The sequence below is a fragment of the Elgaria multicarinata genome, chromosome 7, assembly GCF_023053635.1.
Source record: "Elgaria multicarinata webbii isolate HBS135686 ecotype San Diego chromosome 7, rElgMul1.1.pri, whole genome shotgun sequence".
Lineage (NCBI taxonomy): Eukaryota > Metazoa > Chordata > Lepidosauria > Squamata > Anguidae > Elgaria > Elgaria multicarinata.
The window spans coordinates 75,016,779-75,088,867 of record NC_086177.1 but is presented as its reverse complement, the minus strand read 5'-3'; the positions used below and the strand labels follow the sequence as shown (position 1 = coordinate 75,088,867).

The following is a 72,089-nucleotide window of genomic DNA, read 5'->3' as shown; positions in this document are numbered from 1 at the left end:
AGAGAACGTTACAAAAATATTTTAAGCTAAACTTTTTGGCTTCTGCCCTCATCACTAGGTAGATTCAATCATCAAAAAATCTACTGGTTTAAAAGACCAGAAGATAAGGCCTTCTCATCTTGGTCCAAACTTCACAAAGCCAGGAAATTGGAAGCTAAGGCTGATGCCTTATCTGACGTGCCCCGTGATCAGGCATAATGTGATGCAATGTCACAAATTGTGCTTGCTAACAACTTATCCTCCACACAGCCACACTTTTCCCAAATCCAGATTGGGAGGATGGAGTGTCTGGGACCAGCAAAGATGCTTTGCGTTGGCCTGGTCCTGTATTGCCTTATGACAGACAATATTATATTCTTCCCAAACTATATTTTAAAGTGCCTGGAGATGAACATTCGTTAGGAGGAAAAAAACAGAGGAATGACTGGTGTAATTCTTACAAATTGTCCTCCAGATTAAGGCCATTTGGACTAAGAGTTCTAAGGCCTCATCTATACTTCAGAGGCCTTCCAGGATAAGGGGGAGGATCCCAGACGTATCTGCTTCCAGGATCATCCCCCTGCATCTAAACGCCAGCGTGTCATCCCAGAACTGAAGAGGGATGTTCCTGGTGTGGTGGGGTTCTTTTCCAGGAGACATTTGCACAATTGCATAATTGCGGGGGCCGGGTCCAGTGCCTGGGTAATATATATATATATATATATATATATATATATATATATATCCCGGGGATGGCAAAAATGCTGCCCCCCACCCCTGATGGGCATAAAGCCCCCCCCCCCACAGCTCCATGCCTTGCGGGGAGGAGGGAGGGCCCAGGACCCTGTGCCACATTGCCCGCAGTCCTCGGGGTTGTCCCGGGACCACGGGAAAAATTGGGATAACCGCAGTCCCAGTTACCCCGGGATTACTGAGATGTCATCTCCGGTTGACCCCAGGATCCCCTGTTTAGATTAGGCCTAAGTCTGTAGATAAAGCAAGTCAGTGCTTTTTGTTTGTTCTATTGGGAGCAATTGTAAGTCTGTCAGACTATGTGCAGGTGAGTTAAAATGTCTTGCAACAGCCTGCTCCAGTTTGTTGGTCCTCCCCACTTACATTCAATTAAATAAACCACATTAGTAGAAATGCATGTTAGTGCTTGTCTAATACAATAGGTTTGTTAGTAAGTGTGCTCCTGAAAGAAGTGGTTCCTGGGAGGTAACTTTGGCCTTAGTTAGACCTAAGGTTTATGCTGGGATCATCCCGGGGTCATCCTCGTTCATGTAAATGACACACAGGGGATCCTGGGAGCAGGCAGGGACGATCCCAGGATAAACCTTACGTCTAGCTAAGGTCTTTGATTCATTTCAGAGTTGCTGAAGAAGGTGGAAGTCAAACCCCACAGCTTCTCTCTGTCCTATGAGTTTGATCCTGTTTACTGACTGTGAGCAACAGTCATTCATTTGGATTCACAAGTAGCTAAAGTTAAGAACAGAGTAGTACTTTTCCTGGGAAGGCAAGGCAGATTTGAGCCTCCTCAACATCTTGACATGGTTTTAGTATGATGCAGGGGGGATCTACAAGTTGGCGCGAAGGCGCTTCATTTAGGTACGTCTTTTAAAAAGGCGCACGGAAGTGCCTCTTTCTTCACTGTGTGTACTGGAAAACGAGCGTTGGAGCCGTTGGTGGGGGCTGTTCCTCACCCCACCCCACCCCGTCCCCTCCAACACGCTCCGTCGCCAAAATCTGATTCTCCCTCCACCCACCCCGCACTCATCTCTCCACCTAAAAAGTGGAGCTGGGGGTGTCTGTTCCCCACCCCACCCCCGTCCCCTCCAACACGCTCCGTTGCCAAAATCGGATTCTCCCTCCACCCACCCCGCACTCATCTCTCTCCACCTAAAAAGTGGAGCTGGGGGTGGCGGTGTGTGTGTGCTTAGCATGGCATTTGTTTAAGTTACTCTGACACAGGAAGGAATAGATGTGGGCAGGGAGATGTGTTTACTCAGAAGTAAGTTCCCCCTGCGCACGGAGGGTACATCTCCACTCACTCCCACCCCCACTTCTACAAGGCAGACGCTTTTTGTTCTGCAAAGATACATTACCGTGCTCCTTAAGAGCCGAGCGGCGGCTCCTTCACAAACTACGACGAGCATTGGAGCCGTTGGTAGGGGATGGGGAGTTGAGGTGGAGCGTTTTCTAGTACACACAGTGAAGAAAGAGGCGCTTCCGTACGCCTTTTTAAAAGACGTACCTAAATGAAGCGCCTTCGCGCCAATGTGTAGATCCCCTCGCAGTTACCCTCAGCTTAGACTCTCTATTAGACTGGTGTTACCAAGGACAACTGTTCATAGCACATTTCTCATGTAGGTTAATGCCCCATCAGAGAGAAAAGGAAACCATTATTCACTTTTTAAACATTCCCTTTAGAAGCACTTAAAACATAAAAATGGCCGATTCCCACGAAGGAGGACAAGCTGCCTCAAAGAGAGCATGGGTGTGTTGCCGTCTCTGATGCTTCATTTATGCTTCCATTTGCCAATATGGAATTTCAGGGTGCACTAATTAAATGGGAGTGAGTGCAAAGGTGACATGAGTGTGGTGTGGCTGGAGATGGAGTTCTCAGATAGAGTTGCTGGGTGGAGGCGGCCCTGAAAGAAACACCTGGCTTGGACTCTCAGCAGTGCATTAGTTAGAAACAGGAGAGAGAAACAATCCCGCCACTAATGAGCCCCAGGTGAAAAGACTATTTAACTAGATGGGGCCTTTCTTTATTTTTATTTTTTTTAAAAAAAATCTGAATATTTTGATTGATGAGAAAATTCTTTGGCATCCCTAATTGTTCCTTACATTAAAACACAGTCTTTGTTTTATTTTCCCCAGTTAAAGCATTTGAACTGCCAACTGCTTAAAAAACACACATAATGAGTTATGAGAGAAAGGAAGGAGAAGAAATTCCAAACATGTAAGTCAGGGAGATAAAACTGTGCATCACATTTTGTGTTGGCAGAGTGTTTATGAGTTACAACAGTGTAATGGGATCACTTTTAGCTTGAAGGGGCTTATTAATTTAAGTATGGACGGAGTGGGCTTTCACAGCATTACCTTTTGAGGGAAGGAAGTTGAACTTAGTTTATTCCTTTTGGCCAAATTGTTTTTATTTGTTATTAATATGTATACATGCGCACGCACGCACGCACGTTTCATGTTGGCAACGTTTCATGTTGGCAAGATATTCTTCATTCTGCACAATGAAGAATTCTGCAGAATGATAATTCTGCAGAATGATAATTATAGCAAGAATATCTTCATTCTGCCAGGACCAGGCCAGGTCGTAGGCTGTGTACCCAAATCTAGACTTGGAGGGGTGTGTATTCTAGCTTATGTGTCCTGAGGTCAAAGGCTGGTGGATGATGCTAGAAACTACTGATGTACAATAGGTAGAACAGTCTTGCTCCATTGATCAGATAAGGTTAGATAAGGTTATTTATCCCTAGAGCCACATATCCTCATGGGTAATCTGCTGGGGTCAGTAGAAGGCAGGGCTGAAGCCAGCAGTGGGAAGGGCTACAAGTCAAAGTGGGAGCATCAGCCCTTTTCTCTTTCTGTAACCTCCTTTTCTCTCTCTTTCTACCATCCCCTTTTCTATCTTTCCTTGTTCTTTCCTACCCAGATGCCAAGGAAGGGACTGGTCACTGTCCCAGAGGTTTGCACCGATTACATGCAAAGGGCTTTTGAAATTAGGCATGAACTAAGGCCGAGGGCCGCCAGGTGCCCATCACTGGTTTATACGAATTCTAGGAAACCAAAGGCTTCATATTGCATGCCAAATGCAGCAGCTAGTGTCCCACACCCCTGTCTCTTTTTATAATTTCAGCCCTAAGCAGGTTGTGGGGAAGGTGTGTGAAGGAGCTCGTGGAAGAATAGTTCAGGAGCCACCCCATTTCATATTGTTTCAGTGCTTTACAGGGGCAGGCAAGATTTCTACGTTAACATCTGGCAACTGTTGCCAGAGTACAGTAATTGCTGCCATTTTGTGTACCCTCTCATGAGCACTCCTAGTGGACTCTATCTAGTAAAGTTTTGCCAAAGCTGAGGAAAGCCTCTTCCATTTGCCTGGATTTATCCTGACACTGGCCTCATCTACACCAAGCAGGATATTGCACTATGAAAGTGGTATATAAAAGGCAGGAGCCACACTACTGCTTTATAGCAGTATTGAAGTGCACTGAAAACTGTTGGGGCCCATTGGCACATACCATGTACCACTTTCATACCACTATATCCTGCTTGGTGTGGCTCCTGCCTTTTATATACTGCTTTTATACCACTTCCATAGTGCAATATCCTGCTTGGTGTAGGTGAGGCCACTGTGTCAAGACAGAGCATGAGGAAGGAAAAGCATAAACCTCTCTCTTTCTCCCATCTTCTCTCACTCTAGTTTTTCAATGCCCACTGAAATTCGCTCCTCCACTTCCCTGGAAGGCAAAGCAATTCATTGTGAAGACTCACTGCAGTGTCATTTCTCAGGATCCCTTCCCTTCATTTTCTTGTCACTGGGACAGCCTTCACAGTTAGCCATTCAATTACCATATTGTTAAACTCTCTCAATAAAAATTCTCGTTTTCTGGAAAAGCTGTGATCTCATCTCTCTTTCTCCCCAAGTATTTATTCTTATTAATTTATTTATTCAGTTTAAATCCTGTGTTGTTCCCCCCATGGTGCTCAAGGTCAATAATAATCATAAAATTATTATTGATCACCCATTAGAAAAGTAGTCTATGAAGGCACTCCACTACCTTGACTAAATTATGCACAGCATGAATAACTTTGGAAAACATGTCAGCTCCTAGACTACTTTTACTGGACCAGACAACAGCCTGTTCTCCAGCAGAACAAACAGAAGATGGGGGAGGAAAAAGTAACACCAGTAACAGTACAAGATGCAATGGATTCAAATGAGTTTGGATTTCTATAGTGGGCCTAATCTACACCAAGCAGGATACTGCACTGTGAAAGCAGCATATAAAAGGCAGGAGCCCCACCAAGCAGGATATAGCAGTATGGAAGTGGTATATGGTAGGTGTCAGTACACTTCAATACTGCTATAAAGCAGTAGTGTGGCTCCTGCCTTTTATATACCACTTTCATAACGTAATATCCTGCTTGGTGAAGATTAGGCCCAACTGGCCTTTTCCAAGTCTCATAGATTTTGCAGACTTGTGGACCATTTTTTAACTTGGGGTGGATTTGTGCAAGTGTGCTAGTGAGCCCTTGTGCTAATGCACATTAGTGCTAATGCACACTTGCATAAGTGGAACAAAATTCTTGTACATCCTAAAACAAATCCGATCTCATCACTGGGCAGTTGACAAAACAAAAGACTCCTGAGTGTGGATAGGGTGACATTTCTCTCCCTCTCCCATAATACTAGAACCTGGGCTCATCCCATGAAGTGGATTGGTGGAAGATTCAGGACAGATAAAAGGTAATACTTCTTCACCAAGCACTTAGTTAAACTATGGATTTCACTACCACAAGATGTGGTGATGGCCACCAATTGGTATGGCTTTAAAAGGGGGGTATGCCAATATCCAGGGGAAAGGTGTGGGTTTTTTGTATTGGAAAAGAGCGCATGAGCACTCGATCACAAAAGTAAGTGTTGTTTTTTTAAAAAAATCCCTCTCCCTGCACCCCACCCCCAATGGGCACGGAGCTCCTGAAGAGCTCCATGCCCGGGTCACGCGTCCTTGTGGTTACTCGCGAGGAGCTGGGACAAACTGAGCCAGCTGGCCACATGTCCCGAGACTGCGGGAAAAGTCGGGATAAAAGGGTATGCCAATATCCCAGGGAAAGCGAGGGATCATCCCTCCCTGCTCCTGGGATCCCCTGTGCATCATGTGGACACACAGGGATAATCCTTCGGTGATCCCCAGGATATTGACAGGTCTAGACATGCCCTACACCTCCAAGATCCTTTTCACACATACTATTGCCAAGCCAAGTATCCCCCATCTTATACCTGTGCATGTGATTTTTTTCCTAAATGAAGAATTTTGCACTTTTACAATTTTAAGTCATAGTTTTCTGTTTAGTGTTTTAGCAGGTTATCAGATTGTTGCAATAAATGCAAATACAAAACTACTCATTAACTTGTACTGATGCCAAACTGGAAAAAGACAGCTGCCAAATCCAGCTCCCGCCCCACTTCTGCCCTCAAAACAAAAGTGCTGCAGGAAACGTTTCCATTGGACCATACCAGAAGAACTGGTAGACACTGACCGAACCTTCAGCCTTGAAAAATATACAAGGCAGGGCCTCTTACTGCTGGAACAACAGGGGTCTGTCGAAACCAAAATCTTATGAGACAGTATAAACCAAACACTTATGATGGGATTTAAATTTAATAGTCTCTTTTGCGAGTATTTTTCTCTACTTCACATTCAGGGACTGTTTAAAAAAAATACAAAAAAATAACAATACTCAAACCTTTCAAAAATTATCAGCACCTCCTAATATCTCAGATCAAAAATTTCACTAGGCAAAGTTCTGGGAATTTAGCCAACCCCCACCCCCCAAATGTGGCTTAATATATCTTCTTCCTCCCAGGCCCTGTTACTTTCTTATGTCCATGTTAACATGAGTGCCATTTAGAAGTTAATGCTCAAAGAGTTAGGGTGGGAGGATGACAAGTAAGGCAGGTAATGTTGCTTTCCTCATTATTTACTGCATTAATAATTGCTGTATTAAAGAACAGTATGAGGCATTTTCCCAAGGCCCTATTCATCCATTCAGTGTTCCTGATAAATACAAGCCACACATGTTTTGAAATCTCACATAACTCCATGGTGAAAAGACTTGACTCTTTGCATGAGCCATGCATCTCCAGGTAGGGCTGGAAAAAATCCTGCCTGTAATTTTGGAGAGCTGCTACCAGTCAGTGTCAACAATATTGGGCTAGATGGACCAAGGGTCTGACTCAGTATAAGAAAGCATCCTATGCTCCATGGCTGCTGTCCATCTTACCACACCTTCCGCATCAAGCATGGCTATCTGAGGGGGGAAAGCCTACACTCTTCCGATGAAGAGTTTCCCTCTTCAGACATCCATGCTCAATGTGCAGACGTTGAAGGGCTCTGCTTGCCCTTAACCATGTTTAATACATGAAATGAGATCTACTGTGCTCACCATTCAGTTCCTCAATAATTATTGACAAGGTGGGTCCCCCCACCCCAAGAATAAAACTTTTAGGGTTTTGGGATACAATTATTATCTGAATCTCCTTTGTGTCTGACATTTGACACTGGGGGGGGGGGGGGAATTAAGTCCCTTTCAGAAAGGAACTGCTAAGGGCGCCTACAAAAGCTTATGTTTATATGATGGCTTGGGCATGTGGGAGCATTTTCCGTCCCCTATATTTGGCACTAGGATACTGGCTTTACCATGTGCTTTTTCTGAACTTATAGGGTTGGTTCAGATGCAATAATCCTGGCTTAATAATGAGCATGGGTCCAGTGCACTCTCTTCCCTCGCCCCTCACCTCTTCACCTCCTGGTTTCATCACTATGACTGCAGTTTATTTAAACCAGGGGCTCTTCCACACGTCGTACTGAAAGCGCTGCCATCCGCCCCCAGTGCACCCCGAAAACGATCGTGTAGCATGCCTGTAAAAGAGACGAGGAAGAGGCGTCCTTGCGGCCGCCGCTGCCGCCCACCTCCCTCCTTGCCGAGCTCTCCGTCTCTTCCTCGTCTCTTTTACAGGCACGCTACACGATCGTTTTCGGGGTGCACTGGGGGCGGATGGAAGCGCTTTCAGTACGACGTGTGGAAGAGCCCCAGTTTTCCATTATGTCTGGAACAGGAACTGTGGCTGGGGCCACAGCTACACCTAAGGTTTATCCTGGGATCATCCAGGGTTCGCCCCTGCCTGAGCATTGGATCCCCTGTGTGTCACCTAGATGAACAGGTTTGACCCCTGGACGATCCAGGGATAAACCTTAGGTCTAGCTATGGCCTGGATGTCAGTTTACAAACCAGGATCTTTTTTTTTACAATTGAAACTAGAACCAACCAGACTTTTACTGAACTACTTTCATCCTGGGAGGGTATCCAGAGAAGGGGTGGGCAACCTTTGGCCCATGGTCCAAAGCCGGCCCTCCTGGATCCCCCAAAATGCCATGCCCCCTTCCCTTGACACCACCCCCTTTCCCCTGACCACTGATCATTTGGTGGTTTCCCGGCTTTTGTGCATTCCACCACCACCCCATTCTAAATGGTTGAAATGCCTCCACTGAGGCTTAGTTACTGGCAGTAAGAGCTTTAAGCTACAATATGCTCTATTTTTGGCTCCACCCCTTTTTGCATTTGGCCCCACCTACCACTGGAATGCAGCCCCCAAGAGCTTCCCTGAAACTGAATTTGGGCCTCCGCAGGCCAGCTGATGCCCTAAGCACAGCCCAATAATGGTCCCCCCTTGGCCCTTCCATTGCTTAGCCGGCAGGGCATTAAGACTCAATAAGTGCTGAAGGTGAAATAAGACATTAAAAACTCATTTTTCTTCAAGGCCATCCCCCATGCCAGAACACACAACTATATTAAATATAAACTGTTTTATTATATTTATTTAACTCTTAATAGCAGCAAGCAATATAAGCGAATTACTTACTTATATAACTAGGGCAACAGAAAACAATACAAATTTTCATCACTGTTTTATGCATTTTTTTAATAAACTGTTATAAGGGGGAAATGCAAATGCAAAAAATTATTGAAAATGATTTTTAATCACCCTCCAGAAGATTATAAGGTTTGATATTATCTCTACTGAAGTCATGTGATCTCGAGAGCATGCTTTTCAATTCTGGTGGTGCCCCCCTTCCCTTGGTGCCCTAAGCACGTGCTTATATTGCTTAAAGTTTAATCCAGGGCTGGGCCTCTGGTTGGAAGAGGTTCCCCATCTCTGATCTAGGGGATACACATGGATAAGGTGGCCAGATGGAAAAGCGGACAGAGCTCCTGCTCCTTTAGTAGCTGTGTGGAAGAGAGAATTTCAGTGGGTGTAGTTACACCCACTGAAATTCCCTTTTTACACAGCTATTATTACAGGTACAGGAGCCCTGTCCTCTTTTGCATCTGGCCACTCTAGTTCTCTGTTGATGTATCATCTAAGAAAATGCAATAAAAAAGTAACAAGCCTGATATTAACCAAATTCACAATCTAAAACATATTCAATATAAAATCAAGACAATGTGTAAAGTAAAATTGGCATGGAGAATCTATCAGGTGAGGAGCACAACCTTTTAGATTTTAGAAAACTTTTAGATTTTAGAAAATTCACATAATGCACGGCTGAGTTATAGCAGTTTAAACATTTTGCCCTGTAGTGTAGGCATCACAACTCCTTCTGTGTCCAGCCAAAGTGTGACTTAAATTTCTCCTTTGGACAGTTTATATTATGCCTAATAATAATAATAATAATAATAATAATAATAATAATAATAATAATAATACAGATATGTCACAAGGGTGTCCTTTTAACTGTTTTTTTTAAAAAAATCTGTGATGTATTTCTAAAGTTATAAGAGTCCAGCTTTTCCCCTTTTTAAATCAGTCAATTAACTATGGACAAGTAATGCAACTTATGCCTGCTTGGCAGTGTAAAGCATACGTCGTCTTAAAGTTTGACACCACAGACCCCAGCTTCAGCATTCCCCCAACCTGCAGAAGGAGAAGATGAAGACCAAGGAAAAGTGTAGGTGGAGGGAGACTATGGGTGATGCAGGAAAGATATAGGGGTATTGCCATCTCTATTGCATCTGATTTTCTATTGTATCTATGACTGAGCTGTAGCACCAAAGTAGAATTTCTTGTAGCCAAAGACTCATATAGCAACTCACCCACATCTTTCAGTTTCAAATGTTTCCAAAAACAAATTTGACCTACAGAAACACCCCCACACCCACCCACCCACACACCCACCCAAATATGACACTTCTGCCATTATACATTTGTTACTCTTTAAGGTGCCACAAGACTCATTGTTGTTTGTGGTGCTGCGGACTAACATGGCTACCTCTCTGGAAAGCATATATCATGAATGTGATAAGGGAGACAAAATGACTCCTCTCAAAATCCCAAAGAATTTCTTGATATTTTAGCATGACTTCATCTCTCTGTCATTCCAGGCCAACTGAGATAATCTCAGATGACTCACAGAATAGGAAAGGGAGCAGGAATCATTGTACCTACAATGGAAGAACCATTCCTGATCCAACTAGTACTTGTTCAATAAGAGTTTAGCTTTCAGAAATCAAAGGGGATCTAAGCATATATCTTCTTCCATGAACACAAAATTAAAATGCCTATCAAGTGGCCCTTTGTAAGATACAGTTCCTATGATATACAGACTGAAATAATCACATTCCCCTTAAACTTTCCAGATAACTATTCTGTGGAATCATCTTTCCTTGTAAAACAGCATAATGCGTTTGGGAATTGATGGAGTATTCTCATAGTTGGCTTACTCCAGTTTAATGTGTGTTGTTTGTATAATGACTTTCCAAAGTGATCCCATGAGTGCATCCATTTAGAAAAATTATATTACAACTGATTATCTGCATAATGTTTCCAGGGATGAGCACTTAAAAAGGAATCTAGATTCCTATCCGGGTATGTGTTCATAGGTGGATAACCCATTCAGATACCGTGTTGCCAACATTGCTGAGTGTGAACATCTCTATTTTACAGTGCAATCCATAAACTACATTGAGATGTTCAAACCCTACCATGCTGGGAACATGATGGCTATATGTTACTTCCAGTATCAGAAGCAATATGCCTATGTACACTAGTTGCTGGGGTACATGGGTGGGAGGATGTTGTACTCATGTCCTGCTTGAGAGTTTCCTGTGGGCAGCTGGTTGGCCACTAGTTCCTGAGTGATTCATCCCTTGAAGAAGCGCTCCTCAAGAAGGAGGTTCAGTCTGCTTCACTTACCCCTAACTGTTCGGAAAAGAAGTGGCAAGTGAAGCAAGATCTCTCTCTCTCTCTCTCTCTCTCTCTCTCTCTCTCTCTCTCTCTCTCTCTGTGTGTGTGTGTGTGTGTGTGTGTGTGTGTGTGTGTGTGTGTGTGTAAATAGGGTGTGTATGGACTAGGAGATGCTGGAGAAATTCACTTCAGACCTGAATAAGGCTGGACTCTTGAAATCCAATCTGCAGAGTTGACAGCAGATCAACATTCTCCAGATTTTGTGTGGTTTCCCCCACCCCACCCACTGCCTGTAAACAGGGCAAGATACAACAATTGTAGCTGCAATTGGTGCATCTTGGGCAATTTACAGCTGTAATTGGCATGTTTTATGCCATTTGCAACTGCAAAGCTCTTCATTATACATAAATTGTGGCTACAAAAGATGCACCAAATGTTTGGGGGAAATCTGCTGCCCCAAGAGGGGTGGATTCCCCTTTGATGGATCCCCCCCCCAGACCACATGTTGGGGTGGGAGTTTCATACTTCCCTAGTGTGGACCAAACTAAATATTCATTGAAGCATGCATAGTGGAGAAGCTAAAACCCTCCTCTCCTGGAGCACCATGGTCCTGATCCATATTAGGGCTGCACATGCTTTCAGGAGAGCAGAGAGTGCTAATATGCATAGCCCCACTATGCGTGCTTTAATGAGCACTCCATTTTGCCCTATTTGTGGGTATGAATGGGGCATGGGCAAGCACTTTGGGCTGTGGACCTGCCAACTGCTGGAATGTGGCTTGTCTGGAGACCATTGCTTGTCTGGAGACCATTTTCAAAATATACACCGTTAGTACTACAATTGGGTGGAAACAGAATTACAACTATGGTTCCACTTCATATTGTGATTTGTTGGTACGATATTCCTCAGGAAAAGCCAACAATGCCCGTTACCCAGAAGTGCATTGATTTGGTTCTAGAAAAGATGTGCACAGGAACAAAACCTTCATTCAGCAAAGGTCTCTCCCTAGTTGGTGGGGGTTGTAGCAGTTCCTGCTTTCCCCAGATGCCAACATGATTGAAGTTGTGCTTTTAATTAATTGTTTATTTAGTAATTTCCTTCAGGCTACTGGCATTACCAAAAAGTGGCTATTAAAAAATCCCTTTGCAACCAGAGCAGCCCACCATTTACTTGTTCATTTTTAATTTTATTTCTGTTAGCTCAGTTGCACTTTACCAGAAAAAGAAACACATATATATATATATATATATATATATATATATATACACACACACACACACCCTATTTGTATTGTATTGTATTGTATTGTATTTCTGTTCTGCCCAGTAGCTGTAGCTTTCTGGTCTCTTGACATGTTAAAACCATAAAGCACAACAACATGATAAAATGTAATGTAAAACTTTTAAAAAGTTAAAACTACAACATACAATCAAAGTAAAAGCCAATAGCAGTGGGAAGATCTAAAAAAAGCCCTGTAAAAGTAATACATTTAAAAACAACAAAAACTGAAGAAATAAAATGTCTGTGAGAATAAAAAAGTATCAACCTGTTGGAGAAAAGAGCACAAAGCGGATGTCAGGCAAGCCTCTTGAGGGAGTGGATTCCACAACTAGGGTGCCACCACGGAACAGGCCCTAAGTTAATTTTCTGTGATAAGAAAAAGATGGAAGAAGTAGTAGGAAATACAGAGTATTTATGAACTGAAGACGTCATCTGGACCACCCCCCTGTAAAATTCGATGAATGAGGCAGGACAATAGTGCTATAAATGCCTCATCTGGAAGTACCCAATGTCAGAAAATTAACAGAAAAAAAACCCTTAAAAAATAGGAGCGCAACAGAAAGAACTATTAAAATGCAATATTTTGACAGCAATATAATCTGGATTCTCTGTAATAACCAAGCGAACAAATGGTGTCAATTCCAGAGTAAAGAGCTGGTGTGGAAGTAGCCTTACTTATGGATTACAAGTATAACAACACATACTTGCCTTAATTTTTTAATGCATTTTACAATCAAACCATATTGTCAACTGCAGCTTTAGGAAGCACTTTAGCTATCGGCCTGTTTCTACTAGCTTTTTAATCTTATCATTCATAGTGTTGGTGTGTGTTGTGTCAAGAAAAAAACCATGATAGGGAATCCACCCACAGCTGTAGAATTAACTATATTTACCCTGAACTAAATGAGATTATTATTGCATGTGGTTTTTTTTTTTTTAAAAAAAAGATATGTATTCTTCAGAAAAGGAGATAACACTCTATTTCCATGAGTTATTTAAGTAGCTCTTTTAAAGTCTTACAGCTTCCTGCTAAAGGTCATTTGTAAGTGAGTTGGACTCTGAAAACAAAACAGTTAGATGTACTAACATTTGTTCAAAGTTGAGAAAGGAATGGCAAATGGCCACATTCTTAAGATCTTGTAATTGAGTGAAATCTTGGAATTCAGCAGATGACAAGTTCAAGGATGACCCTATTTTACTAAAGCCCAGTTGGAACGCAAAAAGCCATCTGATTTTCAGTTTTCATGTGAAACTTTTTAGAGCAGCAGGATTAATGAATGTATGAGAATGTGTCCTTGGATTACGATGCATTCCTTCAGAATGAGAATAAGAAATATGAGAAATATTAAAAAGAAAACAAATGCAGCATTGTTAATTTCTTGCTATGTGGCTGAAATACTTGTAACTAAGTGTCCATAACATGACTTCAGTACTGGTTCATTTTCTCACAAATGCCAGGTGCATTCACTGGAAACAGTTGTAAACAGTACATGATTCTGCTAAGAGACAGAAAAGAACATAAACTACCATTAAACTCTGTTTAGTCCTCCTATAAATGCTGCGGGATCCTCTCTCCTGGAACTAACAAGCTAATAAATTTAAATGGACTCACATTTCTAACGTAGACAGTGGAGCTCTCTATTTATGAGTAGGTCTCTGTAAGAATATGAACAGTATAATCTGATGTTATGTGGTTCATTTATGAAAAACTGTTGTTAGTTAAACCAAATAATTCAACTCTGTAATTTGAAGCAAAGGCACGATGTCACAGCTGGTTCTGAGATTCTTATTTTCGACTAGATGATGAGGGCAGTTACTGGTGGGTTTTCGGGGAGAGTAACAATAATCTTTGATCTGTTTATTTAAAATTATTAAATTGTGAACTTTAGAGCTAAACTTGACAACCCTACCAGCTGCTCCCTTAGATAATTTCTTGGCTAAAGCTCACTCTTATAATAAGAATGGGGTTATATTATGTCACGGCAAAATATAGCTACCAAAAGAAATGTGTACACTTTTCAAACATCAACAAAGGCTATTTTTTAACCATCGCTATATCTATATTTCATTCCAGAAAAATCAGACACTGATGTATTTGGGCACTGAATTTCAGTGAAGGGCAAAGACTGAAGCTGAAATTGATTGAGGAATCCTTTTTGCTAACAGGAGCTGAATTACTGTTAGCAAAAGTACAGTCTCGGAGTAATTCATTCTGGGGAGCTGTTTGTCAGCAGGACTACTCTGGAGTAAGGTGAAGCTTGCAATTTGCTTCTTCTCATTTGCAAAGCAGTTAAGATGTCAGACTTATGTCTAAAACATTCATTCATTCATTCATTTATTCATTCATTCAACTGGTGGTTTGCCCTATAGCCAAAACTCCCAGGGCTGACATACATAAATCCAAAATAAAATACAACAAAATCCAGTGAAATGCAATGAAATCTAAGAGCAGCCACAAATGAAGCTTAAAATAATAGACTAAAATATCAATGGAGATAAAAGTAGCTCAAAGACACAATTATAAGATATATCTAGGCAGTGGAGTATATAGTAAGATAAAAAGCCTAAGAGAATAAAAAGGCATTTGCCTGGCACCCAAAAAAGTCAATGAAGTAAGCACCAGGAAGACCTCTCTAGGGGGGTATTCCCCAGTTTGGGGGCTACTACAGAAGAGCTACCCACTGAAGTGTGGTATGTGGGGCCATTTTGAGCAGAGCCTCTCATGATCTCACAACATGGCTAAAATATATATGGGAAGAGTGTGGACTGAACGCAGGGATGGGCAATTTGTGGCCCTCCAGGTGTTTCGGCTGACAATTCCATTCAACCCTAGTCAGCATAGCCAATGGTGAGAGATGATGGGAGTTGTAAGCCAAGACATCTGGAGGGCTACAAATGGCTGCCCTGAGATGTGAAGGGCTGTGAAAACCAGCACTTTGAATTGAACCTGGAAATGAACCAGTAGCCAGAGAAGATGCTACAGAACTGGTGTAAAAGAAATGGTTTCCAGACTGCCTTCAAAGGCAGCCCCACTTGCAACACATTGCAGTAGTCTAAATGGAAGGTTACCATTACCAGGGCATCGTTCACTGAGGTCAGGCTAATACCCTTGAGGAGGGGCTCAATAACAGAGCATATGCTCTGCATGCAGAAAATCCCAGATTCAACCCCTGGCAACTCCAGGTAGGGCTAGGAAAAAAATCCTGGCTGCAACCTTGGAGAGCTCCTGCAAATCAGATATTGGGCTAAATGGAATAATGGTATGGCTCAGTAGAAAGTTTCCTATATTCCTATGCACTTGGCATTCCAGCCTAAGCTCGTAAAAGGCACTCCATGCCACAGAGGACTCATGTGCCTTTAGAGACAGAGATGGATCTACAATCATCCCCCAACTATGAACTTGATCTTTTAGAGGAGGTGCAATCCTCTCCAGAACAGATTAGAACATAAGAAGAGCCCTGCTGGATCAGACTAAGGGTCTATCTAGTCTAGCATTCTGTTCACACAGTAGCTAACCAGCTGCCAACAGGAAACCCACATGCAGGACATGAGTGCAACAATACCCTCCTGCCCATGTTCCCCAGCAACTGCTGTACATAGGCATGATTCCTCTGAAACTGGAGGTAGCATATAGCCATCATGACTAGTAGCCATTAACAACTTTATCCTCCCTGGATACATGAACTACCTTTGTCTTATCTGGATTGGGCTCCAGTATTTTGGCCCTTATGCAGACCATTACTGTGGCCAGGCACTAATTAAGCACTTCCACCACTTATTTATTTTATTTTATTTTATTTATTACATTTCTATACCGCCCAATAGCCGGAGCTCTCTGGGCGGTTCACAAAAATTAAAACCATTCATAATATAAAACAACAGTATAAAACCATAATATAAAATACAATAAAAAAGCTCAACCAGATAAAAACAGCAGCAATGCAAAATTACAAATTTAAAACACCATGTTAAAATGTATTTATAGATTGTTAAAATGTTGGGAGAATAAAAAGGTCTTCACCTGGTGTCTAAAAACATATAATGTAGGTGCCAAGCGAACCTCCTTAGGGAGCTCATTCCACAGCCGGGGTGCCACAGCAGAGAAGGCCCTCCTCCTGGTAGCCACCTGCCTCACTTCCTTTGGCAGGGGCTCACGGAGAAGGACCCCTGAAGATGACCTTAGGGTCCGGGCAGGTACATATGGGAGGAGGCGTTCCTTCAGATAGCTTGGCCCCAAGCCGTTTAGGGCTTTAAATGTTAATACCAGCACTTTGAATCGGGCCCGGACCTGAACTGGCAGCCAATGAAGCTGGAAAAGGACTGGCGTAATGTGGTCTCGTCGGCCAGTCCCTGTTAGTAAGCGTGCTGCCCTGTTTTGTACCAGTTGAAGTTTCCGGACCATTTTCAAAGGCAGCCCCACGTATAACGCATTGCAGTAATCCAAACGAGAGGTTATCAGAGCATGGATAACTGTAGCTAGGCTATCTCTGTCCAGATAAGGGCGCAGCTGGTATATCAGCCTAAGCTGGTAAAAGGTGCTCTTTGCCACTGAGTTCACCTAGACCTGATGAGAAAGCAAGATAGAGCTATGGATAATCACTGAGTACCAATGGCACTGCACTGCACTGAAATAAATAAATAATCTCTGGATGACCTCACTCAGAGGTCTCATCTAGATGTTGAATAGCATGGGGGAAGAAGATGGAACCTTACACCATGCCAAAGCATATGCCGAGCAGAAATCTGCCAGCACCATTTTCTGAAAACAATTGTTGAAATTTGAGTGGAACTAATGTACAGCTATCCCATCTTAGACAACCTGTCCAGAAGGATACTATGGTTGATGGTATCAAAAGAGGTCCAGGAGAATCAACAGGGACACAGTCCTCTTGTCTCACTCCTGGCATTGGTCACCCCACAGAGCAAACCAAGTGAGCTTCAGTGTCAAAGCCAAGTCCTAAACCCCAAATGAGATGGATCCAGAAAGTCAGTTTCATTCAAGAGTGCTTGGACCTGACTAGCCACCATGCGCCTGAGTGCCTTGTCCAGGAAGAGGATATTAGCCACTAGCCAATAGTTCTCTGGAGCCAATGGTGTGTTTTTCAGCAGTGGTCACGCTTTTAAAGACCACTCCCTCTCTTCAAGTGGAGCTTAGATCTTCCAGGACCCAGCTGGTTTCCCCCTCCCTACTGACGTAATCAGCCATGAGGCTGCCTGTCAACCCGTTGCTTTTAAAGAATTGCACACATGATCCCAAACATGTGCAGCCCAACCCTTGCATGTTTACTCAGAGGTAAGTCCCAGAGAGTTCAGTGAAGGTTACTCCCAAGCCCCATAGAGTTCTGAGGAAGCATGTGTTGGATCAAGCCGAATCGCTCGTAGTGTGCATCAGTTTAAGCCCACAGCCCAGAAAGCTCTGTTTTCCTGGAGAGCAAGCTCCACACAGGCCCCGGGGGCTTTGCTGTCTTTCTGCTGAGACAGCCTCTGCCAAATTAAGAAACCCTGTTTTAAATTTCCAGAAGGGATTAAAAGATTCAAGTGGAGAAGGGGGAAGGGAGAGAGAGAGAAGTGCTGAGTCCAAAATAGCAGCACGCGTGTTCGGTGTTCTTGCGGAACCCTTGTTCATTTAGTGTTCGTGGTTTTGCTGGATTGTGGCCTCACTCTAGTCTGACATCTTGTGGGTGATGTGCTGGTGCAGCTGACAATACACCCCATCTTCAGCACATATTTCCTGGCACAAAACGTATTTTGCTGGGGTCATAAATCAAGCTTAAATCCTCATTCTCCAGCTAAAGTATGCTGTGAATCAGCTCTGGGTGAAGGACTGGGCGTTGCTTCTGTCTGGCTGAGGTTTTACTAACAATTCTTAGTGATTCATAGTCTATCGGCAATATTTCATTGACTCAAGTTCTGGATTGAAGAGTGTGTTCCTGGTTGGTTGGTTGGTCAGCTGGCTGGCTGGCTTTGAATTATTGGTTTGGCATCCTCCCATAAGAACCTGCCTGGACCCTAAAACCATCTTCAGGGATCCTTCTCCAGAAACCCCTGCCAATGGAAGTGAGGTGGGTGGCTACCAGGAAGAGGGCCTTTTCTGCTGTGGCACCCTGGCTGTAGAGGTTTGCCTGACATCTACATTGTACTCCTTTCAGCCACAGATGAAGACCATTTTATTTACTTGGCTTTTTAGAAATGTAGGGCTTCTTTAAATGAGGAATTTATAACGCACTCATGACTGGTCACTCACATAAGTTTGCAGGTCATTATGATAACATCATGAGTCTTTTGCACGGCTTCCACTCCTTCCCTCGGTTATTCTGATTAAAAATAAACCTTGGAAAAACTGATTCTTCTGAAATATCTCGGGATTTCTGCCATGTGCTGTAGAACTTGCCTTACAAAACACCCACTAGAGGGCACTATCCCATTCAACTATATGAGCTAGGAAGTTTTAAAGTACAGACCATGTGGTTGCTGCTTTTCTCCCATGTAATTCACCTTATTTCAAATGTGGAAGAGAAGCCAGAAGCAAAGCAACAGTAAGCAAATGCGATTTCCCACTAATCTAAAGGGCTTCGTAGGCTTTTAGCTCTGCTGTTTTAAATTTATATTTTAAATCTCTGCATTGCTGCTAGTTTTTATATTGTAATTATATTGTAATTTTAAGACTTTATATTTTACATTGTTTTATGCTGTCTTGAGGTTTTCATTTTTGTGAATCGCCCAAAACGTCTTGACTATTGGGTGGTATAGAAATGTAAAAAGTTAATAATTAAATAAAATTCAGTTTAGAATACTCCGCAATGCAAATTGCAGGCATGGCACTCCTGATGTGGATTGGGACCACAGTGGGAAGCAGTTAATGATGGCCATTTCTACACCTGCCTTTTTCCCCAGGAACATCCCTGGATCATCCCTATATGTCCAAATGGCACACGGGGGATCCCCGGAGCAGGCAGGGACAATCCTTCCCAGTTTCCTGGGATAATCCTTAGGTGTAGAAGGGGCGATGACACCCTAATTAGAAACAGAGGGAGCAATCATTGTGGATACCAAGGAGACCATCTCAGCAGCCTTGTTTCCTAGTTCCAAGACAGGGATTGATATTAACTTTTGCCATTCCAGAATGGTGACCCAGCCAGTTTACATTGCCAAGTTTTGATTTAAAAATACTGTCACTGTCCCCCGCCCTCAGAACCAGACATTGATGCAGTCCATTGGTAGAACTTGGTGAGTCAGCGAAGAGCTGGGTGGAATTTGCTGGGTCAAAGAGAATTCTGTGAGGCAGCAGCAACGATGAAAAAAGAAAAGCCATTCTCAAGTAAACTTTGAGCTTTATTGATATTTCTACACCTATGCCAAATTTTAGCGTGAAAATAACAGGGGAGGTACTGAACGTTCCCCGAGTTTCCAAAGGTACCTTATTCAATCCTGTTCATGGCTATTTCCACTACGTCCATTTTGTTCTCCATCTCTTCTGCTAATTTGATGCCAGTTTATTCTCTATCAGTGTATGATCCTGGCCAATCAGGGATCACTCAGTGAGCATGATTTTGCCAAATAGTTTCATCCCCACATTTGGGTATGTGATAAAGTCAACTCATCATGAGAGCAGAAAATATTGCCTTCACTCTGAATGTATGTTGGAAAAAGAGCTGCACATAATAATAATAATAATAATAATAATAATAATAATAATAATAATAATAGCATTTTGCCACTGGTTGCACCTCGCTGCCCCTTTTGCTAAAATAGACATATGTGTGTGTGTGGGGGGGAGGCCTGTGGGTGTTCCAGTTTACTCCTCTTCCCTCCCCCCGCCAGAATCTGATGCTATTTACTTCCCAGAACAATTTTTTACTACTAAGACCAGGAGTAATAGATCGTTGGTAATACTAAAAACCAGTACCCATACAAACCAGATGATTGCACATTGCAATACTCCAGTGAAATCCACAAACACACGCCTCTTATGGTTAACTATGAGCATGCAATTTACAACAGCAAAATAAAAATGAACTACGCATTTTAGCGCACAAGCTTTGATCCCCAAAACTCTCAGCAGTCTTTGGGATCAAAGCATCCACCAGCATTCCCATTCATGAATGAGACCACTCGTAAAGAGGCTGTACTCAGAATCTGATCTGCAGCATTTAAAAATGAAACATGTTCTCCCTTTGTGCTACTGATAACATTTCATACCACAATACGATATGCATGGCTGCCATGGAGTAATGCAGTGTCAACATTTTTCAAGCAAGAAGATGTGTTGTTTTGCAAGGCAGATGGTTTCCAGATCTGCTGTTGTCACTCATTAAGATAGTAGCCAGACGTCTGTGAATTATGATACAGTAAATAATTTATATACTAGATATATTGGAGGGATTCTCAAATAGTTCTCTCCCTTGGTTGCTTTAATCATTTCAACATGACAGTTTGCCTTGCAAATCTGTGAGAAGACCATGCAGAAGCAGCAAAGCAATATAAGCCCAAAGTGTGAGTTCCTTTTTCTCTTATATCTTTATATTTTATTTCTTTATATTGTATTTTATATTATGGTTTTATACTGTTGTTTTATACTTTGAATGTTTTTAATTTTTGTGAACCGCCCAGAGAGCTCCGGCTATTGGGTGGTATAGAAATGTAATAAATAAATAAATAAATAAATAAATCTTATATAATGTTACCAGAAAGATATCAAGGCAGAATCTGGCCACCTAATATGAAATGCAGAACCTCAGATTAAAATAATATAAATTAGTAAAAAAAAATTAAAAAATGTTTTGCTAGTTTCAATATGTACTAATAAAATAGATGAAATGAGCTTATTAGTAAACAATGAGAATATTAGTGGACATCAAAATTGTCTAGAAAGGTGAAGAAGTACTTCCTTTTATCTGTCTTGAATTTCCCACCAATCAGTTTCATGGGATGACCCCAGGTTCTAGTATTATGAGAGAGGTAGATACTACCTTGGATACTGAGCTACCTTCAGTATCAGAGGCAGAAAGCCTATATACACCAAACTTTGGGGAACATGGGTGGAAGGGTGCTGTTGCACTGTGTGTTGCTTGTGGTTCCTGGTCGACAGCTGGTTGGCCACTGTGTGAACAGAGTGCTGGACTAGATGGACCCTCGGTCTGATCCAGCATGGCTCTTCTTATGTTCTTAAAGGTACAGACTGCCTAAACACAACTACAAGATTAAAACATACCAATTTGGATCCAGTGGATTATATCCAATGTTAGTCCTACTTAGATAAGTCTTATTGAAATCAATGGGGGTTATTGGTCATGACTATTTTACAAACCTGTGATTTCAATGGGTCTACTCTATGTAGGCCTAAATCTAGATCCAACTCAATAAATAGAAGGAACATCCAAAATATTATAATGCAAAAGTTGTGGATTTTCATCCCGTTTTCATTAATAGGAAAAACTATAGATTTGATTGATTGCTAGACGTACCTTTTACAAATGTGTCTTTACCAATGTACCTTTTACAGATAAAGAGGTTAATTTTTAAGACTGGGCGATGGTTGCATGGGAGTTCTGGGTTTTGCTCCTGCTGCTTCTCTCTTTTCCATCAAATGCATTGTTCCTAGTAGGAAATCTAAAAGGTGAGTTTTACCTTATTGAGATCATTACCCCCTTTCTTGGGGTAGATCTTGCACTCACAACGCCTATTTCCTATTGCTTTTTCTTAATTCCAACTAAGCTACTAGAGTAGGCAGGCAGCTCAGAGTGATCTTGGTCTAGACTCTTACATTTCTCTTCTTAGTTGTCATCCCTTGTTCTTCTTACAGAGGACACCAGCACAAACATATTCTATGTGGAATCATTGGTTCTCCCTGCACCTAGGGAGCTCATGGCCTATGAATTTCACCTCCAGAATTCCTCCTATTCATGCAGTTACAGAGTGGTTGGCTGCTATTTGCATTGCAATCCCTCCTTCCTTCCTTGTCTGACCACTTCAGTGCAGAATGCTTTAGATAGGAGTGGCTTCAGTTTGGAATTATTTATTTACTTATTGTTAACATTTATATACTGCCCTATCTGCTAACCCACCCACCCCCAAATAAAACCTATCAAGGCAGTGTAGAACAATTTAAAACAATATACCCCGGCTACAATAAAAGCAAGTAGAGAAAAGACTGTGGAAACTTTAAAATCTACACATTTTAAAAAGCTAAATTGAAAGGCGAGTCTTCACACCCTTTCTAAAGTCTAAGGAAATGCGTGGGTGGGCAATCATAGTCCTTGAGGGAGCATACTCAATAGTTTGGGGCCAACACAGGAGAAAGCATTTTCACACATGCCTGACAAAGAGGGCTCTGTGGTGCTCTGAAGAGGACCTCTCCTCCTGCAGATCTTAGTACTTGGGCAAGTTTGTAGTAAGACGGGTGGTCCCGAGATAACTAGGCCCTAAGCCATTTGGGGGCTTTCAAGTAGGGCTGTGCACGCACACGCACACGCGCGCGCGCACATACACACACACACACACACACACACACACACCTGCTTAGTAGACTGATTTGGAGATTTCAAATAGGCCCAGATCCACCTCGGCCCAGATCTGAAACACTCTAGATCAAGATTCAGATATTTGAATTATTTGGACTTCCCATGGGCTAGACAAATGGTGCCTGGCTTTCCTGGGTGTCCTCCAAGCAGCTGCCCCCTCTCGCACCCACCCACCCTGTGAGACCCCCCTCCCCATGAGCATGTATGGCTGTGAGTGCTCGTGATGAGTCCAGGTAAGGAGCAGGGGGTTGAGTGGGGATAGCTGTTTGGCAGGTGCTGCGGTGCACAAGCCCCCTTCCCCCTTCCTGGACTCACTGTGCGCCTGCAGCCTTCCAGCCTCTTCAAGGAAGCTGCCATTTTTAAAATGGCTGTGGGTGCTCATGGCAGGTACAGTGCTCGAAAAGACAATATTTCTCCAATGTGCTATTTTGAGGAGGGGTGGGGCAGTTCTGGATCTCACAACATGGTTATCTGGGAAGGCTTTTCAAATTCCAGATCTCAGGCAACAGAATATGCAAACTATGTGATGTCATCACCATTGGTGCTTTACTTTAAACCTTCATGTTTGAAAAGTTAAGTAGGAAATCTGAGAAGCAGGATGGATCTTCTCGTGCCTTGTTACCACACGGGACACATCTGGCTGGCAGGTGCATGTTCTCAATATCAGGGTTGCCCCCATTCTATCTCAAATCAATTGTTCACCATATTTAATCACTGTCAGCCTTGTCAGACTCCACATTATTGGCAAAGGAAATGTTAGAGAGACCATTGCAACTGTAGTACGATCACCACTATGTAATTTTTACAAACAGTCAAAGATGCTGGCTTTAACATCTCAAGGCTTTGTGCAAGATTCATAGAATCATAGAATAGTAGAGTTGGAAGAGGCCTATAAAGCCATCGAGTCCAACCCCCTGCTCAATGCAGAAACCCACCCTAAAGCATACCTGACAGATGGTTGTCCAGCTGCCTCTTGAATGCCTCTAGTGTGGGAGAGACCACAGGATTATTACCCTACGGCTGAAATCTCATGCATACATGCTTGGACTCAGTCGGATGGGCTCCATAGGAACACGTGTACAGGATTGCAGAAGAAACGCAAACCATAGAATGAGAAGTAATATGCGTGACGGCCTGATCTTTCTCATTTCTCAGTTCAATTAGAAGTCACTCACACAATTGCTGTTATTTCCACATTTAAATCTTGCCCTTCTTCCAAAGAGCTCCAGGCGGCATGCCTGAAGTAGTTTTGTGCCCCCGTTTTATGCACACAACAATCCTGTGAGGTAGGTTAGGCTGAGAAATAATGCCTAGCCTAATCAGCCAGTGACCTGTGAGGACAGCTAACTGCATTTACATTTGGTGTCCCATTAGCTGTGTAATATTAACGCTTGGGGATAGACCTGTAAAAGTTTAGCACATTTCATTACTAGAATTGTAGATGTAGGGATTTTCCTTTGTTTTATCCTCCACTGACGTGTATATAGACCCTCTGCCTCCTCCTTCCACTTCATAACCTGATGAATTGGTCTGCTGCTTACAAAAGCTTGTGCCATAATAAATCAGTTACAGTCTTTAGTGATCAGATGCTTTTGACTTTTTTGGCTGGATTTTTCTGTGGGTGGAAGAGACAGAGAAACTAGGCCTGATAACCAATGGCCCGGATCTTGTGCAGACCTGTTGGTTCCAGTGCCTTGGGAGCAAGGTTGATTTATCTACCATATTTGTCTGCTACATCCATGTTTGTTTTTGTTGCAGCTACATAGATTTAAAGTGCTCTAAAGTATTTGTTTCTTTGCCCAGGTTTCCAGTGCAAGGCCATTGATTTTGTTTCGTTTTTAAGAGACAGAGAACATTTAGAAACACTTTGTAAAATAAAGAAAACCGTGTCACAAACACCTCAGCAACTCAGCACACTTTTTCTTCTTTTAAATAAGCCTACAGGTCAAATTGGAGCTCCTTGCAAGACCTCGACTCCTCTGCAGGCCAGCTATACTTTCTATAGATTATCAAAATAGATTATTATTGTCTACTACAATAGTCATGTAGTATACATAACAGGGGTGAGTAATGTTGGAATTCTATGCCTGTTGTTTACTCTGAAGTAAGTGTCACTCTGTTCAGTGAGACTTAAAGCATCATTACACGGGGAAAAATCATGTTTCCTTACTGTTGCTTCTCCACCCCTCACTTTTGTCCTTCATTACTTCTCCTTTCTTCCTGGAGAGGAAAGAGGAAGTAAATAAAGACCATGTGGCCCATTCAGGGGGCATTTTTATCCTGCTGCTTTTCCTGCACACAGCAGGAGATTGTAGCACATTCCGTTGTTGTTGTGTTTTTTTAAAAAAAGTTGGATTAAAGGGGGACTGTTTTGCAATGGAAAAACATGTGGAAGGAGCGGGAGGTGGACATCGTCATCCAAAGGATGCGCAAACAACCTAAGTGGGCAGTAGTGAGCATGCAATAAAACACTCATCTGATGATGCCCTTACTCCTAGTAGTAAGCTAGGGTGACCATATGAAAAGGAGGACAGGGCTCCTGTATCTTTAACAGTTGTATTGAAAAGGGAATTTCAGCAGGTGCTAATTTTATTACATATGGAGAACCTGGTGAAATTCCCTCTTCATTACAGCATTTAAAGCTGCAGGTGCCCTGCCCTCTTTTAAATCTGGTCACTCTAGTATAGCTCCTGCAACTTTAACTATTGTGATGAAGAGAGAATTTCCCCAGGTTCTTCATATATACAAATGACACCTGCTGAAATTCCCTTTTCTATGCAACTGTTAAAGATACAGGAACCCTGTCCTCCTTTTCGTATGATCACCCTATGTAAGCCTCTTTAGGATTGCAGCTGAAGACGCCTTAAACACAATGGGATTTAGCTTCCCAGTAACCATGCCTAAGATTGTGCTGTTGTTGTTCTTGTTTTTAAATCTTGCAGCCTGCATTTTCTAGTCTACTCTAGTCTGTTTTGTGGAGTTATTTGTTTTTCTGATGCCTGTTTTAAAGTTTTCCCATTTAATAAACTTGGGGAAAAAGAGGTGGAAAAGACCTTATTAATTGGTGAGGCTCTGTCCCATCCCATCCCCCTCGATCTTGCAAATAGCCCATTTTGCTCAGGTGTCCCTAACTTTCAGCACACTTTCCCCTGTGGAATAAGCAAGCAAACTCTTAAAATACCTCCTGGCGCCAGAAGAAAGTTCTCCTGTAATGGATATCTTGTGGTGTGAGAAAATGGATTCTGTTCTCTGTTCTCTTTGTCAATCAGGATTGAGAGGAAAGGGGGGGGGGGAGAAACCCCTTTCCTTACACAGCAACTGTGGCAGTGCCTGAATGTTATTAAATTATGCTCTTGTTAAGATTCATTTAGAGATGATTAGAATTGCTGTTGTTTGGTCTTATCGATTCCTCCCTCTCCCCCTTTGAAACAAATTGGCCAAAGTGATAGGCAAAGTGCAAGCTAGGGGGAGAAATCTCACAGTGGCAGAGGGAAACCCACAACAGAAGCCATGGAGACAGAGATCACCCCTCTCTCTCCCCACATTGTTCTGTTTTAATTTGTTAATTCTCTCTAGGAAATACCATAGAGAGGAGGAGGAGGTGGTTTGTTTTCCATCCCATTGTTCCCATATCACTTTTACAGATTGGGTTAGCCTATAAAAAAGTTGGGGGAAGAAAAACCGCATTGATATCAGAAAGGGATGCCAATTAGAATATTTAAACTTTAAAAAAGAATTAAAATGAAATGCATGACTAAAAATAATAGTTACCCTGGAGAATGTAATGCTAGTTCCAGGTGGAGGATTTTTTTATACTAATAGATTCTCATATGAAAATGAGATGGCCAAATAAGGTTCTGAAGTCATTAGTTTTTCCCAACCTGCAGATGAATGCAACTCCCATCATCCCCAGCCAGCATGGCCAGTAATGGAATATGTAGACCAACACATCTGGGGTGTGTCTACACACCAGGTTAGACAAGGCTGCCATCTATGATTGCAATTCAAAAGCAGGTTTCCTCGATTCCTTTGAGTTCAATAGTGCTTAGGGTTTCAGCTTTCGAGGCATGGGAACTGCAACTCTGTGTGACCTTCAGGCCCTACTTTGGAACATTCTGTATCCTCCATCCTCCTAAGAAAGGAACATTGCAAACCCACATCAGATCATAGAATCATAGAACAGTAGAGGTGGAAGGGGCCTAAAAGGCCATTGAGTCCAACCCCCTGCTCAATGCAGGAATCCACCCTAAAGCATCCCTGACAGATGGTTGCCCAGCTGCCTCTAGTGTGGGAGAGCTCACAACCTCCTTAGGTAACTGATTCCATTGTCGTACTGCTCTAACAATCCGGAAGTTTTTCCTAATGTCCAGCCGGAATCTGGTTTCCTGTAACTTGAGCCCGTTATTCCGTGTCCTGCACTCTGGGAGGATCGAGAAGAGATCCTAGCCCTCCTCTGTGTGACAACCTTTTAAGTATTTGAAGAGTGCTATCATGTCTCCCCTCAATCTTCTCTTCTGGAAAGATGGAGTGATGTAGGGATGTGTGAGGAGTTCATTTCAGTTTGCACGTCGTACTGAAGGCGCTTGCGTGCGCCTCCAGTGCGCCCCCAAAACGATCGTGTAGATCCTGCCTTCGAAGAGACGGAGGAAGAGGAGGAGGAGGAGGAGGCTGGGGAATCTGGCCGCGTCCTTGCTGCTGCCGCCCACCTCCCTGCCGGCCTCCTGCTGCCAGGGAAAGAGCCACCCGGGTCGGAGAGCTCGGCGGAAGAAGGCGCCCCAGCCGCCGCCGCCTCCTCCTCCTCCTCTTCCTCCGTCTCTTCGAAGGCAGGATCTACACGATCGTTTTGGGGGCGCACTGGAGGCGCACACAAGCGCCTTCAGTACGACGTGTAGATCCCCTCCAGGATTTACCCAGTTCACACATTCTAGACAAAACATGTACTTGGATGCAATCTGCAGTCAAAGTTCATAGATTTCCAAAGCTGCATTGTGATTTGCAGACCCCAAAAATGTGGAAGACAAGCTGATGTCAAGCACCAGGGTGGATCCATATTTAGTCATACCTAGAATAGAGTCACTGAAATCAATGGGAGTTAAGTTAGTTACAATGAAGCCAGATCTACACCAAGCAGGATATGACACTTTGAAAATGTTTTGAAGACTGTATAGGGAGTGTGTCCTGGACCTCAACAGTTGTCACTACTGTTATAAACCATTTTAAAGCAGTAGTATAGATCCTGCCTGGTTATGACTAAATATGGATCCAACCCATTGTCTCTGTAGATCCCCTCCCCAACTCCTTTCCTCAGTGGTACAGCTGGACCTCGACCTTGGGAAACAATGTCTAGGGCCCTGCAGCCAAGGGGCATGTTAAGCCTGTCCCCTCTTACTTGCCCTGATAAGGAAATGCTTACTGATCCTCCCACTTGTATAACCTGATCTGCCACTGACACAGGAAAAAGAATGTGGTGACCTCAGAAGAAAGAAAAAACTCGCAGTAAATCAACACTTTTAAAAAGCACAGTTTCAGGGAAAAAGCTTGTCATGGCTGCGAGTTGGAGGCTGCGTCATATAAACAATGAAGCACCACTGTGCAGTCACATACAGACATGGAAATAGGTCGTATAGACACCCTCCTGATCATGCTATGATTTTAAAGGCACAATCCTATGCAGGTTTAGACAGGGGGTGGGGAAAGCTTACAACTCCCAGTATGCCCCAGTCAGCATGGCTGGGTTATGCTGGCTGGGCCATGCTGGGAGTTGTAGGCCTTTCTTCTGTCTAAATGTGCATAGAATTGTACCGCAGGTGAGTTTGCAAAACTGCACATGCTCAGAGTATCCCACCCACCCCCAATTGTTGTTGTTTTCACATACAAGAAATGTAGTAGCAGCTATAAGCATAGAATGGTGCGGGCAGGGAAAAGAGAATTATTACTTATGTGCATCACAAGTGAAGGATACACATGGGTGTTTAAAGGAGGAGGTATAAAGCCATTAAGTTCAGCTCTAAAGTTTCCTAGCTGGCTGCACTGTTGCCTTTCCTGCAACGAATGGATTTCCTGCATCACTTGCTTGCTTTAGTTGACACCATTTAAGCCACTCACAGTGCGATCCTACATGTGTCTACTCAGAAGTACATCCCATTCATTTCCATGATGGTTATTCCTGAGTAAATGGGTCTAGGACTGCCGTTTTACTAATCCCCTCCCCATCCCAAACTGCTGCAAGCCTGCTTTGGATGGAACCAGAGTTGTTTTGACTCCCCGCATCAGTACATTCCCACCCACCGCTCCGGTGTTCAGTTTGTATGATTTCAGCTCCGAATTTCCTGTCTTTGTTTAAACAACGAATTCTTTACTAATCCGGCGTGTGCCTCCACACTCACAGGAAAAAGTGAAGTTCCCCCAGTCCAGACTTACAGGAAGCAAGGGTGCGCTTTGCGCTTTTACCCTTTCCAGCCACCCCTGCTGGTAACATGGGGGAGAAATGAAGTCTCTCAAGGTAACTTGTGCTTTGCATCCAAATTCCAGGCAGCTTACCTGATGCAGCCTAGATTCAAGCAGTTTACATTGGGTTGCACTTGTGGGACAGTTTTCAGAGATGGCCATTTTTTTCCCTAACAGAACAAACACATACATTCAGCACTGGTTAGACCTCATCTTGAGTGTTGCATCCACTTCTGGGCACCACAGTTCAAGAAGGATGCAGACAAGCTGGAGGGGGTTCAGAGGAGGGCAACCAGGATGATCAGGGGTCTGGAAACAAAGCCCTATGAGGAGAGACTGAAAGAACTGGACATGTTTAGCCTGGAGAAGAGAAGGCTGAGGGGAGACATGATAGCACTCTTCAAATACTTGAAAGGTAGGCCAGGATCTTTTCTCAATCATCCCAGAGTGCAGGACATGGAATAATGGGCTCAAGTTATTGGAAGCGAGATTCCGTCTGGACATCAGGAAAAACTTCCTGACTGTTAGAACATTACGACAATGGAACCAATTACGTAGGGAGGTCGTAGGCTCTCCCACACTAGAGAGAGAATCCACTTTCAGGTGGATTCCTGCACTGAGCAGGGGGTTGGACTTGATGGCTTCATAGGCCCCTTCCAACTGTACTGTTCTATGATTCAAAAGTAACACTCACTAAATTCAGTGGTGCTTACTCCTGGTAAGTGGATCTCAGTGTGTACGGCCATAGTCTAAAATCTGTTGGATTTCCTTGCCAAATAAAAGAGTTTTGCATTACAGGAACCAAAACAGATTGTGGAGACAGTTTGGTGTGAAGGCCTGAGCAGCGGTCTCTGTGTGTAAAGGAGAACCATTCATTTTTTCTGTTGTTCCCAAAGAAGCCTTTGGTATAATCCAAAAGTTTCCTATCCTGTTGACATATTTGGTCCCTTATTTTTTTAAGTAACATATTAATTGTTTTATATCAAATGGCTGCCATAACTCCCAGACAATTTCATTGTTGGGGGGTACTTCGGTAATGCTAATCTCTTCCAGATTTACATCCAAGCCTAACCAAACTGCAGTAAATTCTTTGGATTTTAAAGGCGCAATTCTATATCTGCTTAGAGAGAGAAAAGTCCTACAATTCCTAGAGACGTTTCTCTCTCTAAACAGTGAACCCTAAGAAGGCTTAAAACTGTCTTCCCCAACTGGGTGTCCATATGTGTTGGAACATCCAGCATGGCCAATGGTCAGGAATGATGGAAGTTGTAGTCCAAAACATCTGGAGGGCATCCAGTTGGGAAAATCTGGCTTAAAACATACCTCAGGCTGCTAGTGTGCTGATGAGTGGGTCAGCTCTCGCTCTCTCTTTCTCTGGGCCTGTTCATGCTGGGAGTTGTTGGACTTTTTTTCTTTATCAACACCCATAGAATTGCCCCTTACAGTGCAATCCTATGCATGTTACATGTCTACTGAAGAGTAAGACCAATGGAGTTCAATGGGATTTACTTCTCCAGGTGACTTGTCTGTAGATTTCATATATGCACTTACCTGGGAAGGGGAGTAAGCTCATTAGAATACAGTAGGACTTGTTTCTGAGTAAGCATGCATAGGATTGCATGGCTATTCTTTTGTGACTGGGTTATATAATACAGAGAAATATTTGTAGTATTTCACCCACATGGAGATTTGGGGTGCGATCAGCTGGCTACTTCTTCTTCTTGCTTTTCTTGAGCTGGCTGAGATTTGAGCAAAGCCATTGTCCGGGTATTTGCAGCCACCTAGAACTTGCTGTTTTAAAATGAAAACATTAGACTTCCCTGGCTTCTCCTTTTTTATGCCAGTCAGACCCCTCTCTCCCTCATTTCATCATTTCCTACTTAGTTCTAGATTACAATAATAATACTAAAAAGACCTCGTTTAAAACAATTTTCCTAAAGCTCTTTCCAAGAACTGAAAAATTATATTTCCTCTTCATAGCAAAAGTTTGGCTGCAGGAAACCCAAATACCCAAAAGAGAAACGACTCATTAATCTAGATTCACTTGGTATCAGTTACTTTCCTCCACGCCATTCTTCTCATTTGTCTGTAGTAGATGTGAAAGCCCATTTAACTCCTGTTATCTACTTTAACTTACTACACAAAAGTTTTGGGGGTTGGATTTTGCTTCCCAGTCACTCCGATACTTTTCCTAGGGGGGTGGGAGTGGGGTAAGTAAACCACGTTGATGTCAATGGAACATTCAGAGCCAGTTCACACGTGCACCTGCATCCCTTGTTGACTTGCAGCTGCACATGTGAACACTGAAAATCCTCATGTTTAAGACAACACATTTGTTCACATCACAGAGATTATTATAAAGAATCGGAGAGATACAGCTCATTGTCTAGATATGTCATTTCTTGGTTCTCATTAAGAAGCCGTTTTTAAATGAATCCTGGAAGGGAAGGGGGAAATTAATGGAGAAATCCAAGATTTTAATGTAGCTGTGATGGGGCACTAGAGTGTCCACCACCAAACAAACATAGAGTCTTTCTGTTATTTTTTGATCCGCGTGATTCACACATGGAAGTCCTCACTGGATGCAGAAGTTATCAAGTGGTGGACATACACGCGTCAACCAATCCCATCACTTGTGGGATGAGGCGGTCAGTACTTTCTCGTGCTATATCAGCTCTGTGATCCTAAAGGGAATTCAACAACGTTCCTGAAACGCTTACTTCCATGGCATACAAATCCTATGAAAAGGTATGGATTTCTGTTGAGCTGCGTTTAGATTAACAACGCTGAGATCGTAGACAGAGAAACCTTTGCATTGTTGGGAGCAACGATAACAGCCTTTGTTAGACAATAAACATTGTTTTGTAGAACCAGAATTTTTCTTTTCTTTTTCTTTCTCGTTGTTAGAAATGCACCAGTGGTCAATTACGACCATGATGAAACTATCCGATCTGATCCATAACGCAATTAGAACAAATAATTTGGTACCTGACATAGAAACGCCACCCGCCCCCAAACTGACTGGGATGGATCTCCCTACCAGAATTGGAAAACAATACTATATTTGTGGAATTGTCAAGAGTGTTCAACGCATCAAGACACTGGTAGTAGGAAGCTATTACTACTAGCAGTAGCAGTCATTTTCGGAAGTTATCACTTTAGAGAGGGATTTTTGGTACTTCTGCATGTCTGACTATAAACTTCCCAATTAGTGGATTTCTGTCAACTGACAGTGTGTCACGTACACACAGAAAGAAGTGGACTCAAGTCCTCACACTTCGGTTTTTAAAACGAGACTTTCTTTATTTTACTGCCACATGACTAAATTGACTTTCATCGAAGTGGTGAGATTTGACTGACAAACATTTAGGCTTCTAATATTTACTACTGTAGTTTTAATTTCAATATTCCTTCCTTCCCCCTCTTTTTTTACACCAGTGTCTTAATCTTAAACACATTCTTTGCAAGTTCTGCACCTAATCTTGAACATCCATACTTACGTGGAAGAAGGCTCTATTGATTTCAATGTAACTTACTTGCTATGATCAAAAGAACATTTAATTGAGATCAGTCGGAAAGGCAAGACGACCCTTAAGTTGCAGCCCTATACTTACTAACTAGGGAGCAAGTCCCATTGGCATCAATGGGACTTACTTCGAGTAGAATGGTATAGGATTGCCTTGAAAGTATACTTCCTCAGAACTAAAACTGTAACCCTATACTCATTTGCCAGGGAGTAAATCTAATACTGAACTCAATGGGACTTACTTCTGAGTAGACATGTATAGGATGACGTTGAAAGGATGCAATTCTAGGCATAAATACTTAGGGATAAGCCCCAGTGAATATGGTGGAACTCCTGCCTGACTCAACATGCATAGGTTGAGTTCAGCGTGGTTAACCGTGGCTGTTTCCTGACGTGTAAATTCCACAATTTGGAAAAGGACATCTGAAATTAACTGGTGAAAAAATTGTATCCAAGCTCTACGATTTATAACGTTCTTGGTTTTATTATTCTGAACATCAGATGCATGAAGTGGGTCACTGTGAATCCGTTTTACAGATGTGTAAATGGCGAAAGTGGGGCTGAAAGATAGCGCTGTTGGTTTGTCTTCAAGGAGCGGAGCGGGAGCTTTGTATCCAAAGCACCGACTGGAGCAGTCGGTTCTCCGAGCAACTTGGGCTTCTGCTTAAGAATCATAGAATCATGGAATAGCAGAGTTGGAAGGGACCTACAAGGCCATCGAGTCCAACCCCTGAAAGGGAACGATCCACTTGTGGCGGTGCTGGAACTTCCTAAGGAGTCGTTCCCGACCCAGCGGAAGCGTTGTGTCACTCATTCCGGCCCCCAGCGGAGAATGCATTTTGGAATCGGATGCGTTGCTGCTTACAGGGACAAGACGAAAGGCGGTGTTTGGGCAGGACGAACAGGTTTCAAGTGCATTTCAATACCACTATAAAGCAGTAGCCCAAGGCAGGATCCACACCACTGCTTTTAAAACGGTTTATAAGAGTAATGGCAACTGTTGGGGCCCAGGACACATGCCATATACAGTTTTCAACCCTTTTTCAAAGGGTCATATCCTGCTTGGTGTAGATAGGGGGGGGATCTACACTACTGCTTTAAAGCGCTTTATAACAGTTTTGACAACTGTTGTGGCCCAGGACACACTGCATATACAGGTTTCAAAACGTTTTCAAAGTGCTTTAAAAGCAGTAGTGTAGATCCCCCCACGTTTTCCGAAGGCGCCAAACAGCCCCCCCCCCAGGCCCAAGCCTCGAAGGGGGAAGGCTAGAGCTCAGCGGAAGAGCACCTGCCTTGCAGGCAGAAGAGTCCAGGCTCAGTTCCCAGCTCCTCCAGGTAGGGCTGGACAAAAATCCTGCCTGAAACCCTGGAGCCCTGCTGCCGCCGCCAGTCAATGTCGAGAGTACTGGGCTGAGTGCAATCCTGTGTATGTCTTTACAGAGAAAAGGTCTATAACTTAAACGTGCCTAGTTGTAGGACTTTTTTTTCTGTCTAAACATGGCTCAGTGGTCTGATTCATAGGAAGTCAGCTTCCTACGTTCATAAGAGGGGGGCGTCAGCAGACCCTGGATCCGCAAATGCATATGGTGGGGGACGGGGAATCTAGGGAGGGCTGCGCGTGTTTAGTGGTTACCGAATATTGGCTAAATGTTGAGAGGAGGGAAGAGGGGATGAATGGAGGATCCTCTAAAAGGATATGGCTGCCACCAGCCAGGCACTGTGAAGAGTACTACTCCACGCCATAACACAAACACGCACGCACGCACATATATTGCAGGTTTTTCTTCTGATGATGACGACGTTGATTAGCGTCAAGAGAAAATTGAGGCCAGCAAGAAAAAGGAGCTGATGTTCCAAACTAGTCATGGAAATTATGATTTATTTATTTATTTTAAAGGCTCATGCCTTTGAGCCTTTTCTTCAGCAGGGATGATTCTTTAGGACCAGCCCGAATACTTCTGCAATTAAGGGGCAGGGCTGGGGTCAGAGAGTGCATCAGAGAGTGCATCAGCTCTTAACCAGCTTGAGCTCCTCCCTCCCTCCGTGTGCATGTGTGTGTGCTTTTAGTCTTTAAGCCCTAAGTCTGCGCAGTGCCACTCAACTCACGGGGGAAAGCTCAGATTTGGCATCGGAGCTTTTAAGGCCGGCCGGGCACCAAGATTTCCCCCACTGTTTAGAAAAATCCAGCACTTTCCTTCCCATTAATCTTGAGCAAGGAAGGAGTTCAGACTGCACCTGTATAAACAAGCCGTAGAGAGCGGGGTGGGGTGGGGGTAGCTCGGCTTCTCCCTCCGATGCGCGCGCGAAGGGCCCTTCTTCCACGGGTCCTGCTAAGTAACGGCCCTGCCCCACCAGCCAGACACCTGCTCCGGAGAAGCCGAGACAGAAAGCGTGGCCCGCCCGGTGGAGTCAGCCCAAGTTCAGGGCCTCCCGGCTTGTGCCAAGTTCGACGCAGTGTGGATTTCAGAGCTTCGACCAAATATTTTGGCTCGGGAAAGGGTTGCCCATGAAAAGGGAGGGGGAGAGAGAGAGAGAGAGAGAGAGAGAGAGGCGGGGGGGGGAGTAGGAAAGCAGGCAGGCCGGGAGGTCCTTCCATTCAAGGAAACCTTTCCCCAGCCAGGTGCTTTCCAGATGTGTCGGGTTACAGTCCCCATCATCCCTGGCCATGGCAGGCTGGGGATGATGGGGACTGTAGCCCAGCCCCTCTGGAAGGTGCCTGTTTACAGAAGGCGGATTTGAATGGAAGCACTTTTTTTTTTTTAAGCGCATGAAGAAGCCTCTTCCTGAGACAAAAAGCACGGTGCAAAGCCTGGGAGAAAGCAGCAAGCAAGCCGTTTGTTTTTGTTTTTTTAAAACAAATTGGTCAGCTTGTGGGAAGCTGTGCCAGGAAACAGAGAGAAGTGAAGGTGGTGCCAAACGCACCAGTCTGGTGGGAAGAGGAACGGAACGAAAAGATTGCAGATGCAGGAATGGAGGCGGGAGAAATCCACCTGCTGCAGCCGTCAGAGTCTGTGGGAGCCCCCCAGCCCAGCCCCCCCCCCAGCCCAGCCCCTCCTGGCCCCCCGTCCCAGAAAAGTCTGCTGAACCAACGAAGATTTGGCTACGACGCTTCCTCGGAAAGGAGTCTGTGTCCGTGGGACGCGTGCAGTCCGATCGTGTTCACGAGGTGCCACGGATTTCAGCGTAGGTCACTCCAGTGAAAATGCATGTGGGATTGTAGCCTCAGTCCTGTGCACATATTGATGTAATTGTTTCGATAATTTCAGACACTTTGGTTCAGTTGTGGGAAACAGGACAGAAATGCATTGAAATAAATACACCGTTAAGTATTCTGTTTGCTGGTTCACAACTCTGTTTTGCGGAGAATGCTTGATTCCCTCCAGCGTAGGCTCCGTTTTGGAGGCGGGATTTTAAAGCACAGTGTTTAATTTCAGAAAACAGGAGGTGGCAGGACAGACTCAAATTTTCTTGGCAGTCAGACTCTCAGATAAACGGGGATGGATTGTATTTACTCAATGGTAAACAAATAGTATTCTGCACATGTTCAGCGAAGCCATATTCTTTATTAACATTTCACATATTCCAAGGCTGAGCCTTTGTAGTAACAACAACAACAACGTTAGGACTGAGGTCTCGCAAGTTCTGGCTCTAATTCCTTGTGAAAAGTCCTCTTGAGTAGTAAACGTGCCTGTCCCAGCAAAGTGAATGGCAGCCAATAGGGACTGTGAATTCTGCAGCCATTTTTTCTAGCACTGGTAGAAATTGCTTGGAAGTAAACACCTTTGCTTTCATTGCTGTTTACTTCCAGACAATAAATATGCATTTCACTGATTTACATTTCACAGTCCCTTCCTCCAACTATAGACATAGCAAAAAAAAAAAAAAAGCCTTATTTTTCAGTAGAGCTAATTTATACTTAACATGTTTAGGACAGACAACAAGTATCTAAGAAATCTGGCAGACTGAAATAAAAGGGATTTACTTCAGACGAAACTGTTTAGGTTTGGATGATATTCCTCGATTTTTAAATTATAATTTTATCTCTCTCTTGCCTTGCATAACTTCTGCCTTCCTTATAAACAAAAACGTCTTTTGTAAGCACATATGAAGGCTTCAAGTCCACAGCAGGTGCAAATCCGTTTAACAACCTGCCAAGTATTTTGCTTCGGTTTCTATCAACTAGGAGTTATGAAGCATGGTTTTGGATTGTATGTGTGCATTTAACTCAAATTTTGATTTTAAATTCCTTAGCGCCATGCTAATTCATTGTATCAATGAAATTTGAGATGTTCTTTCTCCCTAACCCAATCCTACCCATAGTCTAGTAGGCAGTAGATCCCACTGATGTAAGGGTGCATAGGACTTTCAGCATCCACATAGCTATGATTTGCAATGCAAGCCCAAAATCCAGTCATATCATAGATGGTTAAAAATAACAAGGAGCTTGGACTTCATATTCAGCATAGGCTCCAGTGGTGCACCCATCTCAATCCTGAATACATTCCTTTGGAACTCCTTGGATTTTAATAGAACTTTATTCATAAATGCTTTGCATGCACATTATTTTAACTGATGACAGTTAAAGTAATGTGGACGTCCCCTATACATCTGGTTGGCCACTGTGGGAAACAGGATTTTGGCAAGGTAGGCCTTTGGTCTGACCCAGCTGGCTCTTCTTAAATTCGAACTCTACGATGGACTGAAGTTATGTCAATTCCAAATCACCTGGGAATGGTCCTACACATCTGTCTTCGGAACTAATCCCCATTGAATCCAATTAGGTTTGTATAGGATTGCTGCCCGAGAGTGTACTCCTATGCGTGTTTAGACAGAAATAAGTCCTACATCTCCCAGCTAGAGATTTACTTCTGTCTAAACACGCGTAGGCTCAAACCCTTAAACTCTCTTAACGAGCACTGGATTGAGCCAGCAGCGACATCAGGGGAAACTTCACCAAATTTCAGCGCTTTCGGTGATCGTTCCGTCTCCAACGACATATTTTGGTAGGACCGTGATGGCAACCAAGCTGTAAGGGTATTTATTTCCTTTAAAGGTTTTATTTTATTTTTATTAATACTCGCAGCCTCCCTGTTAAGCACCCTGAGCGTGCATTGCACCTCCTTTCCCACTCCGGATAGCGAAGGGAAGAGCTGCCGAGCTAAGGCGAGCGAGGTCTTCACGGCCCGGCTGCTCTTGGCGGTTTCCGTCCTCCTGCTGCTGAATTTAGCGCGCTCATCTGCCATCCCGGCGCGTCCAGATGTGCTGGGGCAAGTCTAACGAGGGTTGGGGGGAGGAGGAGGAGGGGTGACGCGTGCACAGTGGCCCCCCACCCACCGACCCACCCTGTGCGCCACTCAGGCAATAGGAGTGCGAGGCGCCTTGATTCTTGCCCCCCCTCTTGCCCCCCGCAGATGGTTTGCCCCGCTCCCCTTTGGCATATATAGGGCTGTCATGCTGCGGTCCCCTCAAAGTCGCCGGGAAGCTTCTCTTGGGAGAGAAGGAGAACAGGCGCCTCCTTAGGCGGGCTCCCGCTCTCCTCGCTCTTCTGCCCCCACGCCGCGCCTCCCGCGTCCGGGGCTGGGCCATGTCTACGGGTTCCCTGAGTGACGCCGAGGAGCTGCCGGAGATGGACCTGAGAGGGCTGCAGCTGGAATACCCGGTGCCGCCCCGCTCCAAGCGGCGTCCCCGAGGCGAGCCCTGCGCCTCGGTGGATAATTCCTCAGCAGCCGAAGAAGAAGAAGACGACGAGGATGAGGAAGACGAAGGAGCCCTGGCGAGCTGCGGTGGCGGCGGCGGCAGCAAGCAGAAGAAGCGAGCCAAGGGGGCGTCTGCGGCGGGCGAAGGCGACGGCGGCAAAAGGCAGTCGCCGGCGGGCCGGAACGCGGCCGCGGCAGAGTGCAAGCAGACCCAGCGCAACGCGGCCAATGCGCGCGAGCGAGCCCGCATGCGCGTGCTGAGCAAGGCGTTCTCGCGCCTCAAGACCAGCCTGCCCTGGGTGCCGCCCGACACCAAGCTGTCCAAGTTGGACACGCTGCGCCTCGCCTCCAGTTACATCGCCCACCTCCGGCAGCTGCTGCAAGAGGACCGCTACGAGAAGGGCTACGTACACCCGGTCAACCTGGTAAGAAAGGCGGGGTTCCGTTCTTGGGGAAACCCTGGCTGGCCCAGCAAGCTAGCTTCGGCTCCAGGTTTTAGCCCAGAGTCCGAGAGTGCCTCTGAACATACGCAGAGTATTTTTCCTCACCACAAAACACTTTGTAGAGTTATATCCCGCCTTTTCCTCCAAGGAGCCCAAGGTGGTATGTAAGCTCCTCCTCCTATCCATTTTATTGTCACAACAATTATTAGATTGTAAGCCTATGCGGCAGGGTCTTGCTATTTACTGTTTTACTCTGTACAGCACCATGTACATTGATGGTGCTATATAAATAAATAATAATAATAATAATAACAACCCTGAGAGGTAGAAATCACCCAGTGAGTTTAATAGCTGAGTGAAGATTTGAACTTGGGTTACTCCCAGTCCAACACTCTAACCACTACACCATACTGGCACTGAATAATAAGAGTGCCCACGCTGGGGGCTTGGTGCACAGGTCTGCAGGGCAGAAGTTGATATATAGGCTGGCCCCTTGTGCTTCTTGAATTTTATTTATTTATTTATTTATTGCATTTCTATACCGTCCAATAGCCGAAGCTCTCTGGGCAGTTCACAAAATTAAGACAATTCAAAACAAAAGAGCAGTATAAAACCATAATATAAAATACAATATAAAAGCACAGTAAAATACAATATTTTAAGCACTGGATAAAGAACACCCTCTTTGGAAATCACTCCAGGTGCTTGTTTTGCTATCCAGAAGTATCCATATATAAACATGTACCTTTTAAAATTCAGGCTAACTAATATGGAATAAGGTGGAGGGAAGGAGAGCGAGCGAGAGAGAGAGATCATGGCTGAGAGCTTAGCCTGTGAAGCAATGAGAGTGCATCTTTGAAACTGGGGGACCTGCTTTGTGCTTCAGCCCATACCATACTCTGAATTTCGGGGAAAAGCTTCCAGAGTAGAAAGCAGCTTGTAAGTGGGCTTGCCCTCCCCCCCCCCCCCCCCGCACCTCTCATCTTAAAGCAATCTTCCTTTTGCTTTTGCCTAAACAGTTGATAACCGTGTGTGTGTGTTTGTGTGTGTGTGTGTGTGTGTGTGTGTGTGTGTGAGAGAGAGAGAGAGAGAGAGTGTTTAAAGAGAGAGCTGTTGAATTTCTGGCTTACTCACGTAGACATACATTTTATGTCATTAATGGAATTGGCTTCCCAATTCCAAATAACACCTTTTGGGGGCAACACATCCAAGTGATTCCTTCTTTTGACTCTATACTCAAAATGTAGGCTAAAATGAAGAATGTACATCTGTGTTACAGACGTGGGAATTATAGCAGCCTTAGATAGATGGAAAAGCTTTATTGCCTGCTATTCGTGCTGATGGCACATACCAAAAGGTGATTCAAGTCTTCATATGTAATCCTAAGCTAATGAGAATTTTGAAAACTCCTCACTGTGCAATCCTATACATGCATACTCAGAAGTAAGTCTTACTGAGTTCAATGGGGCATACTCCCAGGAGAAATGGGTAGAGGATTTGCAGCCTTGGGTATGCATTTTGAGGAAGTCTTGAATTTCAGGGTCCTTTTCTATGGTGTTTGAAGAATTTCCCCCCTCTGTTTTTAAGTAGTTGTGGCCAGGGCTGGCCTTAAGGGTGAGTGAGCTGTGACTCAATATTCATTGAATGTGCTGCCTGCAGCAAGCTAGGGCAAAGAAAAAAGCAGTAAGTATATTCCCCTTAAAAAGAAAAGAAAAAAGAGAGGGTTCCACAGGGTGTTTTGGTATAAATATGAACTCTCATCAATTAGCTTTAAAATTCATTCTTTTTCTAATTCCTAATTTGATATCATTTGTTCTTAATAAAAATTACTAGAATACAATTTATTTATTTATTTATTGCATTTCTATACCGCCCAGTAGCCGAAGCTCTCTAAGGCAACACCCTGAGGCAACATTATCAAGCACTATAAGCATTAAAATACTGTAAACACCATGAATAATAATAAAACAAAGCTGTCAGCTGATGGGCAGGGCGCTATTTTCCCCAGGGCCAGCACTCATTGGCTCCATTCAGAAGACACCTTAAACCATGGCTTTAACCATGATGGTTAAGCCAGAAAGCTGGGTTGTGTTCAGAAGACACCTTAAACCATGGCTTTAACCACGGTGAATAAGGATTTCTGGCTTAACCACCGTGGTTAAAGACACGGTCTTCTGAACATGTGGTTTGTGTCAGTGCAACAATAGAACAGGATGTATTATTTTATTTTATTTTTGCACTTTTCCCACCAGCACAGTATTTAAGGCCTTGCAATTCTAGCCCACCCAATCTGCATCTAAAAAACAAAACAAAACACACACAATAATACCCTTGCTGATAAAGTTTCGTTTGGTTTAGCATTCTGTTTCCAGCAGTGGCCAAGGAGCTACTAATGCTCATAAGTGGAGCATGAAAGATGTCCATCTGTTTTAAGCTGTCACTAGTTTAAATTATAGTCTCCATATCTTGTGGTAATGAATTTAATAAGATTTTCATTGGATGAAGTACTACTTTTGTCATCCTGGTCCTACTACCTTTCTATTTTGTTAGATGGGCCATATATAGGAGAAAGAAAGACAGAAGAGCTTTTGCTAGGTTTCTTTGCACCATTCATGATTTATAAAACTTCTAACGATGGCTACAAGTTACCTCCATTATCAGAGGCAGTATGCCTATGTACACTAGTTGCTAGGGAACCTGGGTGGGAGGGTGCTGCTGCACTCATGTCCTGCTTGTGGGTTTCTCATGGGCAACTGATTGTCCACTGTGTGAACAGAATGCTGGACTAGATGGACCCTTGGTCTGATCCAGCAGGGCTCTTATGTTCTTACCATATCTCGCTTTGGTTGTCATTAGTTTCTGAACAACAAAGCCCTAGTATGATGTGGAGGGATTGGGAAAAGTTGCCCTGGTCTCTTCATTTTTCCAACCACTTAATCACTTGAATTGTTCTTTTTAATGTTTTTCAGCTCTGTGGCATCCTTTTGAGATGGGATGCAACTATAAATTAAGGATGGTGATACTTCCTGCAGTCTCTTTTTTAAAAAACAAAATTCTTTCCAAATCACTCCTAATTGTGTATTTGCCATCTACTGAACTGCTGTTTTCAGTGAGATTTCCAGTAGGATCCAAGATCCTACTGCAAGTCCCCATTATCCTCAGGAGGTTAAAGTGCAGCCTCTAAATGTAGATGTGCAAATAAGAGCCTACTTCAGCCTACATACTCTGGTTTAATGGCTTTGACTAACATAGTCTAACATATTAATTGCTCAGGTCTAGGAATACCAAAACTGAATACCAAAACAGTGATCTGTGTCTGGCTGAATATCATGGTATTCCAAATCTATATAGGTCCCAATCCAGCTAATCAGAGAGAGTAGCTGGTGGATTCTGCTGTGCTTCCCCATTTCCATTAAAACGAGAGCTATAAATACAGAGGAGGTTAGATCAGCACCTCGGCACAGATGTGCATCCAGAGACAACCTGCATTTAAATCAGCAGTACATGCAGAAGGCTTTTTACATGTCCAAATTTTTCTTGTTTGAAGTAAATTGTCTGCGAACTGGAGACCATAGTGATGACAAGCAAGGCGTAAAGGACTTTTAACTAAAAATATTGTTGTAGTGATAATAGAGTTGTGCTGTTTGATGAAATTGATGAACTAATAAAATGACTTAACTCTTGACTTACTGAAAAGGTAATTTGCTTTAATAGTGCAATATAATTAATTAAAAGTTGATTCTTAAAATATACTTTTCATGGGGAGAAGTATAAATAACAGGCTCCATCCTAGACAGGGGATTCTGTCTCCATCCTAGACAGGGGATTCTGCCTTCCCTAAGATGGAGCCGGTGACACACACATGAATATTTTTTAAAAACATAGGTTCCCTGAACTATTCTTTTGATACACAAATTTGACTGATGGAAGCTCATAAGGTTTCTGGGTGACTGCCTTCTAATGTACATTCCATCCTCTGTAAAACTGCAATTAAAGTGACTACTACAGAAAGTCAATGTGTGTGCGTTTCATTTGTTACAGGAGCTCAGTCCAGTTCTAGATTCACAGTGACCATGTGGAGCAGATTAGGCAGATCTTATTCTTAACTGCCGCTCCTCAAGCTTTGAATTTGGGCTTCTCTAATGTATGCTTATGCACATGAGCCGTTTTGTTACCTGGGTTCTCTGTTCGAAAGGTAATTTTGATTCTTTGTAGCAAAGAACCACGTGTGTGGTAAAGCTGTACCAACTGAAAATGAGAGAGTAGTGTTCAGGGGAAATACCAAGATACCTTATGTTTCCTAAAAGGTATATAGACTCTATGATATGTATCTTAATAACTGACTGCTTTTTGAAAACTGTGTGAGAACTCTTGCTGACTTTGAATGTAGGATTATATTGAAGATGTCATCTGCGAATAAATAATTATTTGCCTATTTGGTCTGCTTTTGTTGAAGTTTATGTATAATTCCTAGAAAGCAGTATTTTCATCTATATAAACACACATCACACACATACACTTCATAGGCATTCGTTGAAATGGATATATTCAACTCTATGTAGCTACTTTTCTCTCTCTTTTATTTCACAATAAAAATAATTGGGGGGTGGGAAATTGACCAGGGTGAGTATTTGAATTAAATATACTCTGTATCCATCCAATATATTTGGGTTAACACCTATCACTGTTTTGTGAATGGGGCTGCTGGCCTGAGCACCCCCCTCTGCAAAACCTGCCCACAGGAAGGGTCTGCTCAGGGGGACCATATAATGTTAAGATGCATGCCTGTGGCTCTGCTTCTATAAGAAGAGAAATTGCTAGTCAAAATACCAATAATAATTTCAGCAAAGATTTGTCTAAAGGGTTGAAACACGAGATAGGAAAGAATACAGCATGCTGCCTAAACATCTGTGAGACCAATATGTTCTTCTGGAGTTTCTCAGCTTATTTTGGAATGCAAAAAACAAAACAAAAAAACAACCCTGATGTTCCGACTTATGCAAAACATGGTTCATCAGTGTTTGGTCAGCGAAGGCAGGCTGCTGTTAACAGTGTAAACTGATGAGAACATGCTTTAAGCCTTCACAACCCTGGCCAGATCTCCACCAAGCAGGATTCAGTACTATGAAAGTGCTATGAAAACAGTATATAAGAGGCAGGAGCCACACTACTGCTTTATAGCGTTATTGAAGTGCACTGAGAACTGTTGGGGGCCCATTGACACATATTGTATACCGTTTCCATATTGCTTTCATAGTGCTATATCCTGCTTGGTGTGGCTCCTGCCTCTTATATACCGCTTTCATACCGCTTTCATAGAGCTATATCCTGCTTGGTGTAGATCTGCCCTTTGTCTCCCAGCTGAATTAAATATATTGGGAGAAAGTTAATACAATTCAAATATATTGCATCTGATTTTTTAAGTAGAAACTTTTGTACTTGGGTTGAAAGACATCTTGGCAAATGGGGACTAGAAAATAAATGGCAGTAAAAGTCTTGGTATTTGCACATTGCCATCCATCTGTCTAACATGGAATACTGCTTTAACTTACAGACATGGCCATTTGTGGTTTCAGGAAGACCAGAATCTGACACCAAAGAGGTTTCAACAGCCAACAGATTATGTGGAACTACAGCTTAGTTAAAGTAAGAGATATTCATCCTGGCTATAACTACAAACTATACGGATTTCTATAGACCGAAACAGACTGATGCAAAGAAGTCAACTCTGTTAAATGTTTCAACTCTCTCCTTGTTCATTTGGAGTGAAAATGCACTTAAAACATATAATGAAGGAGGGAAAAAGAGAACTTACTGAAATTGCTGCTTCAGCTAAAGTGCTGTGTTTGGAATGATTTTTTTTTCTGCATCAGTACCTAAAGAACTGTTCTGAAGCTTTTTGACTAACTGAAGATATACAAGAGGATAATTTTAATAGAATTAACAGCATGGACCAAAATATAGATTGTACAAGCTAACCCCAATCAGTGTTATTTGTATACCAAAGGAAAATGGTATTCTAGACTAGTGTTTAAACTCAAATTTATAATATATTTGAACTTATGTTCTTGGCAGCTATGCAATAGTAAGACTACTTCCATCATCTTAGTCAAACTTTTTTAAAGAAACCAAAGAAGAAAAGGTAGTATCTGGTTGCACCTTTACAGCCTGCTCCACAAATGCATTAAATCGAATTACTTGGATTTAAGCCACACATATGCATTCCCATTGAAGTTAGTGGCTAAATTTGCTTAAATGAAAGTGCCAGGCCTTGAGTGAGTCATGGATCAAAGTCATTGATAACTTCTTCTTGAACTGGGGCAATTGATCATATTTTTGTGCTGGAAGTAAAGTAGACTTTTCATGGGGTGCATTCAGCAAAGATGTGTGAAGTTGCCTTAACCTGAAGCAGGAAGCCTGTTTACTTGAGACTGTGGAAGATGTGCTGTACAAGAAGGTGGTATTTTTGACTTAGGAAATCTGAAGCATCCAAAACAGTTCCCCCAAGCGTTTTGGTCCTGTGAAATGTTAACCTTTTATAGTGTTCCTTTTACAAATGGTGTCATAATCAGTATTTTAAATGTAAATAAATCTATTTTTATACATGATATTAAAAGCTTTGTTGCAAGGATACTTTGAGTTTGTAGTGATGGTTTGACGGAAAAATCTAATTGCTGAAAAATCCCTAGAACTGAACTTAATGGGCCTGTTCAGACAACATGCTAAGCCATGGTTAGGCTGCTAAACCTTTTGCAGCAAATGGTTATTGAGCATGTTTAAAACGTGGTCATGTAGCCACCATGGTTAGGAATGGATCACATGACACACTAAGCCATAGTGTTTAGCTCAAAATGCTTAACCACCATGGCTTAGTGTGTTGTCTGAACAGGGTCAAAGGCAGCAATCTTCAATGGAGCAAATTCATATACTACTCCAGAGAGTGTATTGGAGGAGTATATGCTCTTGCATTTAATTGGGAGGTGTACCAGTAGTAATACTTCATAATAACAAAATAATTGACAATATTGGTAGAAATGCTGCTATGTAATATTGTAGTGGACAAACATGAAAGGGAAAATAGTTCAGACTTGCCACTTTTCAATTATGTGCTGATTTTAATAATTTCATTGCAAGTGGAAAATCTGCTGAGTTCCCCAGACAGAAGATGATTTCAGTTTCTGCAATGTTCAATAGTAAAAGAAATCCTAACAGTCTTTGTTCTGAGATCATTTTCTTGTGACTCTCTTGCCTCACAATGGTAATGAGCAATTGGAAGGAATCCAGCAGTATACTTAAGAATAGACTAGAAAGATGTGCTATCCCTATTTTAAGTAGCAAATTAACTTTTCTTTACTATTTATGGGTATGTCTATGCACTGACATAGGAGTTTGATTCTAGTCATGCCTTGAAGATTCAGTGGGTTGGGGTTTCCCAGTTTCTTTCTTTCTTTCTTTCTTTCTATCTATAGTAGGTCTCTTGGAAAAACCTGCCTTAAGGTAAGGGGCCCTTGGGAATAGTACCACCATTTGGCACAAGGGGCTGCTGAGAGACAGAAAAATTGGCTTCCTGCCTCCCATATGCTTTGTGAGCAGACATTTTTTGGATCAAATCCTTGGGGTGCCCTCCCCACCTCCCCAGATGGCACCTTCTAGGGCAGCCTTCCTCAACCTGGGCTGCTCCAGATGTGTTGGACTGCATCTTCCAGAATGCCCCAGCTGGCTGGGGCATTCTGGGAGTTGTAGTCCAACACATCTGGAGTGCCCCAGGTTGAGGAAGGCTGTTCTAGGGAAATAAAACAACTTCCTTTACATCACAGGTGCGGAACTGCAGGCTTGGTCCAAATCCAGCCCTCTAAAGTTCCGGTTCCAGCTCTCTGGGATTCATCAGCAAGTCACGCCCCTGTCTCCTGATCCCACCCCCTTTCTCAAACCAACAATCGTTTGGCAGTTCCCCAGCTGTTGAGCAGTCTGAAAGGATGAAATTGTTTTCTTAAGGTTTAGTTAGAGGCAATAAGACATGTAAGCAAAAATAAGCTGGTATTTTGGTCCTGCTCTGTTTGCCTTTGGCCCAGGTCCCTTTTGTTCTCAGCCCACCCTCCAGTGGTACGTGGCCTCCAAGAGCATCTCCAAATTGGAATTCAGCCCACAAGGGGGGGGGCAATACTGCTGCTTTACATTGTATAGTTTAGAATTGTTTGTTAATGGTATTTCTGTGCTACTCAAGTTCTCTCATCAGCTTATATACAAATTGTTAAAATACAGTATGGGCAATAAAAGTACAATTATAATAAAAATACATCATAGGAAAGATTAAACAATCTTAAATAATCTTTGCTTAAATAATATATTAAATAATATTTAAGGTCTTAAAACTTTTAGGGCACAATCTTATGGGTTGCACCCTGGGTACTTGTAAGCCCCCAAGCTTAGGTACTTACGGCTATCCAACGCAGGCAGCTGCAGCGTGGAGGGGCTCTGCCCACCCTGCTTTTTTAGCTAGACAGTCGACTTAGGGGAGGAGGCTGCATGGCACTTAAGAAGCTGTCTACACCAGCTTCCATGGTCTCCTCCCATCCCCAGGACTATCCCTTTTTGACTGAATTGATTGATTGATTGATAACATTTATATCTTGCCTTTTTTTCCCCTCAAAGGATCCCAGGGTGGCATACAGAATCCTTCTCTCCATTTCTATCCTCACAACAACCCTGTGTGGTAGGTTGGACTGAAAGTCTGTGATTGGCCCAAAGTCACCCAGTGAGCTTCCATGGCTGAGTGGGGACTAGAACCCAGATCTCCCGACTCCCAGTCCAACACTCTAGCCACTATACCACACTGACTCTTTTGGGGAAGCGGCAGGGAGCATGGTTTCCTGGCCCCATGCTCAGAGCACTACTTCTGATCTCGGAGTCAGAAAACCGAAAAATCCTGTCCCCTCCAAACACTGTTTAAGAGACATGAGATTGCTACCGTAAGGTGTTAAAGCCAAACAAGGCATTTTAAAAGCCCCTTAAAGGGCCCTTAAAAAGCATTGCAGATTTTTTTTTTTAAAAAAAGAAGTCTTCATCTTGTGCCAAAAGGAATGCAATGTAGGTGCCAGGTAAGCCTCTCTCAGGATGCATTTTATAAAGAGAGTGTTCTCCCAGAAAAGGCCCACATTCTTATAACCACCCACTGGGTCTCACTTGGCTGTGGCACTCTGAGAGAAGTTATTAAAGTGCTTCTAATATTTACTAAACAAGAGAAAGCTAAATTAATGGAACAGCCATTGTGTGTTGCATAGATCTACCATCAAGTTTAAGATATGTGGTAAAAGAATGTGAAAGAGTGATTTTTGCTACACCTGGGGAAATTCTGTTGGAGAAAGTTGAGCAATGCAACATTTATTAGTTTGTATAGTGCTTTCCTACTCCTGTCCTCTGCAGAAAAAGAATCTGAAATAGCCAAAAAAGAATTTTTTTTAAAGGGCTCTTTAAACCATTTTTTTGGTTGTTGTTATAGTGAGTGTGAGAGAGAAGTTTATTGAATGATTTCACTTGGGTGCTGTGTGATAAGCTTATTTGTGGGCCTTGGATACATTCTGGACCTGAGCCCAGATGTAATTGGTTAATGACCCTTTGAGATTGGAAAAACAAGGAAAAAATGGAACAGTTTAAATAGTCTTGAATGGATTGAGTGGGAAAAGATATTGAAGCACTTAATAGGGTTAGATGGAAGGGAGAAAACTATGGAAAATACTTATGGTTTTGTTTAAACTAGAACAGGTTTATATGAAACAATTGCACAAATATTACTTGTGTTTATTTAAAAAGCTCTTCCAATTAATAAAGGAAAAATACTTGGATTTCACAGAACTCTCAGTCTGATAAGGTGTTATGTTTTCTTCTTTTTTAAAAGAAGTCTTTAAGGATGCAATCCAATGCATGCTTATACAGAAAGTCAGTCATATAATTCCCAGGATTCGCCTGCATAGGATTGCACCCTTTGGAGACTTTTTCATAACTTACTGTAGATAAACAGTTAAGACTGAGGTAGTGAATTGATGCATTTATCCTATTTGCCACAGATCTAACAAAGTTTGCCATTCCTCCCAGTGTGAACTGGGGAATAGGATGCCACATGCCTGGCTAAAGGAACAGTTTCCCGTAACATGCATGTAAATCATATACCAGCATACCTATCTCCATAAAGCAGCTGCTGTTCTAAGTGCCATAGTATCTTATCCCTGCTACAGTAGATGATCTCCTCACACATAAGCCTTTGTATATGGTAAGAAATAATGTTCAAATTTCTCCTAGACACACACACGCAGTTACTGGGAAGTACAATAGGGCTTTTTCCCCATTTGACCATATGTATTTTTTCCCATTTGATCATATGTATTTGACCATACTTATGACCAAATCTCTAGTGTGGTATCGGAATGTGCAAACTAGTGCTGTGCCGAAAATTTTGACCATTCTCATTCTTTTTGATAGAAAAGAAATTGCTTTTGAAAAGAAATTCAAAGGAGAAGAAATTTTGGAGAATTTCTCATGGGTTCGGTTCAGGGTTCTTGTGCTTACCTTACTTATGAGGAGTGTGTATGAGTGTCCTGTCGTTTATTGCTTAGTTATCTTTCTGATAGCCTGTAGCCTCCTTGGCTTCCCGCACTTCCCATCTAGGGGAAGACATCATCAATTTATTCCTCCCATAGGGCCTTTTCAGACCAGGAAGTGCAGGCAGCCTGGGAGACTGTGGAGCAATGGAGAGATGTGTAATAGAAAGAAATATATAGACAATGCTCTCAGCCACCTTTCAGTGATTAGTTAAGGTCAAAAACACCACAAACACATTCAAAATAAATTATAAAATGCCCTGAGAATGAGGCAGAAAAATGGAAGCGCCTATCATGGGGAAATAAAACTTTCAGGAAATTCTTCAGATTTTTCTTTTCTTACCCCCTAGAAATAAAAGGACACTTTTCAGAATTTTGTCCATGTTTTCTTCATTATATTTTGTGATGGCTGCACTCCCTCCTCTCAATGCCCTGGAGTGATGCTAGGTATATGGAGCATTGTGGAGGATGCAAAATGGGGGCTAGGCTGCCAACACAGTTGATGCTGTTGCCACTTAAGAACGTAAGAAGTGACATGCTGGATCAGACCAAGGGTCCATCTAGTCTAACACTCTGTTCATGCAGTGGCTGACCAGCTGTTGGCCAGGGAACAACAAAGCAGGACATGGTGCAACAGCACCCTCCCACCCATGTTCCCCAGCAACTGGTCCACACAGGCTTACTGCCTCGAATACTCTTGAACTATGTGGGATAGGGTGTGGAGGATATAAGGCAGGGGGAAATTGCCCCCAATCATACTTGGATCGTAAAGATAAGTTAACTTGATGTTCACAGAGGGAAAGTTTTCAGCCTCCCCACAATTATTCAGAAGCACCCTCTGATACTTTGAAGAGGCTTTTTGCAGGCTGCAGAGTGCTTCGGGAGGGATGGAAAACTTTCATTCTGTGACTTATCATAGGGTTTCTCTACATTAAAGAAAAAGCCCACATTCTTACTGGGATTTCTTCTTCTGGAGTCTTTCCAGGTTTACTATGGGTTTTCGACAGTGACCATGCAATTTGGAACTGAAAACTTCTCTGCAATGGTCTATGTTTAATGAAAGAGCACCATCTAGTGGCTATATGAACCGCCCAGAGAGCTTCGGCTATTGGGCGGTATAGAAATGTAATAAATAAATAAATAAATAAATAAATAAATAATAACACACTACTAGCTTTACACTGCAGATATCCCTTGATAATTTTAATTATTGCATTATCTCCAATCTTTTTAAAATCAAGATTACGGGTGGAATGCGTGGGAGATGTCCTGGAGGTTGACAACATTGTGTACTTTATTTACAACAGTACATTTTAATTTAGGATACATCCTCAAATATATGGTGTTTGGGTTCATTCTGTTTTTAGCCCTTGGTGGTCATATTACCAAGCTCTGGCATGCTGTCCTTCTAGAGGTCCTAAACAGCCCAAGCATGACTATCTTCTAGAAGAGAAGCGACCACTGTTCAGCGAAGCAAGCACTGGTGCTCTTTTTCCAGCAAGAAGCTCTTTTTATGGCAGTACAATGTTTAGCACTATTTAATTGCTTTTGTAAATTGTTTTAAAATAAGAGCTTTCCTAAGGACACAGGTTTACTCTGAGTTAGTATATAAATGCTTTAATTATTCTCCAGAATGTATTAAACCAGCATTCTTGATAAAGAGATGCAGGGCTTGTCATGTGTTGGGCCAAGTAATGGATGCTCAGTGTACCTTCTGAGGACTCCTTTCCCTTTAGAGTTTGTACTGGTGCCTTTGGGTTTTTTTCTTTCCACTGGCCTAAGGGAGCAACAGGGCAGTTCACACAGGATAGTGTCGCCCATCCCAACCCAAGGGATTACCATGGAAGTGTGTGCAGAACAATATATACTGGCACTACAGGCTTAAAAATGGGCCCATTCAGGCGATGTGTCTGCCTAACTTTATTCTATTTATGCCTTGATTTGCTCTGTATGGGAGAACTAGTCTCTTTTATAAGGCAGCTCTCATATCCCAAGGGTCCCCAAACTTTTTGGACCTGAGGGCACAATTGGGAATTTGACAAACTGCTGTGGACACCACCACAAAATGGCTCCCACAGAGGATGTTGCTAGTCACATAATGGCTGCTGTGGTAGCCTCTCTAGTCAAAAGAGGTGGTGCTGTGTGGAGAGAAATAGTGAGGGAGGGGGAGATAGCAAGACCAAGGGGCAGAGGAGAGAGAAAGAGTGAGGTTAGAGGCTAGGAGGGGAAGAAACAGTGACATAAAGGGGTAAATGAGAGGAAGAGCAAGACTAGGGGGCTAGGAACGGAGAGAGAGAAGGGTGGGGAAGGGAGGGAAACAGCAAGGCTAGAAGCTGGGAGTGACGAGACAGAGAAAGACCAAAGGGGAAAGGACTGTGTGGATGGAAGATTGAGCGGGGCCTGGGAAAAACTTTCCTTCTCTTCTCTTACTGTCTCGGAGGCAGTTGCTGGGGAACATGGGTGGGAGGGTGCTGTTGCACCGTGTCCTGCCTTGTTGGTCTCTGGTCGACAGCTTGTTGGCTACTGTGTGAACAGAGTGCTAGACTAGATGGACCCTTGGTCTGATCCAGCAGGTCTCTTCTTATGTTCTTATGAGAACCTGGTACCATAATGTTTTCCAATGTTTTTTTAATTAAAATAAATCTTTGCAGGGTGCAAAGAGTGGAGAGCTTCACAGGTGCTGTTTTAGGTCCCTGTGGATGCCACGTTGTTGTACCCCTGTCTTTAGATACATGCGGTACAAAGTGAATTTTCAGACTTCCTTTCTCATTGATGTAGGCAGGACCTGTTGTGTACCAGGTTGTTGTGAAGATGCATAGCAATGGTTACGCCTTCCCTATCCTGATGTCCACAATATGTGATGGACTGCCACACCCATCATTCCTTGCTAGCAGGTTGGGGAAGGCCGGTGTAGCCATTAGAGAGTGTCAGATTAGGATGGGGAAAATGAGATTCAAATCCACATTCAGGAAACAACTGACAATGGACCAGTGCCCATTTCTCAGCCCAACACACCTGAGAAATTTTTTGAATTAAAGGCTGTGTGTGTGAGAGAAAACCATATGCACCGCTCTAAGCTCCTTTGAGGAAAGTTGGTATATAAATGTAGTAAACAGTGTCCTCTTAGTGGATTGGTGATGTATAGGCATCTCTATACATCTTTACGATCACTGTCTTCAAAAACATTGATGCAAAACAAAACTTAACCTCTCCCATCACGAAGAGTGCAAACCAGCAGGTAGAAATATTGGCAGTGTGAATCAAGACTGCCCTCTGGTGTGCAAAAAGCTATAATACCAATCTACTGTTCAATAATTGATTTGATTTCTGCTGCTTAATTTCAGTTTATGTTGTTTTTAAAATCTAGTATCTTAATAGTTTGCATACATTAGTAAAAGACCATGATTATTTTTTATTTATATGAAAATGTATTCCCTGCCAGTCTGTTGCTTACACTCCATTCAGGGCAGCTTAGTGTTGCTCATTTGGGAAAAACAGCAACTGGTTTGGGTTTGATAATTAAACCCATTAAAAAAACATGTCAACTCAACTTTTTAATGTTTGGTTTGTTTGCTTTTATTATTTTTTAAAGTCAAACTCAAAAGTGCAGAACAATATATACTGGCACTACAAGCCTATCTTAAGCCAGATAACATTTTCCTCCTCCTTCTACTTGTACTAGTTTAATACAATTAATGTCCATGGAATCAAGCCAGCATGAGTCTACTGTGGATCACAGCCAGAGAGTGGAAATTATACCTCTTGCAGCGGTCTCTCTCAGATCTTTTGAACTTAGCTCCCCCATAACCTTCACCAATACCTTCTGTGGAGACCCCAGTCTATAAGTTATCTATTTGACATGTTAATGGGCCGAGATCCTTGCATTCAGTCACGTACATATACCTTACTGCTGTGTGTAAGGATCTGTAGATTGGGGTAGTATTGCTGCATCGACATTAGAAGAAGAATAGAGTAGGATACCTATCAACTCATAAAGCCACGGACACAACTTTGGGATAATGGAGCAATCAAGATTCCGAGACTCTCACTCTCTCACTCTCATACACACACACTCCAAATCCAAAATGGCCAGTGAGGGTCCACTGCCAGGGGCCATTAAGTCTACTTGAACTAGGTAGACTTCATTCATCCATCCATCACATGGTGTCACCCCAAAAGACATAGTTACATTGATCAATTGTTGGGGAGGGGAGCGGACTATGAGCATCATCACATGGGGGAAAATCGTGTTTCCTTACCGTCACTTCTCTGCCTCTGCATTTGTCCTTCATCACTTCCTCTTTTGAAAGAGGAAGTATACAATGTGCACGTGGTCCATTCAGTGGGCCATTTTGATTGCACTGCTTCTCCTGCACGCAGCAGGAGATCGTGACAACTTCCACCTTTAAAATAAATCGGACTTACTGGGGAGTTTTTTTGGTGTTGTGAAGAAGGCTAGAAGGCGTGGGAGGTGTGCGAGGTATATGCAAGGCACACGGCATTGTGAGAGGGGCCTGCGAAAATCCGTGAGTGCCCAATAATGAGCATACAATAAAATGCTCACCTGATGGAGCTCTATATTGAATCCCTCCCTGAGCACCTTAGTAGTGATTACAGCTTTTTGAGGGTGAGGGTGGGGGTGGGGTGGGGTGGGAGCTACGCTTGTGCATCCCTGGTTGCTGAATTGGGAAAAGGAAAAATGTGCATAGCACCTTTTTGTCCACACAGTTCCTCATCAAGGCAGTCATGTGAGTATGGAGGCAAATGAGGCAATGCATTTTTCATCATGTTTTAGCACTACCCTTTCCTAGTCACATTTGCCACTTGTACCGAAACACATCTTTTCCTCCCAATCACAGCCCATAGGTAAAAATGAGTAGCAGAGGCTTTAACTCGTACCTCTGCTATAAACAGGTAACATTTATTTACCATTTTGGGCTTTTGGCAAGCTGATCCAGGGCAACTGTTCAAATAATTTCCTGCTGTACTTGAACAGATCATAAACACTTCAGCCTAATCTTTTTCTAGTCGGCTTCTCTGGTGTCTGGCATTAGGAGAACTGTTGATTGCCACAAGCAGTGCTGTTGAAATGAGTACTTGGCCATAGAGAAAACCAATTAGCTGAGCTGCATTTGCCAACAGGAAAATAAGGATCATCAAAAATACACGAAACCCAACAGCTCTTTCTGGCTTTAGGAACAATTGTATCCTTTTCTCCAATTGCACCACCTTTTGCATGAAGTTTCCTTTAGATTTGGAGGGATTATGTTTTTGAAGTCAAGGAACTGTGTCTCTTTGTTCAACACTGAGTTGCTATTCCTTACATGCATTCTTACATTTGTGTAGAGCAGGGGCCAAGAAATGGACACGGATGAGAGCCGTTAGAGGAAAAGAGGAGATGTATGAATTGTGCAGGAGCTCCAGCAAACTTTGCCAGATTTTGCTCAGATCCATGCTTGTCGACTACCATAGAGTACTCCAGGGCTCTTCTGCTCACTTTCTTAAAGGCCTTTTAAGAGATTCGATCCTTGCCCTGGTATTGCTGGAGCAACAATCTATTTGCAAGACTCTAGACTACCGCTGACTATCATGGTTCAATCACAGTAGCATCAGACAGGCACTGCTTGCATTGCTGTAACTTAAGCTGATCTTATAGAATCATAGGGTTGGAAGAAGCCATTTAGGCTATCAAGTCCAACCCCCTGATCAGTGTAGGATCCCAGTTTAAATACAGTGTGGATTGTATTAGGATTGTAACATAGGATTGTATCCAATGTTAGTCTAAATTAAGTCTACTTCAAGTAGGACTGGTGTTAGATGGCATCAATGTTCATACAAGTAAAATTGCATGCCCATGTAGAAGAACAAGGGCAAAAGAGATGCTTATTCAAAGATTTAAATGCTACAGTTTCCCGGGAGCTGTCTGAAACTTACTTGCACTAACCATTTTCAAAACAGGCATCCTTCATCTCTCTTCTAAGTGCAAAATATGGACAAAATAGAGGTAGCAATCTGCTGGGGGTAAGTACCAGAAAACAGAGACCCTTTCTTTTAGACAGAGATGGGTGAACCGCCCAGAGAGCTCTGGCTATTGGGTGGTATAGAAATGTAATAAATAAATAAATAAATAAATAAATAATAAAATGGGTGAGAATTTTGTTTGGTTCATATTTCTGAATAGATATTATCAAAATCTGCAAATTTCTTCAGAATTAGGATGGAAAGAACTTGGGATGTTGTTGTTGCCATTGTTGTTGATATATTTGTAAATACTGAATTTAAAAGAAAGCAAAACTGTCAGATTTGTCCATCCAACTAAAGGTTTTAGAGTCTTTAGCTCTTAAAGATCTGGGTTTGAATCCCTGTATTTTCAACCAGGCTTGTGGTACTGAATAAGGATCTCTCTCTCTCCAAGTCCCTTATTTAATAGTGACGTACCAAGTACAACAACATAGTCCTTCCTATGATGGGAGTGACTGTTCCTATTGAATTTGGCTAGTGCAGAACAGTGAGGATTTTGTTTGGTTTGCTTTTTTGATAAGAATTTGCTAAAAATTGCAGATTTCTTCACAATGAGAATGGAAAGGGCTTGAGATTCAAAGAGCCCAATTGCGGGAGGAAGCAAAACTGACACTGCAGATTCATCCATGTCTACTGCTAAATAGGTATGACTCGATCATATGACAGTATCCATGGAAGTTATTTCTGAACACTTAACTGAAAACACTGCAAGAGTATCACACCATGGCACACAAGTATATTTAAAAAAGTAAAGTGTTGAAAATATATGACTACGTTTTCTATCACATTCTAACTGAATCTTTGAGATCTACTCAAAATTGCAGGTGCCCTCTGCAATTTATAGTAGTCTGCACTGCCTATTTCTAAACATAAGGCACTGCTATTTGCTAAAATGCACTTCAAGTATTGTTTAGGCAGAACAGCACATTTCAGAGTGAACCCTGGGGGCTGTCTATATGTTTTAAAAGCCCCACAGTGGTTATACACAGGAAGTTTGCATATACGCCGTGGGATTTTCAAGAACGAGTGGCAAAGCGACAGTTATATGAGGCAGCAGTCCCCTCAAAGTCACCACGCAATGCTTCGAATTTAAAAAGTCAGGGGCTTACCCCAACTTTTTACGCTGGAGCAAGTTGACTGCAGACCTTCTGCTGTCTATGGACTCCAGTGCTGAGGCGGAGGCATTCCCAGGCAGATGCTGCCTTCAGCATCAGGATACCACCCCGCAGCAGCGAAAGCACGGGCCTTTCCCAAAAGCAGTGGGAACCTGGCACTGTCACGACAGCCACCATCTGAAGAAATGATCCAGTGATAAGAGGAAAATCTTTTTTTCCTGAACTTTCACATGAACAAAAGCTTGTCCTTCTCTGCCTGAATAAAATTTTATGGATAAATGGGACTGCTATAGGGTGGTGTTTTTTTTTAAAAAAAGGCCTGAAACTGCCACATTAGGTGCAGTTCTTCCTTTGTGCAAGAGAGGGTAGTCTTAACCCACTAATAAGATATACTTGGACAACAGATAACATACGGAGAAAAACTGTTAATTTATTTTGTTACGTCTGACTATAAAAATGGCTTACATTGAAAATGGACCTTTGTTATTCATTTTGCAAGAGAAGAGAGAATATGCTGCAACTTCTAATGTTTGAAGGGAAGTTTTCTTTCCTTTTTAAAAAAACTTTTTTTCATTCAAAGTTTAACCTAATGCAAGTTGTGTGTTAAAGAAGCAAATACTATTGAAGCTCATGGCAAGCATAAGTTCTTACATGGGGCCTGCTGTCCATGTATATCTTCTATGATTTCAGCTCCAAACAGAGGCTGCTGACCTTAGTTCATTTTTAAGCCCAAACCAAACACATTTTTCTAATCTATATGATACTTGGCCTCTGTTCCTCTTTCTGTGGTAGTTCTGGCAGCAAACTGACAATTCCCTCACCCCCAGCTCTCCTACTTCTGTTTCACATGACAAACTGTATTACAGAAACTCCCATTCCAGACAAATGATACAGGAAGATAGGACGGTTAGTGCTACTGAAAGCTACTGAGCAATCAACGGGGCTGTCTATATTCCTTATATATCTCATGGTGGCTGTGCAGTGGCACTGCATAGTTTAAACAATGCAGCCGCCAACTTGCACCCACCACAGGCTTTCCCCCCGAAACTGCACACTTAAAAAAAATGTCGACTTTTTCATTTATTCTGAGGTCACCACTGCCTGTTGGTGGCAACCTCATTTTGCATTGAGGTTGGGGGCATTCTGGTGCGGATCAAGGCCCACTGTTGGTCACGGAGCACATGCAGGAGGGCTGCCCAGAGGGCGGGCTTGATGAGATGAACAGCCACCAGCACTGCCAGGGAAGCCCATGCTCCTTCCTGCCATGGGGATTTGTTGCTCCCATCCTGTAGCTGTGATGTTGTGGGGTTTTGAAGGGACGAGCAGCAAAGCAATGCTGTCAAGACAGCCCCAGGGTGAATGAGTAAACACACACTTTCTTTGTCCTTCCACCCCAGAGCAACCAAGGTCGTTGGGCCTGAAACAAAATTTAAATGTGTCTAAAACAGTCTTCCCCAATCTGGTGTGCTCCAGATATTTTGGACTTCAACTTCCACACTAGAGGCATTCAAGAGGCAGCTGGACAACCATCTGTCAGGGATGCTTTAGAGTGGATTCCTGCATTGAGCAGGGGGTTGGACTCGATGGCCTTGTAGGCCCCTTCCAACTCTGCTATTCTATGATTCTATGATTCCCATCAGCCCCAGCTGGGATGGGCAATGATCTGGAATTCTGGGCGTTGTAGACAAAAATATCTGGAAGGCATTAGGTTGGGCAAGGCTGGTCTAAATAATCAATGTCATCTAAAATCCACAGCTGGGCAAGACCTTTATTAGGATCAACCAAAATTCCACAAAATTGAGCTTTTGAGTTTTCCAGAAGTCTTCATCAGAATAGGCAGTTCAAAAAATAAAAAGCAGGGGATGGGGGAGGAAACAACGTTCAAAAAATGGTCCAAGTGTTATGGCCATGAAGTCAGCAGATTAGTCACCACGGGTAACAGATTACACAGAGCAATGGCTGATCTCCATTTCTGAAAACTCAAAGAGAGGGGGGCTGTAACTCTGACCTGCCTTTTGACTTGGGTGAAACACGCAGGTTCCTGAGGTGGCTGTAGAACAGAAGTGCAGAGTCATCAAAGTATAACTGGAGTTGTGGAGCCACCCCTCACTTTCCTTCGCAAAAGGAAAGATTAGTGATGCTGAATGGGAAAATTTATTTGGGTCCACAAAAGGTTTCTTCATAAGACCATGTGAAGAGCCATGATGGATCCAACGAACTAGTCCGGCATTCTTTTCACACAGTGGGCAACCAACTGCCTGTGAGAAGCCCGCAAGTAGGACATGAGTGCAAGAGCACTGTGGGATATCACCGACTTTAAAGGACTCAGGAGTGGTCTCACAACTCATTTGTGCACTCAAGGGAGGTATTCATCACCACCCATTCACCACATGGCTAGTTGTTAGTAGCCAACATGAATAAGGTCAAGCACAATAGTAGTCTGCGCCTCTTTAAACACTTCTTCAGCATCTTTGGGCTCCACTAAAACTTACTGAAGCAAAGGCAGCCAGAAGATCCCAAGAGAACATCCTGTAATCAGACTGTCTTTAAGTTGGAGCAGATGTTCAACCCCTGGTAAACTCTTACCTTGAGCTTAGTGAACACATTGATGACCGTATGCTGTGTAACTCCGCAGGGAAGAGGATGCTGGACTTAGGTAATCAGCAGGGCTAATTTTATGTTCTTGTTATGGACACAATTATCAATGTCCTTTCTCTGAGTGGCGAAATTGCTGTAAGAGTATTGTGTGTCACCTCTGGACCCCTCTAGGGGACACTGTTCCCCTTCTGCCACTGGAGGAGCTGGGACACCAATGTATGGTACCCCCCCATGAGACAACTGGGAAGCACTGCCCACTTGGCAGCCATCTTGGCTAGAGAAATAGCCTCCAGGAGGGTTGGGGTTGGATGCAGCTGACTCCTTTGAAGGGCTCAGGACGGAGCAAGAGATGGGAGAGGAAGAGTGTGGGAGAAGAGAGAGGTTCGCAGGAAGGACCTGGGAGGGAGTTACTAGGCAGAGGAGGACAGGCAGACCAGGAAGAGAGAAAGGGAGGCACAACAGGCAATGAGGTTGGGGGAGGGGGAAGAATTCCCAGCTGAGGTTTGGCTGAACCTGGGGATTGACCCTCCATTTTTCCCAAGGAAGATGTCCACAACCTGCAGCTGGTGGGCCAGGTATGGCAGTCGGCAGCTCCTGGCGTGGCTAGTGATATACGGATTGTGTAAAATCCGTTCTGTCTGTGCTTCATGGATTATCAGGCCTTTTGTTTCATCGCCCACCAACAGAATTGGATTTCCCCCTAATTTGCACAAATGTGAATTTGCACAAATTCCCCCCAACTGTACATTTTCACACTTTAGCCAATGGGGAAAAGCACTTCTTTTTCCTATTGTTCATTTTTTCATATTTTTCTATGATGAAATTTGTGGGAAATTCCCTAAGTTAGGAAAATGGTCTGCAAGTCCGCAGACTCCACCCGACATGGGAAAACTGGTCCACTGCAGAATCCGTAGGTTGGACTCATAAAAATCTGAACTCGTGTGGCTCCATTGCGAATCTCTCTGATACGCCTTGGTGTGGCGCATGGAGCAGGCAGGACCCCGTCAGTGGTGAAGTGGAGCCAGGGCTCACAGGCACACAGTGCCAACAGTATTTTCATTAATTAGGTGGGATGCTGACGCCATCCAGGCCAGTAGCCAGGGTTAGGCTAGGAAGGGCCCATCCCCCCCTAAATTTTATCTGCCTCCCTACATTTTTTTCAGATGAATGATTAAAAAAACCCTTTACAGTTTTTCCTTTAAAAAGTATGCAAACCAGATCAACTGTCCCTATGTTTTTGCTTCCCCCCGCCCCCAACAAGTTTTAGGCTGACTTTTATCCATCACCCCTTTCAGACTTCCCTGTTTCCTTTGAACTTAGCTGTAGTCTTCACAGTAGCTGGGAAGCAAGGAATTTCCCCAAGAACAATATATCGTTAGCAGCAGTCGTGCAAAGTATTTGGGGCTAGGGTGAAGTGGTCTTAAATGGGCAATTATGATCCCCATACAAAAATCCTCCTCCTGGAGGAGATGAAGAGTGCTAGAACTGGATCATTAATATGGGTCAGCACAGCTCCTTGGATTTTTGGACTCTCCTTGGTAGGCCTGGCATTGGGGACTGTCATGATGAGCACCTGCACATCAAAATGTACCACTATACCACTGGATCTCATCCACTCTTTCCTGCAGCCCAGCTGATCATTCAGGGGGTGCTGGGTGGAGAAGATTGCTGTTTTGTCCGGGTGCTGTTGTTGGCAATACCTGGATAGTGATCTCACTGAGGATAAGCGGGGGACAGGACAGGTGAAAGTCTTTCCCAACCCCGCTTCCAAGATCACTGTTTCCCCACCACTAGTAGTGACAGTGAAACAGTTATGTGGGTGGAGACTAATGGAGGTTGGGAGAGGTTAACTCCAAGTCTCTGTGTACTGAGATGTGTATGGGGTGGGAGTGTGTGTGGGGTGGGGGGAGGGGTGCTACACACACACACACACACACGACCCCTTCATCATTCAGCACTGGGTGCACCCCTTGGGGATGAAAGGATTAGGCACCCTGCCCTAAGAAGAGAGTTTTCATAAAGGGGAGGTCTAAGGGCAAAATGTAGCCCTAAGTTTTGTAGCCCTTTTGGGATGCTAATAGACCCACTCCATGAAAGGAGGACATTGTCAAGACCCTCCCTGGAGCAAGTTCAAACATATCCCTTCTGCAGAGCAGTCTGGTGGACAGAGGAAGGACTTCTTCACACAGCACATAGTTAAATTATGGAACTCACTACCACAAGATGTAGTGATGGCCACCAATTTGGATGGCTTTAAAAGGGGGTTGGATAAATTCCTGGAGGCAAAGGCTATCAATGGCTACTAGCCCTGATGGTTGTGTGCTATCTCCAGTATCCGAGGCAGTAAGCCTGTGTGCACCAGTTGCTGGGGAATATGGGTGGGAGGGTGCTGTTGCACCATGTCCTGCTTTGTTGTTCCCTGGCAAAAAGCTGGCTGGCCACTGTGTGAACAGAGTGCTGGACTAGATGGATCCTTGGTCTGATCCAGCATCAGGGCACTTCTGATGTTCTAAATTGGCTAGCAGTTACTGCCTCAGGTCTAGGAGCTATCATCCTGATTCTTTCCAAACCCAAAAGCTCTTTGATTCGAGGTGCATGTCTTTTACAGGAAGCTCTGGCTGGTGCATCTCAGGGTTCTAGTAAAAAAAGAAACATGTAGCTCCTGGAAATCTGAACTCTGCCCACCCCTGCTGGACATGAGGCTGCCAGTGTTTGCAGTGCAAATGGCATGGAAATTTGGTGAGTCATCAAAGACATAGAAGCCCCAAGTTTCCTTAAACGCATTGGTTACATGTTTGCTTCCAGGCACCTCACAATTCAAGGTGCTTATAAAGCTGCAGATAGGTTGGGTAACAAATGGCCATGGCTCAGGGGAGACATGATAGAACTCTTTAAGTACTTGAAAGGTTGTCACACAGAGGAGGGCCAGGATCTCTTCTCGATCATCCCAGAGAGCAGGACATGGAACAATGGGCACAAGTGATAGGAAGCCAGAGTCCGGCTGGACGTCAGGAAAAATGTCCTGACTGTTAGAGCAGCATGACAACGGAAAGAATTATCTTGGGAGGACGTGGGCTCTCCCACCCTAGAGGCCTTCAAGATATAGCTGAACAGCCATCATGCTTTAAATTGCATTGAGCAGATGGCCTCCTAGGCCGCTTCCAACTCTGCTATTCTATGATTCTATGATCACACACACTGATTCCTGTGACACCAAGATGCAAGAAGGTAGGGGATGAATCTACATTTTAGGATATCCTTTATTAGGGCACACACACATATATGAAGACTGTGCTTTCTGTCCATGTGCAAATTCGTTCTCTAATATCAACCTTAGCTGAATTGTAAGCGATGTATTTTTTAAAAAAGCTATTTAGGAACAATGTGCAAACAGTACAGGTTTGGTAAGGAGTGGAGAATTTAATTAGCCTCAGGCCTTAGCTAGACCTAAGGTTTATCCTGGGATTGTCCCAGGGTCATCCCTGTTCATGTAAATGACACACAGGATATCCCGGGAGCAGGCAGGGACGACCCCGGGACAATCCCTGGATAAACCTTAGGTCTAGCTAAGGCCTCCAAGTTAGGAATGGGAGCTGCATTATTTTCAGGTACAAGTCTTGGCTTCCTAGCCACTGAACCCTGTCAAGGCCTACATTTAGGGAAATGGCATTTTCACCTGTGATTTATACATCCTGTTTCTTATTTCTAGTTCTGTCTCCAGGATATATAAAAATAAATTAGCAAAATGTATCAAAAAGGGAAATTCAAGAGTATGGAACCATTGTAGGTGTGTTCTATATTTTTGTTTGCATATACCACTTGCCTGCCCATCAGTTCCTTTTTAACAAGACTATTGACTGAGCACTGTATAAAAAATATTTACATTTTTCCACCATAGAACTCTATACCTTAAGGGACTGAGTTCTGGCTCGCTACTCTGGCACCTACAATTAGAAGAAAGTTTACTTGCTTATTCATTAAGGAAATGTGTGTCATTACATTTCTCTGCATCAGATATTGGCAGCCTGGGCACTCTCTAATAAGCTCATGACAGCATTTTGATGATTTATGGTGTCACCAGAGCACCTAAATTACAGCATTCCGCGATGAACGCCCTGCTCAAATGAGAAGGGGATGCATTCATGGAAACCAAAGATTGTTTTTGATGCATTCGTTTCAAACCCACAAAGTTCACTGGGTTCAAAACCTACTTGCACACATTCTCACTTTCCTTGTATTTTACAGACAAGAGGTAATGATCCTAACAGTGACCGCCCTGCAGCTTCAGTGAAGTGAAAAATTGAGGAGTTGTTTTCCTAAGTAATTTGACTCTGTACAGCTGGATCAATAGTCAATATTTCCACGATTTCGCTGCAAGCCAAACATTGCCTTCACGTCGTTTTAATCACTAAACATTTCCCTGGGACCATCTAGGCAAAGAAACCTCTGGGATGTAAACATCGGAAAAGAGCTCAAGTGAAACTGGTTCTTCATGCAGTTTATGGGAATGGGGAAAAAATTAAACTGATTTATATGGTATGGTTCTCAAAGTGAGAGGATGCAAAGACAATGGCTAAGGAAAGCACGAGCCCTTGCTCTGAGCAGACCATGCAGTGTCAATGGCCCACTATCCTATCAAATCAGTGGTGCAATGAAGGACCTATGTTGTGTACTGATTGCAAGTGCTTGGGATAACTAGGATGAGAGTTATGTATGATAAGTTCACACAGCCGTGTTCATTGCTTGCTGGGGACATGCATGTGGGAATGGGGCCATCGCAGATTTAACATAAACAATGGAAGGTCCCTATAATTTCACATCTCTTCAGATGTGCAGTAATCGAGAGCAGAGAAAGAACGTGATGTATGCAAGGGTATTTGTGAGCCAGCCCTCCTGGACAGTTTGTTTTTCAGGAACAAACCTCATGTCCAGAACTTCCTTGTGCATGCCTGCTTGTTTTAAAGTGCATCTTCTCAGGGCAGTATCCAACCGTATTATTCCACAAACTGAAATAGTGCAAGTGGAGCTCTGCCAACTCTATCTGTTGGCAAGCACGTTACAGTTGAGCAAGTGTGAAGTACAACTGGTTGCACAGCCAGCTGTGCAAGTGTAATGTGCAGCCGAGCTTGCACAAAGGTAATTTTAGTTGGAATCTTCTCTTGCGTGTACTATGGAATCTAGTCTCTGCTGCTGCATTGTCATTTGTGCTAGCGGAATGATACAGTTGGATTCTGCCCCCAAGATAGTGCAAGTGAGCATTTGTATTGGAGCACACGCCTAGCTGAAAGTGACTAGATGCCATGCAGATCGAGCATCAAAGGCTGTGAAAACCACATACCAACCTAAAGCTACTTGTACTGTTCCACTGTGTCACCAGATAAAGGAATTGGGCCCAGCTAGGGATGGGTGAACTCCCTAATGTCCACTCCAGGGGTGTGTCCACTATGGGGAAATCTGAGCCACTTGGGCCACGACAGATTTGTTGTATTTATTGTATTTTACACCATTTGCAGCCATAAAACACTTTCTACTATCGTGCATTAAACAAAGATAGCTACCTGTAGTCTCCTGTATTATGCAAATCTGACTGGAGAACATTGCTGCGCAGTGCTGTTTGTGGATTCTGCTTGTAACCTGAGGCACTGTTGATCTGGCTGTGGCTTGCATAATAAAAGTAATTGACTATAAATCCATCTTCATTGTGTGACTATAAAAGAGACCAGAGGCTTGGCACTTGACACCGGGCACTCCTCCACCTCCTTTGCTGTATCCTTCCTCTTCCTGTCTTCACTTATTTTTGTTGTTTGTTTAATCCACTTGAGAATATGGAGAACTTTCTTTGGGTCACTGGGTCCAGAGAGGTATATAACCTCCTTTCTGCTTAACTGGCTGACATTTCTATTGAAGCAGCTGATTTGGGTACACTGTCATTCCTGGAGGACAGATCTGCAACCCAGGCGCTATGAAATGAGTATTATCAAAACAGGTTGGATTCAAAATGAAGATTAAAATGTAGTTCAAGCCCTAGGTCAGCCCCCCCCCCCACTATAACGGATAAATTTGTTATGATCATAGATAAGCACATTACATTACACACAGCGTACATGATTATACAGAAAATCAAAGAGATTAACATGGCTTCAGAGTATTAGCCTGGTGGTGTAGTACTATTTTACTTAAAGTTTATGCATGGCTTAGATGCTGGCACCTTGCTAGTGGAATGCCTCCCCAGACATATTCTTCATACGTTATTATCTTCTAGGTGCCAGGTTAAAGCCCTTGTATTCTCTTCTGTTTTTTAGTGAAATCTAATGTAAGATCTGTTTGGGGCTAACAACAACAACTAGCACAATGTGGAAACAAATGAATGCATGGATTCTGAGAACCAGCCATGCAAGAATTTATTTACCCCATGAAAATACCCTTAAGGCATTAAACTTTGCCATGGCAATTTATTATTATTGTTCTTTCTTATTGTTCTTAGTATTTTTTGGAATGCAACTATTCTAATGACAGTGCCTGGGGAACTAGGAGAGGAGAACTAGGAGAAGACAAAAGGCTATTGCTGTCGCATAATTTTGTGCAGCCTTTTCAAATCAATCCTGGTGTCGTCGTTTTTTAAAAAGCTTCTTACTTCATTGAAAGTGTGGCACAGCTTTGGCAATGCTACTGACTATATAACATTTCTTTGTGTGCTTTGGACTTTTCCTAACAGGTTTCCATTCCAAGAGGTTGTAAGCACAGAAAAGGAAACTGGTGTATACTGAGGATGGATTAGCTGTGGTACACATACAGCTGTGCATTTCTGCCAACATGCATCCCAAGTGGAATTTACTTTGAGTTATCACTAGTGAAACACATTAGCTCCCTCAGCCCAAAATGTTGAATTCAACAAACTGTTGAATTCATCTCACCTGAAGGAGTTACCTGTAATGTCTGCCCAGAGGGTTCCTTCATAAGCACCATTATTACCAGGTGCACTAAAGTATTGCTGGAATGATGGTTTGCCAACCATTTCCAGCAAAAGATTTGAGATAGGATTAGAAAAACCTGTGATAATAGTAACTGTATAGCCAAAGCAGTGTGGTGCCTTTTATAGAATCATTGTGGCCCATTGGTTAACATGGTGGGCTTTGGCCTTGGAGATGTGCTTTCAAATCTCTCTTCAGTAATGGATTCCCTTAATGACTGGAGTGCTTCTCAAGTGGCACCATTTTATGGCACCATTGCCCTGCTTCAGTCATGGGATTTTGTGGGGAGTCTTGATCTCATCATCTTCCACTTGTGTAACTCTCCCATGTTTCTCCACTGCTTCTTGGGGGTATTATTTCTGAATGCAAAAGAAAATGCTGTTCTCATGTGTGTATTTGCACTATTCAGCTATACCACAGTGCCACCTAAAGTTTATGTACTGAAAAAGCGAGAAAAGAAACATTCCTCATGTAGTGATCAGATCTCAATTCTGTGACAAAATGGAAAGTAAATGCAGCAGATTAAAAGCTCTTAGAGCCCACTTCTTGACTTAAATTGCTGAATGAGTTCCATGCTAACCTGAAATGTCCAGCTTATAGTTTGTGCACTTGGCTATAATGCTGTGCCCGAGCTCTCTGAACTACCTGATAGGGGTGGACAGAAGGTATATCTCCATATGTTTTGGACTTCAGCTCCCAAAAGCCCCTGCCAACATGACAGTGGTCAGGAATGCTGGGTATTGAAGTCCAACCCACCTGGAGACCTACTTTCTCCGCCCATGAATAAGAAACAGGGAACTTATGTATTTGGCATTGTTGCCTCACAGTGCAATCCTATGCATGTCTACTCGGATGTGAGGCCATTGAGTCCCATGGGACTTACTCCCAGGTAAATGAGTACAGGATTGCAGCCCCACTTCCCCATGTGTGAAATGGGAACAAAAGTGACTTGCAACAGGACATGTAGTTCTGAGGCCAGAGAAGACGGCGGCCACAAAAGCCTAAAGGTGCAGCATACGGCGTTAGCAGTTTGTCACATTATACTTCTCAGGATCTTTTTCTCCACTGAAAACCAGTGAAGGCTGCAACAGGTGTTTTCTAAAGCTCAAAAGCATTTTGATTTAATTATATGGCCAGGCACTGTAGAACTCATAAAGTTTCATGTTTGTGCCTTCGCCGTGACACGGACATGTAAGAGCCGCAGCTGTGAAAAGATTTAAGAAAATCTTTTTCACCTTGTAAAAGCTGGAAATATCAAAACTGTACAAGTAAATTGAATCAGCTGGTACATTCAGGCCTGGCCATTCATTTCAGAATGAAGGGATAAACAAAGCCTACAAGGTTTTGGATTAAAATGAGGAAAAATAGAGTTCAAGGGTTTAAGTGAATTCATTTTACATGTGATTATGACTTTTGTGAGAATGTGCTTTTGAAATACTCCAGGGACAACGTGAATGGTGGTGAAGAGAAGAGAGTGCAATGCTAAGTCCTAAAAGTATTTATAAAGAAGAGAAAGTATGGTGGATGATTCACACAACTCTTTCCACAAATTAGAGTAACGATGTACATTCCATAGATGTTAGATTTACAGAAGTATGCCATCATAGCCTTGATGTGTGAAGATTGTATAACTGAAACCCCCTTCCCCACAATATTTACCTTACCTGGTCCCTTATGGTTTTCCACTCTGCATGTGTGTGTGTGTGTGTGTGTGTGTGTGTGTGTGTGTGTGTGTGTGTGTGTGAAGCATTTGGTTAGTCAACCATTTGATTGTTTTAGTTTCCTAGGGTAATTTATTCTCTGCTGTGACATATATAGGTTTTCATTTTGCACTTAGTGTAACTTTTACTGGTTTATTGTTTTTCCTGTTATATTGTAAGCTGCCTTGAGCAGGTTGAGTAGAAAGGCAGGAATGAAATCCTGTAAATAAACCATTCCTTCTATTTCTGATGTTGTGAGTGCTGTTCCGTCTGTTGCCAAAATGGCACCACCCACCCACAGGAAGCTTTGGGGAACCACTGGGTTTGCAGAAATACAAAAAAAAAAAAAAAAAAAAAATGTTGAGGGGGAAGTGTGTATAGGGTGGAGTGGGGGAAGCTTAGTGAGCTGGACAGCACCGGCACAAGCTCTCCCACAACATCTGCCACGGCTCACCATTGCCACCACTGCGCCCTTCCTTGCAACTGTATCTGTCTCTCTCCCACTCACCATGTCTGTCTCCTATACCCCCCCCCCCCCGCCCAACCAACCCTTTGGCTTCGGGTCTCTTATGCCCCTCACTACCCATCCTATTCTCACTGCTAGCACTGCAAATCCTCCCATTCAGAAGGTCGGCCAGGCCCAAATGCCTGGCTCTGAGGGGCTCTTCTCCTTCAGAGGGGGATGACATGGATTGGCTGGAATCTTGAACAGCAGCATTCCACAAGGCAACATTTTGCTGCAGGTCCCACTTGCAGAGAGCTATTTTCTTTCACGGTGGTCAACAAGTCTCAGTGTTTCAAAGTTTGTGGTTCAGGTTTTCCTGTTTCCAGGGTTTGGATTTTTATGGTTGTCTCTTTATTAACAGGGTTCATTCCAATGTTACTTTAGTGGCAGGGGAGCAGCTGTAGCAGAGGCCATTACTGTACTGCTCTGGTACTGTCAGAAACTCCAGATCATGTGAGACACTTGCAATGCAATTCCTTCCTACATCAGTTCCGCAGAAGGCTGTGGAGAGAACTACACTGTCAATTCATCCTTGTGACTTCTGACATTCCCAGAGTGGCATGGGAGCAACACAGAGCTGAGTGGTTGAGCCCGCTCCCAGTCAAACTAGGCAATTCTGGGCTAGGGGGAGAAATATTCTGACCTGAGGCACCTTCCTATGTTTTACATCAGAGGTGGGGAAACTGTAGCCCTCAAGATGTTGTTGGTCTTCAGTTTGCATCAGTCCCAGCTAGCATGGAGAGTGGTCAAGGATAGGGTGCCCATAGGAAAAGGAGGACAGGGCTCCTGTATCTTTAACAGTTGTGAAGAAGAGGGAATTTGGTCACCCTAGTCAAGGATGATGAGACTGGAGTCAAGCAAAGCCTCAGAAACTGCTCTGGAGTTCTTGAACAAGCTTACTAGGCAGGAGACGGTTCCCAAGATTCCAGACTCTTTCGAGAGATAAAACCCAAAGCCAGCACTTTCCACTGAAGCCACAAATTAATTGATAGCCAGTATAGCTGAGCGGAAACTGGCACTATATTGTCCATCCTGCTAGACCTAGATAACAATCTGGCCACAGCATTCTGGACCAATGGAAGTTTCCAGACAGTTTTCCAAGGCAGCATTAGAGTACATTACAGGAATTCAACCTGGCAGAGAGAATAAATAACTGTGACCAAATCTGACTTCTCCAGGAAAGCTGATGTGCCAGATGACAGTGGTAAAAGACATGCCTGGCCACCTGCACATCCAGAAACAGAGTTGGATCATGGAGGGTCCCTAAAATGAAAGCCTGTTGCTTTAAGGAGAGTGCAGCCCCATCCCATCTAGACCTAGATGGAAGGAGCCATCCTGCACTCATATGTTGTTTGCAAAGTGGGGATGGTTATTTGGGGTGGGGGGGATGTGGTTCAACCTCTAAAATAGGTGTGGGGTGGAGGGCAGGGTCTTGCCATTGCAGGGAAAGTTTCCAGACTTCCTGTTTTCCCTTTCTTTCTTTTATCTTGTAAAAGCCAGCAGTTTTGTTTGTGGTTGGAGCAGTGTGGCCACAGGAGCATAGTTCTGTCAGCCATTATCTTTCCTACCCAGAGTTCCTCTAAGAAAGAAGGATGGCAGTAAGAATCCCCTCCCCTCCCCTCCCTCATAACATCAGAGATCCTTTCACATTGCCCCCATCTCCTTGCATCAGGAAAGGAAAGGAGACCAGCCCTCCATCTGACACAGATTAAATATAGTGCTTTATATTCTAGTTTGATAGACAGACAGAACATTTTAGGTGTGCATCTTTAAAAAGATGTAGGAAGAAGCTATTATTGAAATTAATATATCTAGCACACTATCCATTATTTTCCCCTTATGTTAGAATGTTTGACATGGAAACATAAAGGTGTACTTTTGCTTTTCCATGTCTATTTTTTTTCTAATCTGTTGGGGGAGAAATTGGGTGAACTGATTCAAAACCCTTGCTCAGTTGGCTTCATTTTTGTTTTATCTGGCAGGAAGAAATAAACCTTCATGTGTGAAGTATTGCTATTTCATGTCTCTGTACACAATTATTTTTTTCCCTAGGTTTTGGCTTCTTTCCAAAGTGTTCAAAAAAGATTCTTTATGTATTACTCCTCATTCCTTTGTTAAATTTTAGATTTCAAAGATCTCTGAGAGGGTTTTTTAAACATTATTTATGATAATATCCAGACCCCTGAAATATGCCTGTAATGTACACATTTTTGTTGTTAGATGGGTGCGTGTTTGTTTCTGCTCCTCATACTCATTTCTCTCTACTAAGTTGTAAACAGATGAATTCATGCTCAGTAATTTGCTCTTTGGGAACTTTTTATTTACATTTCAGTATCTGGCACAGAACTATCCTTTAAATAAATTATAACGTTTGAGGTATGCTGGTATTTAGAACAACACCCTGGACTTTGGTAAAACAGCTAAAGAGTTGGAACTTTATGACTACCAATTCCTGCGATCTTATTTTATCTGCACCATCCAACATCTGGCTTTGCTTTGAAATGTTACAAATAGGGCCTGTGTGCTTGCCTGGTATATAATGCCATGCTAAATGAGAGAAAAGGAAATCCAAGAAAGTGCTGTTGCTAAATGTATATGGGTCCAAGAAGCAGACTTTAGTGGAGTCACTGTAATGCTAACCTTTTTCATACTGACACAGGTGGGTGGGGGAGAGCACATTTTATGCCAGCATCAATTTGGCATAGAATACTATATCTCCATCTATCTACAAAATACTTACTTTGGTGCAAGTTCGCTGAACTGAGTGAGGTTACTCAAAAGCAAAGAATTGATGGAGACCATCCTTCATGAATCAAGCTACTCATGTAGGATGCAAAAGTCTTTGATATGATACATTATGCTCTCATGTAGTGGTTACCGTTACTAGGGAAACACACTTTTCTATGTCGTGTTCAGTCCATCTGACTCACGTACCTAGTTCTACTTAGAATAATAACACATTATAGTTGATTTGAACCTGGGGGTAAAAACCACAGAGAGTAAATAGCATAGGATATGCATAACCATTTCCAAGCAGAATAAGCAAAACATCTAACACTCGAAAAGCGATTCATTTACAGCGAGTTAGTAGTTCCAGAACCTGTGGAGATTTGGATCGTATAGATGAATGGAATCTTAAGCATCAAAGCATCAAATAAAACTTCATGGCAAGTTAATCATGCCTGGGAAACTATCACTGAACACTGAAGGGCCTACCATAGGGAACAACACCACTACAGTACAACTTCAGAATAACTTTTAAATGGTATGATAGTGTGGATTTATTTCAATCAGCACCCCTTCCGAAGCCAATTTAAACAAATAAAGGCCATGGCTAGACCAGGCCTATATCCTGGGATTGTCCCTGTGCATCCAAATGACACACAGGGGATCCCAGGAGCAGGCAGGGACAACCCCTCCATTTGCCTGGGATAATCCTTAGGTCTAGCTAAGGCCAAAGCAAACACACTAATCCACACTTAGTGGTTGAGTGTGGGTTGTTTGTTGAATCATGGGTTAGTGTGTTGTCTGAACCTAAGGTATTATCTGCAGGTTGGTTGATTGTACAAACCAACAACAAACCATAAGTTCCCGAGGTGGCTTGTTCGAGAAAAATAAGCCACACTGCATGGTTAACAAGCCACCCTGTGGAAAATGTCCTGAGTTTAGACAACACACTAACCCACAAATTATTCCACAAACAAC

The 72,089-nt window shown here is 43.1% G+C and overlaps 1 protein-coding gene across 1 annotated transcript; it reads left to right on the top strand.

Annotated features, from left to right (window-relative positions):
• The first annotated feature begins 38,296 nt into the window (after positions 1-38,296).
• On the top strand, positions 38,297-45,341 carry MSC (musculin). The gene is made up of 2 exons (XM_063129866.1): positions 38,297-38,861; positions 44,434-45,341. Exons 1-2 carry the CDS (start codon positions 38,325-38,327, stop codon positions 44,518-44,520), a joined length of 624 nt encoding a protein of 207 aa, XP_062985936.1. The 5' UTR covers positions 38,297-38,324; the 3' UTR covers positions 44,521-45,341.
• Positions 45,342-72,089: the final 26,748 nt, after the last annotated feature.

Bases quoted from the DNA above. Each gene is read 5' to 3' on its own strand.
- MSC (XM_063129866.1), top strand. From the start codon at position 38,325: ATGTCTACGGGTTCCCTGAGTGACGCCGAGGAGCTGCCGGAGATGGAC. The intron at 38,862-44,433 runs GTAAGAAAGGCG...TTTAACTTACAG, and splicing joins ACGTACACCCGGTCAACCTG to ACATGGCCATTTGTGGTTTC.